The 60,948-nt window shown below is 41.7% G+C and overlaps 1 protein-coding gene across 3 annotated transcripts; it reads left to right on the forward strand.

Moving 5' to 3' along the window:
• The first annotated feature begins 50,277 nt into the window (after positions 1-50,277).
• POU3F2 (POU class 3 homeobox 2) lies at positions 50,278-58,740 on the forward strand. 3 transcript variants are annotated; one of them, XM_056125015.1, is made up of 2 exons: positions 50,278-51,907; positions 55,726-57,353. In XM_056125015.1, the coding sequence occupies exons 1-2, from the start codon at positions 50,825-50,827 to the stop codon at positions 55,765-55,767; spliced, it is 1,125 nt and encodes a 374-aa protein (XP_055980990.1). In that variant the 5' UTR covers positions 50,278-50,824; the 3' UTR covers positions 55,768-57,353. The 3 variants fall into 3 exon arrangements, with proteins under 3 accessions (XP_055980990.1, XP_055980991.1, XP_055980989.1); XM_056125016.1 differs by lacking the exon at positions 55,726-57,353 and adding an exon at positions 58,305-58,740 and having other exon boundaries at positions 50,280-51,907; XM_056125014.1 differs by lacking the exon at positions 55,726-57,353 and having other exon boundaries at positions 50,296-54,119.
• Positions 58,741-60,948: the final 2,208 nt, after the last annotated feature.

Raw genomic sequence — 60,948 nt, forward strand, 5'->3', positions numbered from 1 at the left:
ATAACATGAGGCTAACTCCTAAAGACAGTAGATACATGGGACAGACAGATTGCTCCATAGCTGGAAGCCTGCCTCATGAGCAAAGGGGAGAAGGCGCTGGAATAGAGAAAGGATCACTAAGAAAAAGATAGCTGGGGGAATTGGTTGGGATGGGAGATGTGTGCAGAAATTGGATAGAGGACCAAACATGATAACCTCTCAGGGTCTGTATTGCAAATCGTAACGCCCAAAAGTAGAGAGAGATTATGGGAAATCATGTCTGCCATGGAGGCAGGATGAAGGTGGGAAAGGGGGGTTATACCGGGGATATTGGTGGTGGGGAATGGGCACTGGTGGAGGGATGGGTGTCTGATCATTGTGTGAGTGTAACCCAAACATGAAAGCTTATAAGTATCTAATGGCGATTCAATAAATTAATTTTTAAAAAAAGAACAAAACTATGCAGATTACCTACCTAATTGGTCATATAGTATAGATGTACATTGATATCCAGGGCCTGAGTGATAGTACAGCCAGTAGTGCATTTGTCTTGCATGCAGCTAACCAGGGGATATCCCATATATCCCATATGGTCCTTGGAGCATGCGCGCCACGAGTGATCCATGAACATAGAGCCAGGGCAAGCAAGCCCTGAATAAGATCAAAAGCAAACCAAAAAATAGCATAGATGTTGAATAGAATAAGAAAAAGGAAAAAATTACCCAAGACCCAAGACTTGTAGAAAAAAAATTAACATCATTCATGATTCCACTATTTTTTTCCACAAGTCTTGGGTCTTGGGTGCAAAAAGGGGGGCACGGGGAAAAGCTCCACAGCAGCTCAGTAATCTATCTTTCATAGCATACCTTGTTTACCCTCACTTTCTCTCCGTATACCTCATGGCTTCTATTTGTCTTCTTTCAAGTTTTCTCCTCCCTTCTGAGAACTTCTTTTGGTTTTTTGTTGTGGTTGTTTTAAATAACTCATAGCAGTTCTCAGTGCCTATGCCTGATGGTTCTCAGAGGACCTTGTGCAGTGTCAGGATCAAAAAAGGGTCAGCTATTTGCAAGGCATATGCCTTGACACCTATATAATAATCTCTGGTCCCAGAGACACTCTTGGTTTCCATATCTTTTTGTATATTTTAAAGTCAAACTTTCTGGGAGTAAAAGGTCAGTTGAGTAATCACTTCTTACACAGATTGGAGCAATGACAAAGAAAGCAGTCATCTTACACACCTTAAATGCAGACCTGGAAAATAATCTTAGCATTGCTAGAAGACACAATTCGGACTGTGTCCAGAACACAGAGGTCTCATGAAAAAGCAGGAAATATTTATACAAGGAACCACTTGCTCATAAAAGGACAGTGTGTATGTCCTTAGCACTCCCAAGTTCAGTGTACCGCACAGGACTCCTCGCCAGGCATCAGCCTCACTTCCTACCATACATGGAGAGAAGAGTTTGAAAGACTTGGTCGTTTTCCACTCCTATAGAGCAAACAAAGCTTCTTAAATCTTTCTCACTCACAACCACTTTTCATCTGAAAAATGCAACACAGAACAGTGCGGCTACAAATACCTCCGATTCATCAGATGGTTAATTTTGAGTTAACTCGTGGTTGCTGCAAGTTCAGAAACCTGCTTATTTTGATGATGCCAAATTTTTCATGATCCCCCCCACATTCAGTTACATAATGCTACAATTTGGTCACAACCCATAGTTTTAAGAAGCTATGTAGATGGATACCAAAAACCCATTAGTATAGTACTATCTTGACCTCTAACAGAATTCCATATACTAGGCTATTCTTCATCATCTCCCCTAGCTCTACTGATATCAATAGGGAAGGGCACAACTTTGTTTGAAAACCCCTCTTTTTATGATAGGAACATTGTTAAAGGTACAATTCAGAGTTATCTTTAAAAAACTAAAAAATTTTCTTTTAGGACTACATGTTAAATTTTATTTGCTCCACAGAATGTTTACTTCCTCATCTTTAACAAATATTTATTTCTCCCTTTTCACTTAGGCCACCAGAAAACTTAGATTTTTTTTCCCAGTTATTTCAACTGTTTCTGATCTTGGCTCATTTGATTATTTTCCTTAATCTAATTTTGCAATATTTATTATTTTGCCATTCTTATTTTTTTTCTTTCTTTTTGAGTCACACCCATGGATGCCCAGAAGGGTTACTTCTAGCTCTGCACTCAGGAATTACACCTGGCAGTGCCTGGGAAACTATCTGGGATTCCAGGGATCAAACTGCGGTCGCCATGTGCAAGGCAAATGCCCTACCCACTTTCCTGTCGTTTAAACACCATATTTGCCATTCTTTTTTATAAATTATTTCAAATAGAAAGAATACAATAATAATATTTAAATATATGTGACAAATATAACCCAAGATGCAAGAAAAGAATATATTTTGTCCTATCATACTAAATTTCTGATATAGTAAAAAGAAATGTCCCTCAATATCTATCTCTTGCATTGAAATAAGAATTTCACTCAAAACCATCACTCAAAAAGTCCGCTAGAAAAATGTCTATACTGAATTCAAGCAAATATCATAAGCAATTTTATGAGACATAACACAAGAGTACAACATTTACATAGTTTGAAACAGTAATTTACATAATCAGTGTTAGTACTCACTCCATAACATTTATAGCTGATCCCATTCTAATGAAATTTTTAAAATCATTATATAATAAATTATCTAATGATAATACGGCTGTTCATGTGCTTGCATTGCACACAGCTGATTAGGGTTTGATCCTTGACATTGAAAAAAGAAAGAGAAAGAAAGGAAGGAAGGAAGGAAGGAAGGAAGGAAGGAAGGAAGGAAGGAAGGAGAGAAAGAAAGAGAGAAAGAGAGAAAGAGAGAAAGAGAGAAAGAAAGAAAGAAAGAAAGAAAGAAAGAAAGAAAGAAAGAAAGAAAGAAAGTCAAATTGACCACACAATGATAATGTTAACATGCAGACAATGAATATGTGAGTAACAGTATATGTTATCTGTTTGCCAAGAAAAGGGAAAGGAGATAATAGATGTAATTTGGTGACTTTTTTAAGAAAGAGAAGAAAAAAAGGAGGGAAGGAAGGAAGGAAGGAAGGAAGGAAGGAAGGAAGGAAGGAAGGAAGGAAAGAAGGAAGGAAGGAAGGGATTCAACCCATTTTCCAGTGTTGTTTCTATAGTTCAGTAAACTGAATAAATAACTTCAACTTTTAGTAGGAGCAAACAGTGACAAATGAGCATTATAGAATACTTCTCTAGTATTCTTGAATAATAGTTTGTTCACTAATACACCTTTACTCTATCCCTACCTAGATCACCACAAAAAGAGCATTAAGAAACAGGTAAATTTCTAGTCCATTTTCAAAAATATATTTTTTAAAAAGGAAAATGTGCAGATTTAACACCAAAAATTTTCTTTAGCTGAAGCAGAACAATCATTCTATGTTCTTACAAAATATAATATTTTTATATCTTATACAATCACACATGACTGTATTCTTACACAAGAAAACTACGATAATTCTCTATATTCACAGGTCCAAGTGACATGCTACCTCACAAAATCAAACAGAAATAAAATACACAGAGATTTTATTTCAAAGCAAAATATTGTTTAAAGTGATAAAAGAAACTCATAAGTTTCATATCTCTAATGAAGATGAAAATCATGTTAAACACCAAATACACTTGTCTAATTACATCAGGAAATACTGTTCTGTATTTGCTAATGAAATGTGATGCTACTGTATTCACTGAGAGCCAAAACAGAGTGAAGATATAACATTCTAATTACAAAAAGGCGATTGGTAAAATGGTTGTATGCCTTGAACTGTAATAAAAATTAATAAAATTATGTAAATACAAACACAGTTACTGAAAACATGACACTCTAATTTTAGAACAGCCACAGAACATAATAACTTAAGAAACTTCAAACCATTTTTAACCTCATTCTCCTCAGAGGAAAGACTAATGAGAAAATGTTTGTCTAAAAGGCTAATATTTGCTTTAATATATTTATTTCATTGCTCTAAGTTATGGGAGCCACTCTATATTCTTTTGTCAGTAAGGGTAAAATCTTAAGTAAGTAAACGTATAAGCACAGATTTTTCATCCACAAGAATTTTTGCAGTCTCACAGCTAAGTAACCATTGATGCATTCACAAATGTCTTGGTGGCCTAACTACATAGAATCCTGTTATAATGCAGGAGCAAGAGGACACACCAAACCCCTTTATTGTATGCTTTCCAAATTACGAGAGAAGGGATGCACCAGACATCACTATGTACACAGAGAACATGATTTGACCTCCATGATCAAATCTATGGTAAAACCCAGTTCCTTGTAATAGGGTATTATCATAGCTGGTACATAGCGATTCACCACAGTGGGCTTTGTTCTGTACTAATTTTTCATCCTGAAAACTCTTCATAAAATTCATGTTGACTCAAGAAATGCAGTGCCTTTAAAATTAACCTTAGGAATATATGTTCTATTAAATTTTCTAATAATTTAAACATGAAACTCATTATTAAAATTCACATAGCTGACTCCTACATTTTAATTCTTTAGATTTAATATTTCCATTGGCTATGACAGAGATCAATGAAATGATAAGCTTTCTAACTTTCATCACTTAACAGTGTCTTAGTAAAAAAGTGAATGTGGCTCTAAACCAAATAAGCAATTTAAAAACTCTTCAAATGTGGTGTCTTTGAAACATCTGAATAAATACTGTGTTCTTTACTAACAGTCTTCAATGATAAATGTGCTTATTTGCCATACACTTTCTCAAGGAGTTATGAAGAGATCAGAGATAATGTAAAAGGTCCCTATTTGCTTTTGTATGCAAGGTAAAAATATTCTACTTCAAGTCTGAAAATATCTAATGGAGAATATATCTTCCATTTGCTTCTGATTATTTTTTTGTAATCTACTGGGAGTTAATGTATGAGTACATAGCTTCTGTGATTCTATAGAAGTCTCCCTTAGGGCAGATATATGAATAATACCAGCTGCTGAAATGTGAAGTTACTCTTGTGAAATTGCTATAAATATACCATCAAAATTAGAAAAAACTTGGAATATTTTCATTTTTCAGTCACTTTCAAGATGTGGTAATGTCAAAAATCAAAGATTTACTTACTTAATCTATAAAAATATATTGTTCATTGTGCTTTTAGCATAGCTCTTTTAAGAAAGCATTTCAAATATCAAATACACAGTAACAAAATGGGAGTAGTATTTAAAATATCCAAATTAAACATCTCAGTGATAAATTTTGCAGGGTACTGCACATCTGTTCTTTGTAGTATTTTTCAGGAATGCAGCATAGTGCAGCATTTCAGCAAACCAATTCAAACATGAGAATCACTACAGAGCAAAAGCTCTTGTCACTGTTTGTGATTGTCTAATGGTATATGGTTCAATCATAAAGGGCAGCTGACAGGCTGGCATAAGAAATGAATTTTCTTCTTCCTCCTAACACATCAGGGTAGGGCCCCCTGCTGTAATGCAGAAAATCCTTTATGCAAAAAGAATACACCATCTTTCAGCACATGATTACTATTCAGAAGATTCTGATTAGATTCTTTGGTGCATTTTTTAAAATATTGATACAAAATTGCACAAAGAACAAGCTAAGTCTCAGCTTATGCCTTATCTTCCCCAATTAGCCATTCTGTGACCTTCGGTTAATGCCTTTTTTCTTCATTGCCCCATCTTTAAAATGGGAATGCTAATAATAAAATATGGTTTCTGTCCTAAAATAAAATGAGGTAAGATAAATTTCATAAATGAATATTTGTTTTAAGGGCATCAACATAAGTAGAAAAATACTACCTTAGTAGTGCTAGAGAAAACAATGTTACCTGTTCAAACACATATAGAAAAAAATCTTTAAAAGTCCTCATCAAAACATACCAGGACTAGAGAGATAGTACAGCAGATAGGGCACTTGCTATACACACAGTTGACCTGGGTTAGATCACCAGCACCTCATGTGGCCTTCTGAGTCCTGTCAGGAATGATCCCTGAGCACAGAGCCAGGAATAAGCCCTGAGCACCACTGAGTTTTCCCCAAAACCTAAAATCAAAAACAAAACAAAAAACACATGGAAACAAAAGTAAATCAAATATGTTGCATAGAATGCAGCATTTGATTTTTTTTAATATTTGACATAGGATATATAAAATATAAACATGTCACACTCCTTGGCACAGAATCCTATTGGATAAGTCTCTAATGAAAACTAGTGTTTTGGACCAGAGTGATAAACAACCAATAGAGCACTTGCCTGCTGGTGACCCACCCACATTCGATCCAATATGACTCCCCTGAGTCCTGCAAGGACTGATCCCTGAGTGCAGAACTAGGAGTAAGCCCTAAGCACTGCCAGGTGTGGCCCCAAAGCCAAAAAAAGAAAACTAGCATTTATATACTATATTTTTCTTTCTAATTTAATCTTTACAACATCTCTATAACATAAGTACAATTGTGAATTCCATTTTACAAATGAGAAAAATGAAAAATAGAGGGGTTTTGGTTTTTTGTTTTTTGTGGGTGGGGGGTAGTTTGTTTTTTAAATTATCCCCTGAGTGAAATATTCAGGAACAGAAAATGCTTCAAACATTTTAAGAAGTGGGTCAGTAAAGCTAGAATCAAGCACAGCTCACACTGTTAGCTACTGTGCTGTGCAGTGTTTATCAATTTGATGAAAAAGTCAATATTGGGGACAAGGTAGAAGGGTAAATAAAATGAGGGTTTTTGAGCTGGAGAAGAGATAAAAATTGGTGTGCACACGAACAGAGGACGTCATCCCTCTCAACAAAACCCAGTGGGAGAGACACAGGTGAGTGGAGCAGCAGGTAGAGAGGCTGGCTAGTGTGGGGAGGTGTCAGGACTTCAGCTATACCGGTGTGAGTCAAGGAAGAGTTAGGAAAAGGATTGGGCAGGTGGCCTTCTCATGGGAGAGTCAAGTACCAAGTGTGATTACACCGATAATAGAAGCGAGACAGAGGTTCAGAGGCAGGCCAGAGGCACGCTAGTCACCTGGGAAAGGGACCTCTGAAGGGAAGAGGTACTAATGAATGAGATTTATGTGAGTTCATGTTCATAAGACTGTATAAATGCAAGTTGTTATTGCTTGAAGAGTCTTACACGCACCTAAAGGACCTGTTACATAAGAGAGATGTAAGAATAAGATATTCTGTGCAAATTAACTGAGGCTGCTGTTCTGTGGCCGAAAACAGCCCTCCCACTAGCTGAGTATCCCATTATCTAGTCTAAGATGGTCAGAGAAAGTATTTGTGCTACATTATTTGTGCTGTATTCAGAGGTGGGGAGAAGGGAGTGGGGAGAGAGAGCGAGAGCGAGCGAGCGAGTGAGCAAGAGAGAGAGAGAGAGCTCTTAAAAGCTCACCTTGTCAGAGTGAGGTACTGCTAGAATTTTTAAGAAAAACAAAGGGACCTCCTGCTCTGGACAAGGAGTCAGGTAACCAGGAAAAATACTTATGGGGATACCTCTATGGGAGAAAGAGCTCTAGAGGAAGGAGAAATTCTGGATGGAGGAAGGATCTAGAGATGATAGAACAGGTCTTTGAATAAAAAAGGGGCTCCTCTTGTAAGTCTGAGGATTTTTGAATTGACTAAAATATCAAGTGATATGCACAGAATTTAATTTCTTGTCTTAAGGATTATGGGAATATTCTGAAGAATCTGAGTTTACTTCGTTGCTTTCTGTTTGGTTTGGTTTGATTTTAATTCAAGAAACACTGTTGTGCAGCAAAAGAAGTGTATGTAATCTGGGATCCTTGTCGGGAAAAGGAATAAAAATTGATGAACAAAAAAATAAACACAAAAGTGAGTGCTTTTAAATAAAGCTAGAAGGGGTCTATTCATGTACGGGGCTTTGAAAATTAGGCACTTTGTCATATTGGGAAAAAAGGGCAAAGCAGGCAGTGGAGGTCTGGCTTGATCCACATCACCTGCGGGGACTATCAGAGGACTGACTGATTGAAGGCCTTAGTGTTTTTGGAATAGCAATAAAAAGAATTTGGGTTATGGGAGGAGGGCCAGAATATGGAAGCCCTGGAGAAGACTGCAGCTCTTATTTGGAACCAGAAAGGTTTCTGATTGTCTCGATGGATCAGCAAATTATTTAAAGAATCCGGACACACAGTTAACTTAATGAGAAATAATCTACCTAAAAAAGTCCAGGAGGTTATTGAAACTCAAGTTTTCTACTATCTTAATGATGATTTTGTGGGGTAACTACTCCAAGTAGTTCTTACTCTTGGATTTCTCTGTTCAGAGATCACTTCTGTTTATGCTAAGGTAATCATATCATACCAGTGCCAGGGATTGAACTGCGTACAAAGCAATAGCCTTAAATTCTGTACTACCCCTCTGGTACCCTTACTTTCCTGGTGAATGCTTGATTTTGTAATCCTACTTCTCTAAATCGTCGATAGCACAGCGGGTAGGGCATTCGCCTTACAAGCGGCCAACATGGCCGACCCGAGTTCGATTCCTCCGCCCCTCTCGGAGAGCCCGGCAAGCTACCGAGAGTATTCGATATGCCAGACACAGTAACAACAAAGTCTCCAATGGAGACGTTACTGGGCCCGCTCGAGCAAATCGACGATCAACGGGAGGGCCTTTACCTTTTACCTTTACTTCTCTAAATTAATATCCTGAAATCTGAAAAAAATTTTAAATCTGGGATCACAGCATGCCGATAAACATAAGTAGCTTGTAAGTTATCTATTAACATAGTAGATAAATAAATGTTTGGTTGATAGATTAATTCTGACATTGTGTCTATTTTAATTCAAAGATATAATGAAAATATTATAGGGAAATCATGGAACAAGTCTGTGTACTACTAATGCCATATTTTAGAGTTTTAATTCTGACTCTGTCCTCACAGCCAAGTCATAAAACCCCCGCAAAAAAAAAAAAATGAATGGTTCCAAGAACAACTTAAATCAGTTGAATCAATCTACTGTGTTAAAAACTGCTTTGGGGTTTTTTGGTTTGGTTTGGTTTGGTTTGGTTTGGTTTGGTTTGGTTTGGGGACCACAACCAGCAGTGATCAGGTCTGACTCCCACTCAAATCTGAATTGGCCATGTACAAGGCAAGCCCCATATCTGATGTACTATCGTTCTGACCTATGTGTTAAAAACTGTTAGTGGGGCTGGAGAGATAGCACAGCGGGTAGGGCATTTGCCTTGCACGCGGCTGACCTGGGTTCGAGTCCCAGCATCCCCTATGGTCCCCTGAGCACCGCCAGGAGTAACTCCTGAGTACAGAGCCAGGAGTAACCCCTGTGCATCGCCAGGTGTGACTCAAGAAGCAAAAAAAAAAAAAAGAAAGAAAAGACCGGTTAGAATTTTTACTCATTTCCAAGTGACCACTAAAAATAAATGATATTCCTTAGGAAGAGCCCATTATTTAGTCCAATAACTAGTATGCTGTTTGAGGTGAAATATTCAGGACAAAAGTGATTTGAATCTCCTAAAGTCCCCTAAAAGCTATTAGCTATTGCAGAGGATTGGGTAGACCAATATTAAGTAAATTAAATCCCAAAGTAAAGAGATTATAATTTAAAGGTAACTAGAGACAAATTCTGATTTCACAGGATCTTAAGCTTATGGGGTCTTAAGATGGAGTCCTTTAAGTTATGAATAAAAATATATACAGAAATTAATGCTTTTGAATCTTGCTTATAAAAACACAAGCAAATAAAAGGTCTTGAAGATACGCATCATTAGCTCCACACAAGTTCATCTCATGGAAAAAGATAGGAAATACAATGTTTCTTCATCTTCTTAGACACCAACACAGAACCTGAGATTATTATACTGAAATAAATTAAAGGAGATCTTCCTCATAATTAGAGGGAGCAATAAAGGTTAGTTGGTGTTAAAATCAATTTGTCAAAGTGATCCCTACAAGCAGCCAAGAACCAAGAATATAGCGATCAGGCAGGAGTTGGGGATAAATCATGGGTAGTCCAACTGATTAAAATAAATTTAATGAGCAGTATTTATTTAAAAATAATGTGCCAGGATCTTGTTGTTAAACATGAACATACTCTAACCATAACAATTCTTATTCCATGTTTGTGTGTAACTATTTTGCACATACTCACAAGAAGCCATGCCCCCAGATGTTCAGAACAGTGCTGATCATAAATAGAAAATAATAGCAACAGCCACACTCTCTGCTATTATATTAGAAAAATTTTCAGTTTATTCAGTGTTAAAATACATAATATATATCATTTTTAGAAACCACATTATTAAAGGGAAACTCACAAAAGACTACATGTAATGTAATGTTTTGATAAAGTTCAGAAACAAAAAACACAAAGCAATTTATCATCTAGCGATACACTCTTACAGAATGAAACATTTTTTGAGTGTTTTTGAGAACCTATTGGCACTCAGAATTTACTCCTGGCTCTGTACTCAGGTTTACTTCTGGCAGGACTTGGGGAACCTTGGGGAACCATATGTAGTGTCCAGGATTGAACCCAGATTGGTCACATGCAAGGCAAATGCCCTACCATGTATTATCATGTCTGGCCTTGAAACAAATTTAGATAAGCAGTTAGTTCTCTAAAAAGTGGATGATGGCAGGAAGCACGTAGGTATATAGGGTATATAGAATGATATTGACAATATTCTATCTAAAGTAAAATCATGGATTCAAAACTTTATAGAGTTCATTATCTTCATTCTGTTATACATATTGTTTGTATTTATCAATTATGTCACATATCCCTTTTGTCCCTAGATGTATTCATTTTTTATTTAAAGAGTTTTAGATATAATTTGCATACAAAAACTCTCATGCACTTCATGGATGCAATTTGATGAGTCTGAATATAAAAATACCCTTGAAACCATCACTAGTATCAAAGCAATAGACATAGCCATCATCTCTAACAAAAGCCCTTGTTTCCCTTGGGGTTTTGTATTTTTATGGTTTTTTTTTCTTTTATCTTGTTTTGTTTTCTTTTTTCTTGTTTTGTTTTCTTTTATCTTGCTTTGTTTTGTAGTAAGAACACAACATGAGTTTTACTGTGTTGACTAAAGGCACTATGTTGAGATACCAGGAGATAGTGCTGGGACTAAGGCACTTAATTTGCATGTGCCTAACCAATGTGATCCTTACATGAGCTCTCCTGAGCATCACCAGAAGTGACCCCTGAGCATAGAACTAAAAGTAATTACTAAAGTAATTACTAAAAGTAATTCCTGAGCACCCAACCAAGTTAGAAATAAATAAATAAATAAAAATAAAGACACTATGTTGTACAAGAGATCTCTAGAAAAAAAAATTTCATCTTGCATAACTGAGATTTTATACTAAGTAAAATACAACTCCTCTTTTTTGCCTACCTCTTGAACACCACCATCCTATGCTTTGCTTCAAAGAATCTGAATGTTTTATGGGCCTCATATAAATGGAATCAAGCAGATTTGACCATCTGTGATTTCACATAGCATAATGCTCTTTTACGTATCCATGCTGCCACAAGCAGCACTTTTTTCTTCCATTTTTTTTTTCTTTTTTGGGATTTCTTCTTTTTTAAGGCTGAACAATATTCCACTGTACTGTATGTTTAATGCCATGTTTTCTTTATGCATTCATCTATTGACGGGCATTTGTGTTGTTTCTATAGCTCAATTATTGTGAATAATACTTTAATAGACACGGGGTCTATATATGTATCTGTGCGATGCTAACTTTAACCTTGTCATATAGATCCAGAAGTGGAATGTCTGATTAACAGGATAGTTTCAGTATTAACTTTGGTCTTTTGGTGTTTGTTTTGCAGGGGGAGGAGGAAAGGGGCATCTCCATACTTTATTCAATAGTACCTGTCCTATTTAACATTCCAATCACTAGTATAGGAGGGTCTAATTTTTCCACAACCTTGTCAACATTTTTTATAGTAGCCATCTTAACTAGTGAATGTAGATACTGTGTTTTGATTTGAAGCTTCCTGTTGATTAATAATGTTGAACGTCTTTTTATCTACCTATTACCATTGACATGCTACTATTTTAATTAATATCAAGAATTAAATACTGAGCATGTTAACTATGTCTCATCTCTTTGTTTTGTTTTGTTTTTGGACCACACCCAGCAGTGCTCAGGGGTATTCCTGGTTCTGCACTTAGGAATTACTCCTGGCTATGCTCTGGGGACTATATGGGTTTTGTCAGGGACCAAACCTGGGTTGCAGCATGCAAGACAAAAACCCTATTTTTTGTACTATTGCTCCAACTATCTAATCTCTCTCTTCCTTTTTTTTTTTCTTTTTGGTTTTATCCTACTTAGTCTATGAAATCTTGCTTAGGGCCAAAAATAAAATTTAAATTAAGTTTTGTTCAAGTTAAATGGTATGCTTTTTTATTTTCTTGTTATTCCTTTGTTTTTTGGTTATAGGCCATACCTGGGAGTGCTCGGGGCTTACTGTTTACTCTGTGACCAGGGATCACTCCTGGTAGTGCTCTAGGGACACCATGGGGTATCACACATGGTACCAGGAATAAACATGGATCAATCATGTGCAAGACAAATACCATACCCACTGTACCATCTCTCTAGGCCCCAACATAAGCTTTTCAATTGACTTGCTCAATCAAATGTGATTTTATTCATGCATTATATGTGTGATAGTTACCATATTCCAAATATTTTAAATTATCTTTGAAAAATAAAGAGAAATTTCACAGAGGTTAAGGAAGCCTACCCTAGCTTAATCCCAGACACCACATGGTCCCCTAAGTATCACCAGTCACAACCCTGCAGATGCCTAAGCACTGCTAGGGTGGCCCAGGCAATCCCCAGCACCACAGGATCCAAAGCATTGTGTCCTCTGTCCCTTATATAGAGCAAGAATTGGCCAAGAAGATGAGTAGGGCCCCTGAGCCCTGTGTAGACTGCTTGGAAGATCCCAAAAGATAATAAAGTTGTCTCTAACACCCACCTGTAGCAGAAGTTCTCAACAATGCCACCAGAACCTAAATAGATATTGTATAACACCTTATGCATGCCAGTGGCCCTTAGCTAAAACTTGTTTGGGCTCTTTATTTGACATAGAACAGATTCTCATCCTGAATATTTCACGTAGTCATCCTGCTTCTCAGTCCCTTCTCTGAAATTCATCTTGACTAGAACAAAAGTCCATATAAATGAACCATATACTCTCCTGGCTACATATTGTATATGTATATCATAGCCATATATATTCTTTTTTTTACATGGAAAAATGGAATGTGTATGCATTTTTATATGTGTATACAGAAGCTTGGCAGTTTGACAGAGACAGAGGAAGAGGGAAAGGAAGGAAAAATGACAAAGGGAGAAGGGAAGGTGAGAAAGAAAGGGAGAGAGAGAGAGAAAAGGAGACAGAGAATTAATTTAATGCTCAAGAGCCCTCCCAAGAATTTCTAGTGATTTGTACCTTTCTTTGCTTCAAGTATCAATTTAAACAGGGCTCTCCAGGCGAACTGGACTTAAGTTAGGTTGCTCTCATCTATTCTCCATCAGAGCACCTCATTTATTGCATTTGTTGCATTTTGTAATCATTTTACTTTCTTTACATATTCAATTGTTGTCATCACAGCGACAGTAATATAAGTTCCATAAGGGTAAAGACATGTGTACATTCTTTAATGATGTAACTTTAGAATAAGACACACTATATAGGTCATGGTAAGTTTTTTAATGAATATTGATTGAATGAATGAGTCCTTGACTGAATCTTTTCCATACTTTCATCTTGAGTCATAGCACAGTGGTAGGGCGTTTGCCTTACAAGCGGCCAACATGGCCGACCCGAGTTTGATTCCTCTGCCCCTCTCGGAGAGCCCAGCAAGCTACCGAGAGTATCTCGCCCGCACGGCAGAGCCTGGCAAGCTACCCGTGACGTATTCGATATGCCACACACAGTAACAAGTCTCATAATGGAGACGTTACTGGGCCCGCTCGAGCAAATTGATGAACAACGAAAGGACCGTGACCGTGACCGTGGGTCACACCTGGGCATTGCACAGGGGTTACTCCTGACTCTGCACTCAGGAATTACTCCTGGCAGGGCTCAGGGAACCATAATGGGATGCTGGGAATCAAACTCGGGTCAGCCGCATGCAAACGCCCTACCTGCTGCGCTATTGCTCCAGTCCCTTGAGTCTTTAATTAATTTAATGAACTGCAGTACCCTCTGCAAAATATGATTTCTGTTTCGAGTCTTTGTTCTAGCTCTTCCTTTGCACTGATTATCAGACCAGGTGTTGATCAGTGCTATTTTGTTCTCTTCAATGTCACTAATTTTTCATAAGGTTGACATGATTACTTCATCCCATGTTCTCACTGGAATCATCATGTATTTCATTCAACTGACCTTCCTAATAACAGGTAATTTTCATTTCCAGCTTGTATTTTAATATTATGCCAATTCTCTAGCTTTTTTCTCTTTACTTTTCTAAATTCTTGCTTGCTATAATGAATTAAGAGTTTCCAATTCCTTTGCAGTGGTTTTCCTGTTAAACTCTAGATAAAAGGACTAAAAGAAGGGAAGAAGGCAGGAAGAAGGAAATGCCACATGCTCCTTATTTATTCTCAGAACAGCAGTCAGTTCCAATTTGGCAGCACTGTGGGGCCCATTTTTTAACTTCTATGTTCTAGTAACTCTATATATTCACGTTTGTTCCCTTTACCTCATTTCTGCAATTATTTTCTTTCCATAATAACTCAGTCTCCCCCTCTGTGGCTTTTTACAGTCATTTAATAGTGCAACTACTTCTCTATATTACTTTTCTATTGAAATACCCAGCATTGTATCTGAATTCCTGACTGAATGTTGACTAATACCTATGTCTATTTCCTTTACTCAGTGCTCTTCATGGATAAAGCATACTTATGATTCACTTTGTTTCTTCAGGTCCCCATCCCAGAAACGCTTTCAAAGTAAGTGTTCTACATGAGTGTTGAAAAAATGAATCAGTGATTGAGTCAAGTATTAAAGTATGAGGACCATCCTGGGTTCAATCCTCTGCATTCCACTGGGTGCCCCAAGCACTGCCAGGAGCAATTCCTGAGTGCAGAGTCAGGAGTAACCCCTGAGAATCCCTGGGGGTGTGTGACCCCAAAAGCAAAAAAAATAATTATAAGTATAAAAATAAAAAATAAGAGTTAAATTAAAAGTATACAGTTAATGAAAAGTATCTCACTTGATCACTTGACATCCATCCCATTACTCATTGATTTGCTTGAGCGGGCACCAGTAACATTTCCATCAATCCCTGTCGCGTACTGGTGTAGCCCAATGATGTCTGCTTGCTCCAGGAACACGAAGAGCCTCAAACCAATCATTCAGGGTCTTGACGAAGAAGTCTGACCATCGCGTAGGTGGGCAGCCACGTGATCTTTTGACATCCCGTGGAATCCAGTGGGTAATGGCTCTAGTCCAGCGGTCATCTCCAAATCGCATTACATGTCCAGTCCATCTGATTTTCGACACCTTGGCAAACAAGACAGCATCCCTGATCTTGACCGTCAATGGAGGTCAGAACTCCAGATTCTTTCTCTCACTTGAGTGAAGTGTGTTACTCCAAGCATAGCTTTTTTGATTCCTCTTTAGGAGACACAAATAGTGTTCTCATCCTGTTTTCGTAGGTCCCAGGTCTCTGAGGTGTATGTTAATGCAGGAAGAATGGTGGAATCAAAGAGATGTGCCCAGAGCTGGAAGTTCTTCATCCTCTTAGCTATTTCTTCGATGCGTTTGAAGGCATTCCAAGCCGCTCTCTTCCTCCTGCACAGCTCAGGTGCCAGGACATTTGTCATGTTGAGTTCTCGACCTAGGTAGACATAACTGTTGCATTTGGAGATGTTCATTCTGTAGAGAGCGAATGGAACATCAGGAACGAGTCTGTTTCTCATAAGCATTGTCTTCATGAGATTCAGCTGCAGTTGGACATTTCCACACTCATGGTTGAAGACGGCCAGCATTTGTGCCGCTTGGCTAATGTTTGGTGTTATTAGAACAATGTCATAAGCAAAGTGGAGGTGGTGTAGTTGCCGACTATCTTCACTCCCATTCCTTCTCATTCCAGTCATCGCATGACGTTCTGGAGGGTGGCACTGAAAAGTTTCAGTGAAATGCTATCATTCTGTCGAACCCCTCTCTTGACGTCAATGATCACTTCCTTCTAGAATGGTGAGATCCTGGTAGTGAATCCATAATACAGTTCATGCCTGTCTTTGAAAACTCTCGAGCTCATTCTCCAACAAGCAAACGTCCAAGCTCACAAAGCAGTGCAGAGAAGCAATAAAGGAAGCCCTCAAAGAGAACAGCAGTGCTGGCAAAGAGAAGAGCAGCAGTGCTGGCAGATGCGGTAGAAGTTGGGAAAAGCATTCGCAACACCCACCTGTCCTTTGCTAACTACAAGAATAAGATGACTGTCCTCCGATGTCCTGATGAATCTATCACATCTTCCAGAATGGCAATGGAGAAGATTATCCATGACTTCTACTTGGATCTCTTCGATAGCCACGTCCACCTGCTCACATACCAAATTCCGTAGGATGGATATGTCATTCCCAATGTTCTCCCTTCCGAAAACCGACACACCATTTCATCAGTAAAGAAGGAAAGAGCACCCGACCCAGACAAGGTCAGGCCCGAACACCTGAAGAATCTGCCATCAGTACTCATCAATGCACTAGCTGGGCTCTTCACATGCTACCTGTCTGAATGCAAGGTTCCATCCCAGTGGAAAACCAGCAGAACCATTCTACTGTACAAGAAGGGAGACATCCACGACATTTGCAACTATTGCCCAATCTACCTGTTGTCTGTCACCTACAAGCTGTTCACTTGAGTCATTCTGAATAGGATTGGCAGAACACTAGATGAAGGACAACCATGTGAGCAAGCCGGGTTCTCAAAAGGATTCAGCATGATTGACCATATCCACACAGTTACCAAGCTCCTTGAGGTTTCTCAGGGGTTCAAGATGCCACTCTGTCTAACATTCATTGATTTAAAGAAAGTTTTCGATTCTGTTGAGACTGAAGCAGTCATCGAAGCCCTAGCCAAACAGGGCATTCAAACTCAATGAAAAGTATTATTAACTATAAGTTAATAAGTAAGTTATTATTTCCAAGGAACAAAGTAAGAGGATCAGGGATACTCACTCTGATGTTAGTCCAAAGAGCGATACCTCTCTTATACAATTTCCAAATAATTATGATAGTAAACAATTTCTATGTAACAAAATGCCTATTCTGCAAACTTCTACTATGACCAATTAAATCATGCAATGCTGCAGGCAAATTTCAGTAAAAATAATTTGAATTATTCTTTGGAATTTATTAGTAAAATTTGAACTAAAATGTCCATAATCTTTTGCTGATTATTGTAGGGAAGGTCCTCCTGTTGTTCATCGATTTGCTCGGGTGGGCCCAGTAACGTCTTCATCATGAGACTTGTTGTTACTGTGTTTGGCATATAGAATACATCGCAGGTAGCTTGCCAGGCTCTGCCGTGCGGGCAAGATACTCTCGGTAGCTTGCTGGGCTCTCCGAGAGGGGCGGAGGAATCGAACTTTGGTCGGCCATCTTGGCCACTTGCAAGGCAAATGCTCTACTGTTGTGCTATCACTCCAGGAACCAACAAAAATTGGTAAACTTTATTTTAATTCTTACCTTGTAGGTGGAAGTATATTCAAAAACTATAAACTTTCAATCCTTATTAAGAGTTATTTTAATTACTTATTCAAACTTGTTTTCAAAAGCCATCAAAGTACTGATCCCATAGAAGGTAATTGTGCAGAGTTAGTATCTATTTCTCTTCATATAATTACTCTACGCAAAGGGCTCCCCACCGCCCAAATATTTCCATCAGTGGGATTCACGGCTTATTGCTTTCACAGTTGATAAGACTACATAATGAATGTGCCTTGCTGTGGAATAACGGATAGCAATGATGCACATTCCACACTCCTACCACTCCATTCCAAATACTATCCATTTTCTGTACTGAACTAATCACGATCACAATCACAATCATCCTGTTCTTCATCAATTTCCTCAAGCAGGCACCAGTAACATCTCCTTCGTCCTAGCCCTTGAGATTTTAGAAAGTGCCATATTCAAGGCTCTTTCAGGGTCAGGAGAATGAGACCTATCATTGTTACTGGTTTTTGGCATATTGAGTACACTATGGGGAGTTTGCCAGACTCTGCAGTGCGGGCAGGATGCTTTTGGTAGCTTGCCAAGCTCTCCAGAGTATTGAACTAATATGGCAGGTAAAAGGTAAATACATTTTCTTCAGATGAGGTAAGATAGATCAAACATAAAATCAGAGAATGAAAGACAAAATAGTAGCAATGTATGCTTATGAGTTTATAAGATACCTAATAATATACTTCCTATCACATAGCAGACAGTCAATAAATGGCAGTGATGTAGTTATTCCTGCTTCTGTGGCTGCTACTATCATAATCTAGGTCATTTTGAACTAGCAATACTGAAATGTGAGACTATAAAAAAAAGACACGTGTGGCCCCTGCTCTCAAAAGCTCAAAGGATGGTATAACAACCACGTCAAACATGGAGATGCAATTTCAGCAAATAGCAAGGCAATACAAATAGAGCTCGTGGCCACTTCAAACATAGCACTTTATACAGACTAGAAGCCAAATGCATAGCAAATTCAAACTGCAAATGTCAACCAGAGGTAAGGAAATATTGAAGAGGCTCCCTCTTCCATTTAAACAAAACTCAAGGTAACGAATTTACCCTGAAAGAAAGTAATCAACTCCTACCATGGTTGACATTCACTTCAACTTTACTGGCCTGTCATCATATTCAACAACTATTCTAAGTGACACAATTGTATAGTATTAAGGAGGTGTGAGCAGATTGTGTGTGTGTGTGTGTGTGTGTTAGTGCATATATGGTAGCCCCCCAGTTAAGAACATCAAAGTTTTGGTTCCCTATTTTCTTGCCCCAAATCTGTCTCTTTTGAACAGTGCCACCTTTCACACTCACCTCAGAGAAACTACTACTTATCACCTTACATTATCATTTACTACCTTGAAGCCTTTGGAGAAAGTCTATGCTGCGTGATCTCGAGTGACAATGGCTGATCTCAAGAACCACTGAGAGTAATTTCTCACAAACATAGGGAAATTTTCAACTTCTACATAAATCTCCTTCCCCACAATTGACACTTGATATGCCACTGTCACTGCCCTCCCGCTGTTCATGGGTTTGCTGGAGCGGGCCCAGTAACATCCCCATTGTGAGACTTGTTGTTACTGTGTTTGGCATATCAAATACATCACGGGTAGCTTGCCAGGCTTTGGCGTGAGGGCAAGATACTCTCAGTAGCTTGCCGGGCTCCGCGAGAGGGGAAGAGGAATCAAACCAGGGTTGGTCGGGTCAGCCGTGGGCAAGGCAAGCGCCTTACCACTGTGCTATCGCTCCAGCCCAATGGCGTATTGGACACTTGATAATAACTGAACAAGTGAAACTATCTTCTCAGACCTAGCAATCTAATAATGCAAATCACTTGAATTATTTGCTTAAGAATAACACTGAAGAGGTTAGAACAATAGTAGAGTGGGTAGGGTGCATGTCTTTCACATGACTGACCCACGTTTCATCCCTGTTACTCCATATGGTACCCCAAGTCTTGCCCAAAGTAATCCCTAAGCACAGAGACATGAATAAGCTCTAAGCACCACTAGGTGTGGCCCAAAATGTAAAAAAGGAAAAAGAAAAAGAATTGCACATAAGGTCGAGAGAGAAAATACCTCAATGAGCCAGATCACATACTTTGTATGCGTGAAGTCCAAATTTGATCCTTGCTACCAAATGGTCCCTTGAGCATGGCCAGAAGCAACCCCCAAGTAACATGCCAGGAGAAGTCCTTGAGCATCGCAAGTATGTACAATCAATAGTATCCCTCTTAAATAGAATTGGAACATATGCTTTGCATGCAGGCCCTGGACATTCTCTCTCTCTTTCTCTCTATCTCCCACACACCCCTTTCTTTTCCTCCCTCTCTCTATCCTTTTAAAAAGAGTATTTTATTTAATTGGTAGGGAACTGGGGTGAGGGGTCACATTTATCTATGCTTAGGACTTACTCCTGTCTCTGTGCTCAGAGATCTCTTCTATCAGTGCTCAGATGATCATATATAGTACCAGATATTGAACCGCGGTCTGAAGCACTTTACCTACAACATTCTCTGTCCTCCCAAAAAAGAGCATTTTAAAGGAAATCGATGCATAGCAGCTTTAGATATGGTTATAGAATCACATTGTTGGACCATAAAGATAGCTCAATAGGCTGAAAATATCCCAGAAATACTGCCAGATATGGTACCTGTAAAAAAAAAAACTGGTAAATTATTTTTTAAAATATTCGATATGCCAGACACAGTAACAACAAAGTCTCCAATGGAGACGTTACTGGGCCCGCTCGAGCAAATCGATGATCAACGGGAGGGCCTTTACTTTACTTTTACTTATTGCCTTGTAATATTTTAGTTTAAGATTTACATAAAAGAGTGAATAGTTTATAAAACCTTTTATAAAGGTAATTTTTTTATCTTAATTGCATTTTGCCTGACATAGCCACTCCAGCTTTTGTTTGATTCCCAAGATGTGTTTTTCCTTGTTCTTTTACTTATAATCTATTTGTGTCATTATACGTAAAGCATGTTTTTTTTGTAGAGAGTATAAAGTTAGTTGTTGCATTTTAATCTAGTTTGAACAATCTCCACTATTCCAATGATATAATGAGACATTTTATAATTAATGTCATTATCAGTGTAATGTCATTTAAGTCTACCACATTTAACTTATTAACTATTTGTCCTATAAGTTTTTTGTCTCCTTTTTCCAAGCACCTTTGAATTATTTGTCATAATCGTGATTATTTCATTTGTAAATTTATCAGATAAGTCTCTCAGCTGTGTTTGGTGTTTGCTTTAGGGTTTATACTATAACTTAGACTACTTTCAAATAATTTAATAACGTTTCATATATAATAAAACAACTTAATATTATCATCTTTCTTTCCTGACCTTTATTTAATTTTCTCACATATTTTATTTCTACTTTATCATACATCCCAACATGCATTACTGTCTTGCTTTCAAGAGTCAATTATATTTTAAAGAGCATTAAATATACTATATTTACCCACAATGTTACTAGTCCACTGTCTTCTTCCCTTTCTTTGATTCATATTTCCATCTGGTATCATTTTCCTTCTGCCTTAAGGACTTTATGAACATTTCCTTCTTAATGTTTTTGTTTTCATTTTTAAGATAAAATGACAATTTAATGAAAATGAACAACCACATAAATGAAGAGTTAAGACCATAAATATCAGGCATACCCAAAAGAGACCAAAAGATAATATGTGGAGAAGAAATCCAATTGTTAAATGTCCTTTAAATGTGGACTAGTGGGCAGGAAAGATGACTCAATGGGCTGAGTTCATGATTTGCATGTGGGAGGTCTGAGTTTGATCCTTAGCACCAAATAGTTCCCCATGTGACCCCAGATCACTAGAGTGAGGAATAACCTTCCCTCTGTTCTGTGGATGTGCCTTTCCCAAAAATATGGCCTGGTATCCAAGAAAATATGAACTTTTCTAACAGAACTTTAATATCTGGTATAAAACATATAGTTCTGACTTATAAACACTAAATTTACTAAATAACCTTCAAACTAAATTATAATGTTCCTTTAGCAGGGAATCATTCTACATATCTGTTGTACAGAAATGACATCACCATCATCTCACTTAATTTATCAATCAGCTTTGAAATGCAAGTTCTTAAAGATAACCTAGAGATTGCATCACCTGAGAAAAAAATCTGATTGATACTATGAAATTTGCAATGAAGTTAAGCATTTTTAATCTGTAAGGATACTTAAATAATATATCTTTAATTATACTATAAACATTAATATATGTATATATTCATATATATTACATTCAAGAATAGCAGAATTCTAGGAATAATGGATAATATAATCCAATCATATTAATGACCATTATAGTTCAAAATTCTTCCTAGTAAATTTCTGGATTTTTTTCTTCAGATATTTTCTATATAGCAAATGGGGAAGGGGACATAAAGACTGTTCATTGATATAAAATTAAGCTAAAAGATACTTTGCCTCAATTATCTAGATATTTTGAGCAAATGCCAGATGGTTTCCTCATTTTTCACTTCCTTTGCAAGAAACAAACAGCCTATGTCTTCCTTACAGGAAAAACTTTGCTCCCATTATATCACAGACAAATTTCAAAAGTATAAAATGACTTAGAGATGAATCATCATCTCTAAGAGACCAGAGACTTGAATAGTATAGCACCCCCCACCCCTTAAAGTTAGAACTTCTTAGTGGTTTTATAAAAATCCTAGCACTTTTATCTCAGGACAGCAATTTGAGATCTTTCCCATATAGAACTTTATTGTCTATACAAGTTTAGCCCTGTGATACTTCCCTAGTTTCTTTATCCACTCTCTCTCTTCTCCTTTGTCATCTAATGCAGTTCTAAATTTTAACCTCTTTCCACCTTCTTTTGTATTCTTAGGTCCATCTGGGCAGACGGGTACCCAAAGGGTTTCTGCACTTATGGTAGATTTTTAAAAAAATGTAGCTTCAAAAGTGTTCAAAACACAAGTTCCATTTGGGTTGCTATTAAATCTAGAGGATGAAGTTTGAAAAGCATAGCCAATGTGCATTTATTTAGTTTCTACAGAACATTTGGTATGACTGCATTTCAATCATGGTGCTTGCTTTTCTGAGGGAACTAAACGTGAGATGACTGTTTTCCTTAAAAGCCAGGTTATTCCAACAGTCATTTACTTTCAGGGAAAAAAAAATGTCTCAAAAGTTGTTGTGGTGAGAGCAGCAGAGGTGATGGTCAGGACCACGTGATGCTGGAGAACAAAACCAGGCTTCACACATACAAAGTGTGTGCTCTACCACTTGAGCCACATCTCCATCTCACAACACTGAAAAAAAAAGAAGATTAATAAAAATTATAGTACTGGAGTGATAGCACAGCAGGTAGGGCGTTTGCCTTGCACACAGCCAACCCGGGTTGGATTCCTCTGCCCCTCTCAGAGAGCCTGGCAACCTACTGAGAGTATCCCGCCCACATGGCAGAGCCTGGCAAGCTCCCTATATTCGATATGCCAAAAACAGTAAAAAAGTCTCACAATGGAGACATTACTGGTGCCCACTCGAGAAAATAGATGAACAATGGGAGGAGAGTGCTACAGTGCTACAATGAAAATTATGCTTCCACATTTATCTCCTCCAACCTTTATGGAGTCAATAACAACTGCTTCTATGACTCCAATTCATTTCATCACCTTAGAGGTGAATTCTACACCTTCAAAAATATTTATAAGAATGCCAAACTGACAAATGAACCCAGAAATCTAAAATGTTTATGCTGCTATGATATATCTAGTAGCACTCCCTTTGAAATAAAAAAAGTAAAGTTCAAATCATTATTGCTATGTTTCTTGGGTAGATTTAACCAAATGCTGTTTTTATCTGCTCTCAGAAGAAAGCCTAGTTTGCCTATAGTGTTCTTCTTATGAAAGAGTCTGGTTCTTCTTATGAAAGTCTGGTTCTTCTTATGAAAGAGATTCAAAAGTATAATATCAGGGATAGAATACAAAGCTCCATAACTTTGTCAATAAATTATTTTATTAAATAATGTAGCTATATGGTTCCTGAAGCAATGGACTTATCTTTAACCCCTGGTTGAGTATACCAGCTGAACTCTAGTATATCACGGTCACGGTCACGGTCCTCGCATTGTTCATCGATTTGCTCAAGCGGGCCCAGAAATGTCTCCATCATGAGACTTGTTGTTACTGTGTTTGGCATATCGAATACGTCACGGGTAGCTTGCCAGGCTCTGCCGTGCGGGCTAGATCCTCTCGGTAGCTTGCCCAGCTCTCCGAGAGAGGTGGAGGAATCAAACTCGGATCGACCTTATTGACTGCATGCAAGGCAAACGCCCTACCGCTGTGCCATATCAAGCAAACTGATAAAATCACCTTGATGTGTGTTTGACCATGAGCTCCAATCAGAAACCTTAGAAACAAATAATGAATAAGAATATTCATCACATGATTCTCAAAAAACTAGAAATTGAGCTCCCATTTGACCCAGAAATACCACTCCTGGGAATATATCCCAGAGAGGCAAAAAAGTATAGCCGAAGTGACATCTGCAATTGTCTGTTTATTGCAGCACTCTTTACAATAGCCAGAATCTGGAAAAAACCTGAGTGCCCGAGAAGAGATGACTGGTTGAAGAAACTCTGGCACATTTACACAATGGAGTACTATGTAGCTGTTAGGAAAGACGAAGTCATGAAGTTTACATACAAGTGGTACTACATGGAAAGTATCATGGTAAGCGAAATGACTCAGAAAGAAAGGGATAGACATAGAAAGATTGCATTCATCTGGGGAACATAAAGTAACAAAATAGGAAACTAACACCCAAGTATGGCAGAGATTAGTACCAGGAATTTTACTCAATGACCCGGAGGACAACCACACATGTTAGGGGAAGGGGGAGCTCAGAAAGAGAAGGGAACACCAAATAAAGGGTGTTGGGAGGATCTGCCCATGATGGGAGAGCATGCTGAGGGTAGACTGTCGACCAAGCATGATTGCCACTCAATGCCTCTTTTGCTGACCATGGCACTCAAAAGGAGAGAGAGGGAAATGCCCTGCCACAGAGGCAGGGTGGGATAGGGGCGGGGGGGGGGGGAGGGGATGCTGGGATCCGAGGTGGTGGGAAATGCGCACTGGTGAAGGGATGGCTGTTTGATCATTGTATAATCGAAACCCAAGCACAAAAATGTGTAAGTCTACAACTGTACTTCATGGTGTCTCACTATTAAAAAATAAATAAATAAATAAATAAATAAAAAAGAATATTCATCACAGACAAGAGTAATAGTACAGTGAGTAAGCAGCTGGCCTTGTTTGCAAATGACCAGGTTCGATCTCAGGTACCCCAGGTGATCCCCTGAGTCCACAAGTAAAGACTCCTGAGTGCAGAGCCACAAGTAAGCACTTAGCATAGCTGGGTGTATCCCCAAAACAAACATTAATTAAGTTAAATTTTAAAATTTTAATACAATGTTCATCATGGAGCCAGATAGTAAATACTGAGGTTATGGCACTTACCTTGCATGCAGCCAAACTGGTTTTAATCCTAGTCACCACATATGGTCTCTTGAGCACTGCTAAATGTCACCTAAAACAAAGCAAGCAAAAAAGGATGTTTATCAAATAGGCTCGAAAGATATCTCGATAAGCAGGTGCCTACTTTGCTTGAAGATATCCCAGATTTAATCCCAGTACCACAAGTAGCCGATCATAAGCACAGAGCCTGGAGTTGTCCTTGAGTACCACTAAATGTGAACCAAACCCCTGTTCCCCAAGAAAGATACTCCATCTGTATATTCCTTTGGAAATCTAACCACTAGAGTTAGCATTGTATTAAACATCCATGGCTTATCTTGCTCTGAGAATAGAATTATTGAGTGAGGTCCTCATTACAAGTGTAATGTTGAGGATGGGCCAAAAATTCAGTAATCAAAATAAAATAGTGTTTTGTATGATTTTTTACTAAAAATAAATTTGAAAACTTCATGATGAACCAAGCACCAAACTCTGAATATAGGCAGGACCTGAGACTGTCAAGAGCCAGATGAGGTGACAAGTATGTAAGAATAAGGTCAGATCTTGTATTTCCTTTCATTGTGTTATTGTGTTTATCATGGATTTCTAAAATAAATGCTCCCAGTAACACATAGCTTATTTTTATAATTAATGAATTTCTCATACCTTCTTTAAATGTTGTTTGTTTGTTTTGTTTTGCTTTAGGGTCACACCCAATGTTTTTCAGGACTTACCCTGGTTCTGTGCTTAGGGTCATGCCTGAAGAATTTAGGAGGCTATATGGGTCCTGGATATAGATCTGGGTTTGCCATGTGCAAAGCAAGCACTATACCCACTGGATTATCTCTCCAGAGTCCCTCTTTTAAATTTTGAGCCCTAGCTAGCACCTTACTCTACCATCACAGACTTGCCACTCCCACCTACTTTTTTCTTAAATCACCTTCTAAATTTGTCTTCCCAGGAACCCTGTCTTCTTTTTCCTCCAATCCCACTATTTACCTTTTCTTATTATCTTTTGCTGTTTTCTCTGATATTATCCATTCTCTAAATATATAGGCCACTCAGCTGTCAGTGGCCCAGACCTCAAGGATTGTAGTACGAACCCCAATACCACAAGCCTCCTCCCACCACCACTCAAGCTTCACTCACTGTTTGTACTAAAGCACACACACACACATACACACACACATGTACACCTCATCACCAGGACCACACTGATGGTCCCCAGAGTTGCAGGGCCCTAGCATCTTCTCATTGTCAGGCTCTAGCATGGGGACCACCTGCCCCAATGGGCTCAGTCTAGCCAGGAGTCTCACTCCCAGTCCTCCTGAGCATTGTTTGGGAGACCTGCCTACCCCCAAGAAAAAGAAAAAGAAGAAGAGAAGAAATACACAGGGCTGTTTTAGGACTTTATCTATACTCATTCCCTAATGTTCTCATCCAGGTCTGTGACAGTAAATAGCACATAGGCCCTGACAACATCTAAGGTTTGTTGTTGTTTATTTATTTTTGTTTGGAGGCTACATCAGGCTGTGCTCAGGGATTACTTCTAGCTATGTGCTCAGGGCTCACTTCTGGAAGGCTTGGGATTGTATATAAGGTGCCAAGGGTTGAACTCAGTTTGGACACATGGAAGGCAAATATCTTATCCTCTACACTATTTCTCTGACCCCAACTCCTAAATTTTATCCCCAACCCAGACCATTCCCCTAAATTATCTGGTTGGCATATCCATTTTAAAGTTAACATGGCCAAATATGACTACATTCACTTCTCATTTTTTAATCTTTTAAGCCATCTCCCCCAAGTTTTCCGCATTTGAACAAGGAACTATTCCACATTTCATATTCTAAACATTTCAGATGTTTAGACCCAAACCTTTGTAGAAATTCTTTTTGTTTTTTTTAATTTTATTCTTTCATTTGAAGCACCATAAATTACAATGCTAGTAATAATAGCTTCAAGTGTACATCTTTTAACACCCCGTCCTTCACCATAGTCTTAGGGTCCCTCTCACATATATCTTCCATTCCTTCCTTCCTACCCTTGACAAGCTCACTTCTGTAGACAAGTTCTACTCTCGAACTCTTCCATTCATATACAGGCCCTATGTAACTCTTGTGGGCTCATAATATATACAAAATCAAATTTTTTTCTCACTACCTCTACCATCATGCTAGTTCAAGGCATCATCACATCTTTCTCAAATTATTAAAATAATTTCTTTTCTTCTATCCTTTCCTTCTCTGTAGTTTATTTTTAACAAAGCATACATTATGATCAGTTTTAGATTGGAATACGGTTATAGCCTGGCCTTACCACTCTGATGTCTCCACAGTTTACCCATTTTACAATGTATACATCACTGGTTCTCAAACTTAGCTACGATAGATACAGCACCACCTGGAGTCTTCTTAGAATACAGACTGCTGAATCTTATGCTCAGAACTTCTGAATCAATATTTGATTCAATATTAGAGTATTTGTGTTTTAACTAAAGTTTCTGGGTGATGTTGACACTTATGGCATAGGAACCCACTGATCTAAAATACTGAATAATCTGTGACTTCTCTGAACTGCTCATATTACTTTCCACCTTCTCTGTTATCCTCCTCACTATGAGCTCCTATTTCACAACCTAAGTATCTTTTATTCCTTCTGACTGTAACATTCTTAACCTTTTGAGAAAGATATCCTTTTGACCATTACACTGACCAAAGACCCTTTTAATACAGACCGCTCTTACAACCATATACCAATTTTTTTCATCCAACTTTGCATTGCTTTATTTTTCCCCTAGAACGTATTAACATAGGTCTTTCTTTAAATTTATTTCATCATAAACTTTAAAAATGTGTATTGTAGTGTAGCTAACATGGCTGCAATAGGATTAATTTTCATGATTTTGATGTACTAAGTTGTCAAACTGTCACCACCACCATGCCTAAGATCCTCTACCACTCTCCTCCTCTTCCTTCCCACAGCTTAGCAACCTCAGTTTTGTAATTAAAGGGCAAGTATCTGTTATCAGTTGATATTGTCTAAGTCCCTTGTGCAAATTTATTTTTTATCTCCTCCTAGACTGCATGCTCCATGAGGCACACTTAGTTCTGTATGTTAAATCAAGAGTCTCAAATCATACCTGGCACACAGGCACTCCATAGATATTTTTAAATGTGAATTAATGGATAATGGGAAATTAGACTGTTCACATATTTTTTTCCAGGGTACCTGGGTGAGAGCAATAAGCAAGTTTATCATGTGAATACAAGCAAGTTACTTGCACATTGCAACCTTATCTAGGACATTTTATTGTAAAATCATCTTAACTAGCTTTAACTTTTTTTTTAACTGACATTAACACAGTGACCAGTATAGAAAGCTTCAAAATCCCCTTTTTGTTTCGTCCATTCCTGACCTGCTATGGAAGAGAACCATTTAGGGTGACTAAAAATAGAATTATTCTATTGTGTTGCCACCTACTTCCCATAGCTGTAAGTCCATCTGTTCTTATAAAGAATCATCTCTGAGTCTTTTATCCTTCAACTATTTTTCTCTCTCTCTCACTCTCTTGGTTTTTTATTCTCTCTCTCTTTTTTTGCCCATCTAACAGTCATTCCACCCTCTTTCTTACCAAAAGTGGTCCAAATTTAATTCAATTGTCCTCCATAACCATATGACTCAATGTAAATACTGATTAGGAATTCAATTAGAATAACTCTGTTTTCTTCACAAGCTACTTGATCAGACACATACATGACATCTAGTTCCAGTCTATGGATATTATCCTGTTTGGACTTTCAAGGCAAGTGATCTTCCTCTCAATAGAGAGACACATGGCATGAGAGATCTTTCTTCTATAATCAAACATCATAGTATAAACGCTATGCCTGGTATAGCAGCAACCATTTAGTAAGCCAAAGGAAAGATAGCTGGGGACAAGTCTAGAGATAGTTAAGAATAAAAATATAGAAACATTTTTTATAAATCTGCATGGCAGTTAATTAACACTGGAGCTGCCCTGTCTCGGGTTTCTTTATATGTAGCGTAAAAGAACTTAGTTACTATTAAGACATTTGGGTCTCAGATTTTCTTGTTGTGTAGCTTAAAGAACTTAGTTACTATTAAGACATTCAGGTCTGCATTTGAAAGCCATTAGCCTTTCTAATACAGAGGGCATTGCTCAACAGTAACATTTTATACAACCCCAAACACACATAATTTGCAAACCCACAGCTTAGTGGCCCTGGAGGAGCCCTTTCTAACCCCCACAAACTACTTTCTCCATACTGAACACCCATTCAGGAGTATCTCACAGAGTTAACCATATAGGATTTCATGGATGCCCATGTCTCTTTGAGACGTGGAAAAGAAGAGAGAGAGAAAGAGAGAGAGAGAGAGAGAGAGAGAGAGAGAGAGAGAATCATCACTCTGTACAAGAACTGAGTGTTGAAAGTAGGTAAAGGGATATACATGATAATCTTTCAGCATCTTTATTGCAAACCATAATGCCTAAAATGAGAGAGAGAGAGAATGAATATGAGAGAGAGAAAGAGTGACTATGAGAGAGAGAGAGAGGTACCTGCATAGAGACAGGCTGGGGTGAGGCGTGGGTGCTGGAAAATTATACTGGTTGACTGATGGGTGTTGGAACACTGCATGATTGAAACCCAGTTATGAACAGCTTTGTAATGTTCTATCTCATGGTGATTCAATAAAATGAAAAATAATATTAAAAGAGAGACAGAAGCATCTACTTCTAGGTGTGGCCCAGAAAGAAGCTAATTTGTACATTTATTCTCATCCCATCCATGTACAGAAATGACTATAGTTTTTCTTTTATAGACGGTGCAAAATTGGGGTCAGAGTGATAGTACAGCAGGTAGGATGTTTGCCTTGCATGCAGCCTACCCAAGTGATCTCTGAGCACAGAGTGAAGAGTAAGCCCTGAGCACAGCAGAGTGTGCAATGTCCCCAAAAGAAAACAAACAAAAATATGACATGAGAAAAATCATTAATCATTTCTTATTATTACTGTTATAATTATTATTGTAAGATAAAATATAAGGGAGAAAAGGTATCTTGAACTTTGAAGAACCTTTTCATATAATCAGTTCAATAGATCTTCAATAGAATCTTACAGATAAAACTAAAACTAGATATGACATTTAAAAGCACCCCTACAGGTACACATAATTTGAATCATTGTGATAATTTTCATTTTTAAATATCTTTAAATCTTTGAATCAAAAGCATTCTAATAAATTATAACTATATTAACTATCTCAATGATTCTCAAATGTTGATTCCCTCATAAAGCATTTGTATCACCAATTTTCTTTCTTCTTAAAATACACTTCAGAAATTGACTGCTTAGACTTTCTTATTCTTACCGGGTTGCTGTTGCAATCTAATTAAAATAGCAAAATTCTGCTAAATTTTATCTTTTTGTCAACTCCAGCCCAAGCTTTGTTTTAGCAAGGACGAAGGACTTCTCCTAGAGTTTGGTTAATAATCCTTACTCAGGAAACCTCCAGATGGACATTGCAGAGACGCTGTTTTCATTTTTCCTTTTCAATTTGGACATGCCATGCACAACCTCACTGATGTATAAAACATCAGTACAAATGTAGAAAAGTCCTTTTGCTTTTTGCCTGCGTATACCCTTTTTGTGATGAGCTGAGATGTTTTTCCAAAGGCAAAAGTTTTTCTAAAGAAAAACTACAAAAAATAAAAGCCTAAAATAGAATAATTTAAACAGAAACTTTGCATTTAGATTTTACAGTTTTCTGCATAAAAATAAGAATATACTGTGAAGTCTCTGGAAAAGCAAAAACTGTCTAACTGGAATGGCACCCTTGAAAAGGCTTGAGAAATGTCCAAATTACATGGTGTGATATATTTCAAGATTTCTTTTTTATGGGTCACATTATCAAAGAGGAATCAACCCTAAATTTCATAATTAATTCACAATTATCATATTTTTATAAGAGTTATTCTTAAAATAATCATTTTATAACTGTGTTGTGGATATTCTGAGATATCACAGTTATAATGTAAAATATGAATCTGAATGATTATCTTATTTTATGGCTATCTATTAGGTTGAGTATCTTCCATTTTTTATTGAGGCACTGTGATTTACAATACTGTTAATGATAGAGCTTAATGAATACAAATTTCTTACACCACTTATACTCCAGGATGTCCACTTCCTCCCACCAATGTCCCCTGTCATCAAACTTCTTGGTAAGCTCAGTACTAGTGGCCATTTCTCAGATTCTATTACCTTTGGTCATTTTCTATTGCCTTACTAAGTTTCTTTATACCCCACATATGAAAGAGATCATTCTGTATTGCTAAATATTTTTGAGAATATTAACTCCTGAAAGTATTTTCAAGGGCCAGAGAAATAGTACAGACAGTCAGTGGCTTGCCTTGTACATGGCCAATGCTGGTTTGATCCCCATCACTCCTATGGTCCCTGAGACCCACCAGGTGTAGTCTTGGGTCAACATGACAACAGAGTCAGTAGAAAGTCCTCTGCACAGCTGGTATATGATCAAAACAAAATAAAAAGTATGTTTTCTATGGATTTATTGGCTATCAAGATTTTTACTTGTAAAACAGCAGTTAATTTAAGCATTTTTATCCATATTAGAATTCACAAAACACTGTGAATTCCCTTGTAAATAATAAAAATTTCTAGTTCTTAAAATTTTCCTTCTTTTGGTAGGCAGCTTTTTATTCTGTTGGAAATTAGGGTAGTTTAGGTAAGTCAAATATGAGCTAGGCTCATTTGACTTTATGAAAGGCAGATCCATTAACATTGAAAAGCCACTTACTCTTAGTTTGTAAAATATGAGAAAGAATTCTAGGTTCTTGTATCCATATACATTAGAAGACTTCTTCAGACTGGATTATAATTCTCCCATGAGATAATGACTTTTCTGGAGATTATGATTGTTCTTTACTTCTCCAATGCAGTTGTTCTCAGCCTTGGCTACATATTAGAATCTCTTTATTGGGTGGAAAGACTCTCAGTGCCACTTAAAACCACTTAAATAATTATCTCCAAATGGAAAGATACCTTTGTTCTTAAGTTATCTAGTAGAAACTAAGGTTAAGAACCATTGCTTTAGAAGCTAAGAAAAAACCATCCTTACCATATTAAGAGATATGATAAATAGAATGAACAGGTAACCTTAGTTGGTAAATGAATGATTAAAAGGTGTGACAGACCATACTATACTATTAACCTGCCGATCTTTTCAAACTAGACTAAGAGTTCACTGAGAGTGAAAAATCAGAGTCATGTTAATGGATCTGCCTTTCATAAAGTCAAATGAGTCTAGCTCAGATTTGACTTACCTAAACTACTACCCTAATTTTCAACAGAATAAAAAGCTACCTACCAAAAGAAGGAAAAAGTTAAGAACCAGAAATTTTACTTTTTATTATTTACAAGGTAATTCACAGTGTTTTGTGAATTCTAATATGGATAAAATGTTAAATGAATTGCTGTTTTACAAGTAAAAATCTTAATAGCCAATAAAACCATAGAAAACATACTTTTTGTTTTGTTTTGATCATATACCAGCTGTCCATTGGGCTCTGTACTCAGGAGTGGTAGCCTGTGGTGCTAGGAATTCTAACCAAAACCACAGCCAGCAAGAACCTTGCTTCCCAAACTGCTTCCCCATCCGATTAAAAATTTTTAATAGATGTCAACAAGAAATGATTAGATTTTATTTTTGTGTTGCCAGTGGAAGAATAAAGAGTCTCATATGCAACATGGTAATTTCACAAATGTAGTACCAGATACTGAATAGTCAACATACATCATAAGATGTGGCCTTGAGTAAATTATCAGAAAAAAATCACAAAGAAGTTATGAAAGCATCTGTTTTATCTTTTATCTGAACTTTCTTGGGCTCTCCTGGAAGAGTTGAACACAGCAGAGAGGAAAATTTCACCATTCACAATTATTAGCTTAAAATTCAATTATTTACTCAATATATTTTCTTCCTCAGTTTTGAATGCCCATTTTAGGACATCTCACAGAGTTACCCATAAAAAATTTCATGAAGGTTCCACCATCTTTGAGATATCAAGGGAAAAAAATGAACACCTACTTCCTGGATGTGGCTAAAAGTTAAAAGCTATTTAAGTATCCGTAACTGGGAGAGCAGAAAACTCAAACACATTAAATGCACACCCTGAGAGCCCATACAATAATCATTCATCTACTTCAACAATACAAATGTTGTGAACATATAAATATGGACAAATATTAAGGACTATGTGTCCTTAAAAAAAGTTTTAATTGACGATATGGGCTGGAGAAAGAGCTCAATAGGCTAAAGTGTAATCCCTGGCTCCACATATGCTGCCAACCTCCCAGCACTGATCTATGAGTAGACCTGAGCACTGCTGGATGTGACCCAAAAGCATGATAATAAAAATATAATACTATGGTAAGATAAGATGACCCTCACTATTGCCTAATTCCTTCCCCTTGACCATGGGTAGGACCTGTGAATATGACAGGCTATCAAGTCCATGACAAAATTGAAAGATTTTGGTGATACGAAGTTTTGTAATCAGTTGGTTGTTACCTAATTTTAAAAATTCATTTACCTAATGTAATTATCAGAAAGAGGTACCTGTATTATTGTAGTTTTATTCAGGTATAACCCTGAAAGATAATAGTGAAGGGAAATCCTCCAAATGAAAGGATCTTTGTCCCCTTTGTCAAAACTGGATATAGATGTGGTTCTAAATCATAGGCAATGGCTAGTATTTTGGTTTAATGGTTAATGACAAAATAATATGTACTTATATGACTGAAACTCTATTATAAACAACTTAATAAATCATGGTGCCATCATCACAAGAAAAGGTAGAAAGAGGAGAAGGAGGAAGAGTTGAGGAGGAAGAGGACAAGAAGGAGAAATAGAAGGAAAGATTTGGTAGGATTATTGTGGATAGATATTCAGAATCTCAGACACTTCTCACTCAGAAGTGTGAAGACATCCACGCAATAAAAATCCTCTACTTCAAATGAGATTCTCAATTGGCTGATTATGATGATATATTTGATAGATATGAGGTAGCCTCTTCTCCAAGCACTAACATGATTGCTGAGTAAATGCAATGCAGTCATGAAAACTGAAGTACCAGCTATGCAGTAGTTCAACAAAATGAGTTTCTCTGCAACCAGACTGATCTAGTACTGTCAATTGTAGAATTCACAAACTGCCAACCACAGACAGCAGCACTAAGATTCCAACTGGCAACATTCCCACTTAGTGGTTTATTGATTGAGTAGTATTCTTTATCTCATAGATGTGGCCACAATTTGTCCTAATTTCAATGTATTTGTGTTAAAGAAATGGATCTCCATTTTCTCTACTCACTGCTACTGTCGGAAACATCGTTGTGGTCTTGCAGAAAGTTTTATTCACTATATTCAATGCAACATACTTAATACCACACAATATTACTTTTAATCAAAGAAATGAACAAAACATAAGAATGACAATAATGAAGTCATGTCCATGGAATTTACTGGGTTCTACCACAGCTCCCATCACATAGATGTAATGGGGGTTAGGTGTATTGGCATGACAGGGTGGGGAAATAGTCTATAAAAAATCCTTACCACTCTAATTAAGAAGTTTGTAAAGTTTGGAGCTATGTCATAAAATGCCTACAGTTTCATAATGCTTTGAATCTGTGAACAACATATGGTGCTGTTTCTCCCATGGTGTGAATACAGGGATCTAGGAATCAATGTAACTATTCCATCTGGTGACCCTGTATCAGTTTTCTTTTTCATCCTCACAATTTTGCTGCTTTAGAGGTCTAGTTCCCATAGGAGAAATGTTTATACCAGATTTAATAATTGTTTCAGTGAGTCAAAAGTGAAAATACTCACCTATCTGTTTGGGATTCTTGATTCAACTGATCAGTTGACAAAATAGGGTATTATTCTAGCTACCAAAATGAGGATTACTGATGCTAACAGAAAGAAAGTAGGTTATTGCTATACAATACAAGCAATGAAAAGAGGGAAGCCATTGAATTACCTCCTCCTTTTTTTTATCTCCAGGAATAGAAGTTATTAGTAAAGTTTTTAAGATATTTACCAAAAAAGATTTGAACCACTAAAGATTGAAAACTTTCACAAATCAGTTCAATGGTCAGATAAAATACTAACTGAAGTTCTGACTGAAAGTCAAACATGGAACTGATAGTGAAGAAAGTAGTTTCAAATATACACAATAATCTTATAAAAATTTAGAATATGGATAGTCACAACTGAAAATTTTCCTCTTTGCTTACTATGTTTATTTTATATTTCTTTTTGATCTCTACTATTTTACATATGCAATGATGGTGATAGTAAAACTTATGATTTACCATTTAGGTAACTGAAATCAAGGACTAATTCTTTGCCTATACATAGAAACAATACCTGCTAGAAAAATGGCAGAGTAAAGGAGAGATAAAATAGTAAAAGAAGTATCTTGTTAAGGACAGTTACATCTTACTAGACAGAAGAAAAAAGTTATTACCATACAAAAGTTCTGATATGTGTAGAAGCATATTATTTTACCATTGTTCTTTAACTCAAATTTCCCCTTCTACATCTAGCTTTGCAAAACCCAGACTGATATTCTTCAGATTGCTTTGTCATTTGAATCCTTATTAAATTCTGTCAAAAGAAGATCCCAGCAGGAGACAGGGATGCGAGGAGAAAGCAGGACTTGTTCCTTTCTATTTTCTTGTTCTCCCTGTCATTGTACCCAAGGGAAGTAACTTCACCCTGGCAGCAACACTGTACTTTACCCTCCAACATTTTTGACATTCCCAGAAGCAGCCTCATCATCAGATGAACCAGCTATAGCTGCCAATGTCTCCTGAAGTTTGAGTCTCAAACTTTAAGACTATCCTTTCACTTCAAGGTAATAAGACTGACTGAGTGGAGATCTGAATCCAATTTCTCTGAGACTTCTTTTTCAAATGTCAAAGTATTAATTGTTATATTCATTGATATTTTCTCCTAGTCCTACTGTTTGCGTCAATTATTACCTCTACTTTTCATTAGTATTTGCTTTTTCAAGATCAGTTTTCCAATACCTACATAATAAACACCTTTCAATTAAGTTGTATGGTGAAAAATACCTACTACCATTGTCTTTTTTAACTATTTTAAGTTGACTAATATATACATGATGGACAACTAAAGCGATAATTACAAATAATATATTAGATATGCACAAGTTGTCAAAAAGAGACAACAATATACTTAACACAATGTCATATACACAAATTAAATTTTTCTTCAGAAAATCAATATGTATTATCAATAATGCATACAAACATATTAGTAGGAAGATGGCCTATAATAAAGATGGAATCAGGACAATATATAGCCATAAAGGAGAAAAAGGGGAGGGAGCAAATTAGGGAAGAAAGAAAGGGAAACCTATGCTAAGGGCTTTACATGAACCAGTCATGATATTGTGCCATGAACTAAAATGAATACTTAACTGAAACTTCAGGACTTAAGGGTATGATACTAATGAAAAAACATGGTTGTTTCCATTTCAGGTGACAAAAAACTAACTTCAGGAAAAGAAAGGAGTGATGTCCTGGCTTACATAGCAAAAATATCTAAGGATAAACTTTAGACACAGTTGAACCAAGGATTTAATTATACTGCATTATGCTACTCTGTCTTTAGCATTCCTCTGTGATGGTTTCTCACAAAGATATTTTCTCCACAACGTGGTTTATAAAAGATGAAAGCTTATGCCCTAGTATATAAAATAATCAGAGTTCTTGTCTTTTTTTTCTCCTTTCTCATTTCTGACCAAAATTAGGAGGGTCAAGCTCATTGGTCTTGATTGGTTTGCCCAGGGCATGAACCAATCACTATGCAATGCAAATACTTCATTGTCAATCATAGGTCACTCTCTCTAGATTCTGATGTCAATCCTAAGGAGTTTTTACTAGAAGAGGTAAATTCTTTAACAGAACAATGATTTAAAAAATTCATTTCCAATTTTGCTCAATAGCTAATTTAAAATTCCACAATGCCACTTTTTTTTTGTTTGTCTGTTGGTTTTTAGTAGGTCTGTCATTTGTGGATAGATAACAAAGGTAGAGCTGCTTTTTAAAGATAGGATAAAGAAGGTGACTTGTGGTCATATGGCTATCATTCAGGAATGCTGAAAATTCCTCTTGCCTAAAATATCTTACCCCATCTGTCAACCATAGTCTTAAATTCCAACTTCAATACGGAGATCATTGTTTTGAGTTTGTTATATGGACCTTCATGATGCTTTGAATAACCTGCAAATCTCTCTTACCATTTATCAGCTTCAACATCTTAGTATTAGTTACTTTGCAACAGTGAAGAGACCTGGAAGGAAAGAAGCTAAGTTAAAATATTGGGCTAGGGGAGGCTCGGAGCAACAGTACAGTGGGTATGGTTCTTGCTTTGTGTGCAGTAGACCTAGGAATCAATCTCCAGCACCATATATAGTCCTCTGAGCCTTGCCAGAAATGATTCCTGGTGTAGAACCAAAAGTAATCCCTGAACATTACTGGGTAAGACCCAAAACAAAACAAAAACAAAATTATTGAACAAAAGAGTACAGAGATTAAGAAGCTTCTTTTGCATGTACTGACCCTGTTTCAATTCCCAGGACAACATATGGTCCCCCAAACACCACTGAAACATAGTCCCTGAGTACCTATAGCCCAAACCACACACACACACACACACACACACACACACAGAGAGAGAGAGAGAGAGAGAGAGAGAGAGAGAGAGAGAGAGAGAACAACAGCATCTGTCTTGTATCTGCAGAGATAGAAGAGATTTCTTGAATAGAAGGGAGACTAATCCCTTCCCCTAAGAAGATGGTTACCTGGAAGAATGTCAGGCTCTAAGAGCGCTTGAAGAATTTTCAACTTCTAATTATCTAATACACACTTGTGTTTGTGTTGGAATATATGTACAGGAGAGAATTGGAGCAATTGTACGGCGGGTAGGACATTTACCTTGTAAGTGACCAACAACTCAGGTTTGATCCTCAGCATCCCACGTGGGCCCCAGAGCATCACCAGGAGTGCTTCTTGAGTACAAAACCAGGAATAACCTCTGAGTACTTCCTGGTGTGGTTCAAAAGATTAAAAAAAATAGAAGAATGTTTGAGAGACTAATCCCTTCCCCTAATAAGTTTCATGTTGGAAACATTGCCTTAGAACAACAGCATCTGTCTTGTATCTGCAGAGATAGAAGAGATTTCTTGAATAGAAGATGGTTACCTGGAAGAATGTCAGGCTCTAAGAGCTCTTTCAACTTCTAATTATCTAATAGTTAATCAAAGATGTTCCCAGGACCTTTGTTGATCTGTTCTATTAGCATTAAAGTGACAGTTTTTAAATGAGTTGGGTGATTTTTTTCCAACTAATGCAATACAGAACATAACAAATATATACAAACTAGTTTCCATGTGATTAGGGGCAAGGTGTTGCCTGTTCTTTTAGTATTCCAATCTGGAACTCCTTGTTACTTTACAACTATATTTCCTATCTTCATATGAAAGGAATCATAATAATGTATGGCAATTTAAAATCCTATATTTTTAAATAAATGGAGAGATGTGTATGAGAGAAAGAGAGAGAGAGAGAAAGAGGGAGAGAAAGAGAACTCCTTCAAATATTAGCAGTGGTTATTTGTGGGAGAGAAGGAGAAGGTAATGGAGGTGAGGACAATTAAGAGGAGGGAGAAATTTTTATTATTGCTTGACTTTTATTTATAGAGCTTATGTACTAATGAACCAACCATTTACATAATTCGGAATTTAGTAAAGTCTATATTTAATTGATTCTTCCAACTAAAGGACACTTGTTCTGATGACTGAGATTAAATTTAAGAGAGACTGGGCCAGCTCTGTAGCCTAGTTAAATGCTGGCCACATAGAGGGAAAAGTGTATCTTAAAAATGTCACCAGTGCCTGAAATAAGCTTAAGAATAATACCCACAAGACATAAAACCAAGCTGAATAAAAATGCAAAACACTCCAAGTCTTTGTTACATCTACTTTTTTCTTTTTTGCAAAAGAATGAACTACTGCTGTTCTTGAGAGTGTCATAAAGATACAGGTCGGTTATGCACTCCCCTGGATAGGTTTCAGTTGGTAATAAATGGTTTTCTGAGAGGTTTGAGTTAAAGCTCTTATGTAAATAGAGAGAGGCTTACATAATGCTCTTTAAACTAGAACTTTGAAGACAATCTGCAGTAGGCATATGAAATCTGTCTCTGCTGCAAATGGCATCTGAAAACTAACAGGAAGCCATCCAAAACGTGGTTTAAGAAAACAGGAAGAATAAACACCCACTATGCATGCTTCTGATCAATCACTTAACCAAACGTCAACCACAACCAAACAGAATACGTAAGAGGTGTGTCTTGGGCTTTCTAACAGCAATGCTACTAACCCAAGAACGTTTCAGCCGCGCTCACAAGTTCTGTTCATTGTAAATTTCTATGTAAAATTCTCTAGGGACTGAAACCCTGCCTTCGGCCCGTTCCCTGACTGTAAGGTTAGACAGGGCATCATCTCACGGAAGAGGCTAAACTAGTATTGATTTTTCAATTTCTAAAAGGAATAACCATTTCGAGCAAAGGCACGCTGGGAGCAGGGAGGGGTGTCGGGGTGTCGGGGCAGTCGAGAAACACGCTTCAAACCGAAAGCGCCACTGGAGAGATGGAGAAGCCACGGGTGAGCGAGCGGCGGTTCTGCCGGTGCAAGGATCTGGGCTCCAAAGTTCTTGCCACAACCCCTGGCTAGTCTACGGACCCGCCAGGCAAGAGTTTCTTTTTCCAAAGGACACAACTATCTATCTTTTTTCGGGAAAAGTAGGCGAGGCGGGCGGAAAGGGCAAGACAGACGATCTTTTATCAGTTTTCATCCCCATCTCACCTCAATCACCAGCCCCCCTTGCCCTGAAGTTCTCGCCTCTGAACCCCCAGTAGCAGGCAGAGTGGGGAAGGGGGCGCGAACTCGCGCGCGGGGCGCTAACGCCTGCAAACTTAGCAGAAGCCGCCCCCCTCCCCAACTCCATCGTTTGCGTCCCGGCCCCCGTTCCGGGACCCGGAGCGCAACCCCGCCTGCCCGCGCCACAATGCCGGTGCCCCAGGCCCCCGCGCACAACCCAGGGGGAGATTTTCCAGTCCCCGAGAAGGGTGGGCCCACTTCCTCATGCTAGCCAAGCCTGAGATCGGATTTCACCAGAGACTCGGAATTGGATCTAAGTAACTGCCAAGTCTGAGCGTGTGTTGGGCAGTGCGCAGGGGGCGCGCGGCTGCAGAAAGCCGACCCGCTTGAAGCCTTGGCAAGCGTCTCTCTTAGTCCCCAGACGCTGGGGTGCGCCCCTTTCGGAGTGTGCCCTCCTCTTCCCTCTCAACCAGACCGTCTCTTGTGTTCCCCGCAGCACTTTTGAAAGGGGACGCTGCAGACGGAGTCCCTTCCTCTGCTCGCCTTGTGACTTTTCTTATCAACCTAGGTTTTCCCGCCTTGGGACACACTAGTTAGGACCTCGCCGGACCCGCGCTCACGCACTCCCGCCCTTCCCTCCTCTCTCCCCAAGCCTGAAAGTGGCTGAATGGAAACACTGACACGTGAAAACTCTATTCTGAGTGATTTAGAATCGGTCGCCCTTGAGGTTTTAATCTGGCTCTGCTCGTCCCGCCCTGGGCTCTGGGCTGCTGTCTGAAAAGGTCCCCAACATTCTTTCCCTTCCCTCGGGAAAGTGAGGCGCGGAGAAAGGCTAGAGGACGAAATGTGAAGAGTCTGAGGCCACAAGGAATATCCAAGAAGCAAGTCCGACTCCTAATCCCAGGATTGTAAATTCTTGTGCTGCCAGTTGGCTACAAACCAAGCCCACACAGTTGCTTTCTTCTGAACCCTGAGACCTCTGCCCTCCCCACTCCCCACCCATCCATCCAGCCCTCCCAGCCCCAACACACACACACATACACACACGTTCACATTAGGGGGAGAGAGAGGAGCAACTACAAACAGTTGTCCTGGGGGAGGTGTGTTACTGCTTGCCCTAACCCTGCCCTTTTCTTGTCCCCTTAGCAGATCCAATTGAGAGGACCCTGCTCCCAACCTAGCCCACTCCCCACTTCCGGACAGGTGTTACCAACAACCCAAGATAAGGCTCGGTGACTCCGGGTGGTGGGTACCCGTGGCCCGATAATGAGTTTCAGACAGACCTCTTCAAGGAGGAAAATGAGTGGCATTGTCTTTGGATGGGACCCCAAAGAAAATATTTTACTTTTCTAAACAAAGCACTGGGGCTCATGTTGTGTCCATATACTTTCAGTTTAGACAGTTTTTCTCTAAAAGGGTCCAGGGATGTGTTTATGGAACTCTTCTCCTTGGCTGGACTGGAAAGGATTCCTACCACCTAGTTTTCCTGGCCCTGTGACAGGTGGTCATCCTTCTTTTAGGACAGATGCAAAGGATCTTTCTGATGCTCTAAGTCTAAAGGGGGCCTCCAACCCCTTCCTCCCATCTCCCCACTTCCCAGCTACCCCTTGGGGTTGGAGAAAAAGCCATTCTTCATTATCAAACCTCCGTCCTAAGGACTTTTGCTGATGAAACCCACCAGAAAAGGAAAGGAAAGCTGCTCAAATGGTGACTAAACTCTCCCAAAGAAGGAAAACCCCAACCTATTGCTTCTCCCCATCTTGCATTGTGCTTCTTGAAACTTGGAAATGAAAATTGTTTGATGTATGAGGAGACGTTATCTAATTAGGGCGTAAGAAATTTAATCTTTCCAGCATGCAGGTCATATAATTAATGTTAATTTAACGCTCAAATTCTCAGTCATTAATTTTTATTCTCTTAAATGCAGTTTGGCAGGGGCCCCTGATCCATGGCAATGGATTTTACTGGATGTGAGAGCACACTTGGACTTAGCAGTGACTCACCACAGACCTTCCCATCCCAATAACAAGATCACATCATGTATGCATTATTAAGCCACGTAATTGAACGGTCCATAGTTTGCATATCAGACTATTAAAATAATGTGTTTTGCTTTTCTCTGAACACGTATTGTTCAAGCCTCTGCGAATATGTGGCGATTCTGATAATTATCACCAAATTACTGCAAATGTTCTCTTCATTAACATGATTTCTTTCAAGCATTTTTTAAAATGTGAATATTATTATGAATTAAGGAACTTCTTACAAAGTTATGTGAACTTTTTTAAAGGAACTTGTCACTGTGATGGAAAGGATATATGAAGGGGAGCGAGAAATGCTTTTGACTATGCCTTTCAAATGGTTTCCTCTAGTCAAATAAAAATTCTTTTTTCAGGAAGTGTCTAGGCAAGAGACAAGGGTAGACACTGAAGAGAAAAAGAATTTCAAATTCACAAGAGAGTAAGAGAGATTTGATTTTTGTAAGTATTATCTGGTTGGTCCCTTTCTAGTACCCAAACTTGTCCCTACAAATGAAAATCCTAAGTTTCTTAAAACCTGGCTTGAGTAAACTAATACCTCTTCCTTAAATCACCAACTCAAAAAATCAAAAGCTAACAGCTCTCAATTAACTTAATATTTCTATCTTCCTCTAGGCAGCCTGAGCCCTACCGTTGGAGAAATTATAAGCCTTGAAAAGCTTTTATTGTAACCTTCCCTTCACACACTGATTTCAAAGTTGAATAGCTAAAACATTTAAAAAAAAAAACTACTGCAAAATGAGTCTCCTTTAAATGTGTAAAATTTGCATCTACATTCTTTTCTAGACAAATTTCCCTTTGAGTGGTTTTTAAACTCTCATAATAGGTCATTCTGCTGGGAGTGGTGTCCTTCCTTCCCTGGACAGCGTCGCTAGAGAGCTGAGCCGCATGCAGGTCGCTGTCCTCCGACGGCGCTTCCAACGCCGAAACGCATCCATCAGCGCAGAAGAGCGAGGTTCATCCACTCGGAAGGTTTCACGAGTTTGAGAAAGTTGTGAGATTTTTTCTTCAGTCCAATACAGCAGGAAAACTGAAGGTGTGGGGTGGGGAGGGGGTGGGTGGGGAAGAGGTGTGTGGGGAGGGAGGAGAGAGAGAGAGAGAGAGAGAGAGAGAGAGAGAGAGAGAGAGAGAGAGAGAGAGAGAGTGAGTCTCCAGCCTGACCATTCCCCGTGGGGTTGGATTGGATACTGCCCCCTTCCCTTTGCTGGGTGCCTGCCTCCTCCGGGCCCCGCTCCTTGGGGCCTGCAGCAGCTCTCTCAGAAAGGGGTGCCAGGCCCCAGGCGGCACTTTTATTTTGGCTGAGAGGAGGGAACGCCGCTCCCAGGCCCGAGGAGGCGAACTGAGCCCTTCTGTTTGGATTTCCCTCCTCGCTATAGCAACCAGCAGCATCCGGACAAAAATGCGCCCTCCCTGGACAATGGCCTGCCTCCCGCTTCTCGCCCTCGCCTTCCTCCCCCGGATCGCAGCCAGGACCTGCCTAGGCGCTCTGAGGCTCCGGGCAGGGCCTGCCCCCCACCCCCACCCAGCGCTGTTCCCTAGCTGCCCCCGACTGAGTTCAGACCAGGGTGCGAGGGAGCAGCAGCCGCTGCTCCTCAGCCCGGCGGATGCTCCCCCACGCAGGCCGAGGCCAGGACATAGAACCTCCCACCGCGCTCAAGGTCTCCTGCTGCGGGGTTCCCCGCGGGATTGTATGGATGCTAGTGTGGCCCAGAGTAGCACGAACTCCGGCTTTTAAAAGAGCTTTAAAAAAGAAAGAAAGAAAGAAAGAAAGAAAGAAAGAAAGAAAGAAAGAAAGAAAGAAAGAAAGAAAGAAAGAAAGAAAGAAATTAACTATTATTATCATATACAGCGCAGACTACTCTCTTCACTCCTCCACACAAACGTAAATATAAGCATCCTAAACCGCGCTCTTAGACATGATCTCTGACTTTCTTTCACTCTTCCAAGGTTAATTAAGTTCCCTTCCTCGAACTGAGCCCAGCGCCTATTCATTATGCTCTCCCTCTGACCTAGGGCATTAATATGATCAGGCCTGTGACTCAGCCGTGTCCTGTTTTACTATTTTGCATTTAATGCTGGGACCTGGCTGCCCCAGATTACCATCCAAAACTCGCAGAAAAGACAAGAGGGAGCGTCTCTCAGTGCTCCAACCTGCTTAAGACTTGCTCAGCCAGCGTCTTCTGTTGGCTAACGCCAGACTCTAGGTTCCCCCTCCCCCACCGCCCCTCCCAAACACACACAAAACTGCGTTTTCAAAACGGTCATCTCGAACTTTCATTGAGTCCCAAGTTCCCGAAGAACTACAGTCTTGAAACTGGGAAGGGTCTGGTCCACCGCTATTACTGCTTTTGCTGTTTTCAGAAGAAGAAAAATATTCTCTCTGGGGCAGCGCCCCTCCCCCGCTGGCTGCGGTCCCCGTCACTAACAGCACAATTGTTAAGTGCACTCGTACACTTTAGAAGGGATTTGCATTCGTGTTCTCTGCAGCTAGAATAAGTAAACCGAAGTTTAATCTCTACCCCATCCAATGCAGCCTTGTTTCCCCACAGCGATGGAAACCTAGCCTTTGGACACCTTGCGTGGGAAACGGTTGAGGATGCTCTCCCCAACCCCCCTCACCCTGCGCCTATGCACAGGTGTGGAGGGGGGCAAGGGGGGCCTCGCCTTGCTCCTTCATCTTCTCAAATTGCTCCAGAGGATAAGAGAGGGAAGAGATTGCGGCAAGAGCTTTATCTGAGAACAATTCCAAATGCTTTAGAGCTAAGGAGGTTTCTGTAGAAATCACTTTAATTTATCAAAGAGGTGTCATCCCCTCCTGGTGGCCAAGTATCCACCTACTGTAAGGGGGGTGGGGATGCAGCTTGGGGCTTCATTATTATTAAGCCATTGAACTGTTAGTCATTTGAAAACGAAATTTCAGAAAGGGAGCTAGGAGCTACCAATTTCCTGTGCTCTCTTCTTGACATTTCAACATAAGCAAGCTGTATTAATTCCAAATAGAATTTATTTGTACCCTGATGGAATGACTTCCCCATAAGGCCTCATATGCACACTTAAAATTTAGCAGTCTTCCTTTGATAAATTACTTATAGTAATCCTTGAAACAGCTAGACTTGCCTGAGTGATACGATTTTGAAAGTCTTCAAGCCATGTCTGTCCCTAAAATATTTGCATGAGAGCTACAAAGAGGGGGAGGTATCATTTTTAACAATGAGATTCTGAACTGGGAAGGGAGATAAGAGATTAATATCCATGGGTTCAAATAATCTTATTTCAAATACTGAAATTAAAATCTTACATCTCATTAGTTGACCGAGCAGTGAATGTAAACTAGAATTATTTGTATGTGATGTGGACAAGTACAGAGTTTCCAGCCACAGGAAGAATCTGGGCTTCAACTTTCAACAAACTTTTTTTTCCCCCCAAGATCTTTTGTCACATGGAGACAGATGCACATTTAGGAACTTGTGCAATGGATGTATGGTGACTTTTATATCTAGGGAGTATTTCTGTTCAGGAACCTATGTGCTCCTACATAATTGAAATAATAATTTTTTGTCCTTTTGTAAAATAAAGGTTTATTGTGTCTAGCAGGAATTTGGATATTCATTTTTATGGTACTTTTATAAGCACTTTTATATGCACCCCCAGTCTGCAGTTGTTGAAGCTTTAAGCCATTTTTCATTAAATTAGTTAAACTCCTCTTTGTGCAGATTGGCTTTTAAAACTACAGCTCTGAAGTGGAAGCCTCAGTTTTGACAGTCTGTAGGCCTGCAGCAAAGATGTTCCATTCAAATATGGGGAAACTCGTCCTTAATCAGATGAAATAGCTGCTTGAGTGCTAGCTGGAAAGCAGAAAGCTCAGGAATGAACGAGGAGGAGAAACAGAAACTCAAACTATCCTCCTTCTTGGTGGATAAGTTAAAAAGAAAATATCACTAAGCAGTTTTTTCCTTGCTTAAGCCTGTCGTCACCTTTGGGGGGGGGGAGCTCTTTGTTTCCTGAATCATATTATGATAGTACCACAGGAGGAAAGAAGGGGAGGGGGCAGCCACACTAGGATCTATTAGATGAATACTACCTCACCTCTGTTTTAATAACTGTCCTTCCAGCTTTATGTATGAGAGTGATTACTGTGTGTTTTCTGCCATGTACAGCGCATAGAAATGATACATTACACATGAAATAAGTTTGTTTCCGAGAGAACGAGTTAATAAACTAGAGTTCAAGTTAAAGTGCATAGGCTGATCGCGTTACTGTTACTCAGATGAAGACTTTGGGGGCCTTAGAGCAAGGGCAAGGTAGGGATTGTGAGCTCTGAGATCCAGACTCCTCTCTCTTTGCCAGGAGAGTGGCAAGGTGGGGGTAAGTAAGGTATTTTCCAATTGAGCTCTGATGAACTGAGTTGTTTCTTCTCCAACTGCACCCCAGGAAGTGGGATTCCACACCTTTTCCAGACCAGTGCGAGTCGAGATGCCGACTGGACACAGTAGACCCCTTCGTTAAGATCTCGTCAAAGAAGAGACACTGGAGTCATCCCCAGGATCTCTAGTCGGGGTGCCTCGAGTCTGTTTTCACAGATGAGGCCCGAGAAGCACCCCCCCTGTCTGTGCCCCCAGGCGGCTAGGCCTGCGTGAACTGCCTGCTCAGCTATTGTCCTAGCGAGTGATCCTGGGAAGCCGTGCTGGAGAGAGGGAGCTAGCTAGACACCTTGTCAGTTCAAAGCATTTTAGGGTTGTTTGAAATCCTCTCCACGTCAACGTAAGCAGCCTCTGTATTTGAACAGCTGCTTTGAACAGAGAAAAGGAATGAGCTGAATCAAAACCTGGAGGAGTCTCCCGGAGACACCTTCAACGTGTTTGTAAGCGGGTGGAGAAAAAACTGACAGCCAAGCGGCGTGGGTTTTGCCAGGGTCAGCGTCTAGAAACGCGCCCGTGACGGTGGGAAGGAGTTACGAACAGAGGAGCCCCATCGGGAGTTAAACCCCGAGAGATCCTTGGTTTACAGGAGCCCTAGGAAGGCGCCCTCCCGGGAGGCGGAGGTTGCTCAGGACCCGGTTCGCGCCAACCGGGCCTCCGGCTACCGGCGGGCTGGCGCTGGGGGAGGTGGTCGGTCCCCTGAGCTACGGTGCACGCTCAGCGATTGGTCCAGCTACAGGGCTGGGGGTGGGGTGCTGCTGCTGGGGACCAGGGGTAGAGCATTGTCTGGTGTAATGCCTGGGATTTATTGGGTATATCGACCCGATAGAACCACCGGGGGTTACTCCGCTGGGAACGACTCAGCTCTTTGGTCTACCAGCAAAAAGTGGATGGAGTAGACCTGGGCAGCCAACACGGGATAGTCTCTGAGCCGAGATCGCCAGTGCTATCCCGTCACAGACAGGAAGTTTGGCTGTGCACGTGCAAGTCTCTTTTTGCTCCCCCACCCCCACCCTATACAACAACACCCTATACCGGGCGTTCAGGGGTGGAGGGCAGAGGAGAGGAGGGTAAAGGGAAGACTATAAACTGACTCCGAACCCAGCCGCCTCGGTTCCCTCGGAGAGGAATCTGGAAACCTTTTTTCTTCCCTCGATTGTATCGTCCCACGGGCTGCAAAGGGCCTTGTCCCTGGAGAAATGCGAAATCAAATCCAGAGAAAAGAGGACACCTGCCCCGGAAAGGGGGGGGGGGGGACTGAGCATCCGGACGCGACCCTTCCCGGCGGTTGGATTCTTCCATCTGGGGGAGCTCGCAGTTCTGAGTCAGGAGAGGCGGGGCGGGAGGGGGAGGAGGGAGGGCAGGGGCGCGGATAGCAGAAAAGATGGGGGTGGGGGTAAGAACCCCGGGGGCTAGGTTTGGACGCGGCTGGCTAGCCGTCTGTGCGCTCCTCCAAGCCCCGGGAGAACCGCGCGCCTGTCGCCGGAGTCTCGGGGCTGCAGCCTGGAGGAGGCGGTCTTGTCCACCGCCCAGCCCCTTTGCTCGCAGTCCAAGAGCCGCGGTTGCGGGATCCCAGGTCTGGTGTGTTTCTTTTCCCCCCAGCCGGGCAAAGTTCCGGGATTTCTCGCACCCCTTCGGCGCGCGGCGCGAGCGGCTCCGCGCTTGCGCTGGCGGCGGCCGCCCCGCTCTGTGTGTCCTCGCCTGGCCGCGCGGGTGCGCGCGTGGGGGAAGACAGGTCCGTCCCGCGGGCGGCCAGTGGGCTCGTCCCTCCCCACCCCCATTTCTCGCGCGCGCACGCTGCCTCATAAACACAGGGCACGTGGAAATCCTCCACCCAAGCGCCTTGCCCGGGCGGGTGCTCAACGTGGTGATTTATAAACAGCTCAGCCACTCCCCAAAGAGCTTCGCTCCTCGTTAGTCATGATGAATTCTCTGGCCCACTCCACTTTGCTGTCTAGATTAAGATGCTCAGAGGCCCCAAAGTACTTCCCCTGAGCGTCGATTTGGCTTCCCTCGCAACCTCACCACCAAAAGCAGCGCCAGCGCTAGATCTACACGAGCCGGGGTAAGGGTGGGCGATGGGTTGTTTCCACGTCCTCCGGGGCCTTTATTCCCCCCCCCCTTTTCCTGCAGCAACTTTCCATTGATTGGATTCGCTGTCTGGGCACCCGCACACTCGGCCATGCGTTGTGATCCCGCTGCTGCAGGCTGCTTAAGCTCCGGGTTTCTCTGATCACGGTCTCAGGCTTCCAAAACTCGCTGCAGGCACCTGCTCCGGACGGCCAAAGGAGCTCTGTACACGAAGCGCTAGAGCTCCTTAAAGCAGCGCCGCCGGTCCCCGGTCCAGCTGTCTAGCTCGGTAGTTCATGGCTAACGACTAACTAGGGGGATTCGCCCTCCAGAGCCTGAAAGTAAGAGTTTATCCGCCCCACCCGCTGGGGCCCGCCGAAGTTACAGGCGAGGAAGGAAGGGTCTCTGGCCTCGGCCCGCTTTCCTTCACGTATTCTTCCTCTCTTTAGAAGCAGTCAAGGGAAAAGTTGCATGGAAAAGCGCCCTCCTTGGAGGGGAAGCGCGCGCGCCGCCCCCGCGGCTTGGTTTGCGGAGCCGCTGTGCCCGCCTGCAGCGCGCTGGGAGGCCGAGCACACCCCGCGCGCGCCCAGACAAGGTGAAGGTCTGCCCGCGCCTGCTCCCAATTTCCTAAACCAAAAGCTAGGAGCGCACCCGAGTGTGCGAATCAGCGACTTTGAGAGTTTTGTTTTGTTTTGTATTCAGTCCAGACCGCCGCGCTGTCAGAGCAGGCAACTCCGCGCCTTAGCCGGAGTCCCTTACAGACCGCTTTACGCACTGAGCCCGCCTCTCGCGGCGTCCCACCTCTGAGGGACTGGGAGACAATTGGGTTTTCAACCAAAAAGGAAGAGAGCCTGTGGTGGAGGACGGATAAAAGGGAAGAATCTTTATTAGAGCAAAAGTGTTTGCACATCCAGAAACAAGAAACACCGGAGCACAGAAATTCCAACGAGGGGGGGGGCGGGGGGGGGACTGTGGAGAGAGGGACTTTATTAGGATGACAAAACTGGCTTCTAGCTCTAGGTTTAAGAGTCGCTAGCTTGTGTGTATATGTGCGTGTGTGTGTGCGCGCGCGCGTGTGTGCGTGTGTGTGTGTGTGTGAGCGCCAGCGTGCGTCTCTGTGTTGTTCCAAGATGCATAAAAATTGGACTCCTGGTTTAGTGCTGCTCATCCTTTCTTTCCTCCCTCCGTCTTCATCCTCCCCCAGATCCCACCACCACTACACACACACACACACACACACACACACACACACACACACACACACACACGCCCTACGGGGTATTAAGAGAGAGAAGGAGGACTCCCCCCTCCCCAAGTCTTCCAAGTGGCTGTGGTCTCGAAGAGCGCTGGGGCCGCCCCCGCCCAGCTTCTAGGCAGGGGAGACAGATGGGGGGCGGGGCCCATTCGAGAGGGGCGGAGGAGGCCCCGGGTGGGGGACAAGGCGAGGTGAGAACTCAGGATCTGAATCGGTGGCCTGGGAGGGGACTGGAGGAGGGCTAAGAGGACTCGGCGACCGGCTGCTGGGCGGGGGGAACGGAGAGGGGGGCAGGTCTGCGCCAATCAGCGGCGCCGGCCTGGGAGGTTGCTAGCGGTATCCACGTAAATCAAAGGGCGCGGAGCCAATGGGAGGGGGCGGAGGGGGCGGGGCCCAGGCGCGTGCCGCTGCGAGCCGGCGCTGCCAAGAGAGCGGGAGAGAGCTGGAGAGAGCAGGGAGAGGGGGGAGCTCCGAGCGAGTCAGAGAGTGAGCGAGAGCAAGAAGGAGGGAGAGGAGAAAGAGAGCGAGGGCGGCGGGCGGGAGGCGGCGGCGGCGGCGGCAGCAGAAGCAGTGATAGCTGGAGCAGCGACAGAAGGCGTCGGAGCGGGCGTCGGAGCTGCCCGCCGGGGGAGAGAGAGAGAGGAGAGAGCGAGCGAGCGAGCGAGCGAAGAGAGGAGCCCGAGGCGAAAAAGTAACTGTCAAATGCGCGGCTCCTTTAACCGGAGCGCTCAGTCCGGCTCCGAGAGTCATGGCGACCGCAGCGTCTAACCACTACAGCCTGCTCACCTCCAGCGCCTCCATCGTGCACGCCGAGCCGCCGGGCGGCATGCAGCAGGGCGCGGGGGGCTACCGCGAGGCGCAGAGCCTGGTGCAAGGCGACTACGGCTCGCTGCAGAGCAACGGGCACCCGCTCAGCCACGCTCACCAGTGGATCACCGCGCTGTCCCACGGCGGCGGCGGCGGGGGCGGCGGCGGCGGCGGGGGCGGGGGCGGCGGCGGGGGCGGCGGCGACGGCTCCCCGTGGTCCACCAGCCCCTTGGGCCAGCCGGACATCAAGCCCTCCGTGGTGGTGCAGCAGGGCGGCCGCGGCGACGAGCTGCACGGGCCGGGCGCCCTCCAACAGCAGCACCAGCAGCAGCAGCAGCAGCAGCAGCAGCAGCAGCAGCAGCAGCAACAGCAGCAGCAGCAGCAGCGACCGCCGCATCTGGTGCACCACGCAGCCAACCACCACCCGGGGCCCGGGGCATGGCGGAGCGCAGCCGCTGCCGCGCACCTCCCGCCCTCCATGGGAGCGTCCAACGGCGGCTTGCTCTACTCGCAGCCCAGCTTCACCGTGAACGGCATGCTGGGCGCCGGCGGGCAGCCCGCGGGGCTGCACCACCACGGCCTGCGGGACGCGCACGAGGAGCCGCACCACGCCGACCACCACCCGCACCCGCACCCGCACCCGCACCAGCAGCCGCCGCCGCCGCCGCCCCCGCAGGGGCCGCCCGGCCACCCCGGCGCGCACCACGACCCGCACTCGGACGAGGACACGCCGACCTCGGATGACCTGGAGCAGTTTGCCAAGCAGTTCAAGCAGCGACGCATCAAACTGGGATTTACCCAAGCGGACGTGGGACTGGCTCTGGGCACCCTGTATGGCAACGTGTTCTCGCAGACCACCATCTGCAGGTTTGAGGCCCTGCAGCTGAGCTTCAAGAACATGTGCAAGCTGAAGCCTTTGTTGAACAAGTGGTTGGAGGAGGCGGACTCGTCCTCGGGCAGCCCCACGAGCATAGACAAGATCGCAGCGCAGGGGCGCAAGCGGAAAAAGCGGACCTCCATCGAGGTGAGCGTCAAGGGGGCTCTGGAGAGCCATTTCCTCAAATGCCCCAAGCCCTCGGCCCAGGAGATCACCTCCCTCGCGGACAGCTTACAGCTGGAGAAGGAGGTGGTGAGAGTTTGGTTTTGTAACAGGAGACAGAAAGAGAAAAGGATGACCCCTCCCGGAGGGACTCTGCCGGGCGCCGAGGATGTGTACGGGGGGAGTAGGGACACGCCACCACACCACGGGGTGCAGACGCCCGTCCAGTGAACTCGAGCGGGGGGAGGGGCAGAGCGCGGGGCTCCCCCTCCCCTTCGGTCCATGGCCCTTTCCCGGTCCCCTTGTTTCCTCTCTAACTTCTGATTGTTCTTTTATTTTTAATTATTATTGCCCCGTCCCTTAAAAGAGAAAATAATAATAATAATAATAATAAGGAAAGCAACTAAGGCACTGGACTATCGTTTTCGGTAGCATGTGTAATGATGTGTTTTGACCTTTACAGGCTAGCCCAGGCAATGGAGTGGAGTGTCTCAGAGAGGAAGGAGCGTGTGATAGAGAGAGAGGAAGAGATAGTAGCAAGCACTGAGATAAATACCTGGCAAAACTAGATCAATGACCAAAAAGAAAAAATAAAATTCCACCAAATCATGATAAACACACAAAAAAACACAGCTTCTTGAGGCTGGGAGTTGGCACATGCTCTTGTGTTTATCTAATGTGGATCCCCATCAGGAGAAAGAATACACGCATTCGTTCTTTGATGTAGGCAAAAATTTAACCACAATAAATTGCACTGCAAGAAAATTGAAGTTTACATGGACAAATTCGTGAACATATTTTTCTTTCTCCCACCATGAATTTAGAAATTGCTAGGGTTTGTTTTGTTTTGTTCAGCAGAGAGAGTTGACGCCAGCTCTTGGCCACTCTCCATTTCTAACCTTCTTGTGTCACCCCTTGTTCTTCTTGCTGTTTGTGAACTTTGGTTTCCTTCTGTTCCCCCACCCCTCCACCCCACCCCTCACACTGGTGTAATGTTTATTTACTCCTTTTACCAAAGCGAAAAAGATTGGCTTCATACAAAATAAATCATTCTCCACTTTCAGGAAATCTGCATGGTCTCACCGTTTTGTCCAAGGCAAGAATCCAGTTTGGAATACAAAAATAAAAGTCCAGCATTGGTTTTTGTGACCAGCCACAAAGTAAACTTCATTTTCAGGCAGTGTTTCTGGGGGAGGTTATGGAGGGGAGGGAAAAAAAAGAAAGAAAAGTCCATGGCGAATGACTGATGATTCATTTTATCAGGCAGGTCCATTGTGAAGGAACTCAGGAAATGTGGAGATGAAATATATTTCCAGAGTTGCCCAACAGAAAGTGGCACATTGAAGAGAACTAGAGAAATAGGTTTCTTCAGATGCCCCTGTATAGTTCTCTGCCTTCTGTTTTAATAACTTAACTATGAGAAATTATTTGTGCTGACAGCAGCATTTATACTGTGTTCCTCTAATAGTATTTTTTAAAAAATTATGCGGGAACTTAATGTTGTATGCATAGACTGTTTTCTTAGCACACAAATACCCACATGCATACAGGGATTATCTCCACTGTAGACTGGTTTTGTCTTCACTAGCTCATGTGTTTATCAATTCATATTTAAGGTCCCACACCCTCTCTCATGTAATTTATTACAAAAACAAATTACCCAGTTTGACTTGGACAGCTTTCCCTCACCCCCTCTTTCACCAAGGAAGCCAAATGAAGTGGGGAAGATGCTATTTTCAATTCCTCTTTTTCTCCCTTTGTTAATAGTTTTAAGTATGATTTCTACCTTATCTTCTTGTGTTAACTCCCATGACAAAAGACTTTACTGGGGAGTGTAGGTGAAAAAAAACTTGTAACTGCACTGAAAATAAATACCATTAAACTGTGATCAGTACAAATATTCAAAAAAATTGCAATCAGCACAAAGGGGCGCTAGAAGGGAAAACACTTTTTATTCATCTGAAAACTTTGGGGCTTTTTTTTTTCCTGGTTAGGTGTTAGAAAAATTTTATGTTAAAAATTCAATTCTCACTACCATAAAATTATGGTTCCGCATCAGTTTAGCATTGCACTTAGTAGTTAAGGTTTTAGGGTTATATTGTCTTTTCAAACACCTGTGATCGGTTCATTTTTTAATGTTTTTGCAAGATAAATGATAACTTACAATGGGCATATTTCTTTGCCTGTATTTCATTTCCCCCAACAAATGTCATAAGGCGATGGGGCACGGAGCTGCTTCGGGTGCATCAAGCTGCTTGTCCCTGAGGCGTGAGGACTGGCTTTAGTGAAGCAATCCAGAGCAGGGCAAATAGCCAATGGGAAAGGGAGGAAATGAATTTTCAGCTTCTTATTACCAAGTGGGTAAGGTGAGAAACTGGAGTTCAGGGGCTGTCCTTTAGCTCCTCTAACTCTCATAGGTTTACTAAGACAAAAGTTACCACTGAACCTTACCACTATGTATATATGTTTAATATCTGTCTTTTGAAATGCAGAAATAGTTTAAATGTTTCTTTGTCTATTTTTCTTTTTTTTAATGCTACCCAGGGAAATATTTTCATATCATTTTTAAGTGGCCTGCCTCAATGTATATTTATTTCTTTTAAAAGCAAAAAGGTTCTGGAAACTGTTTTTCTGTAGCTTTAAATGAGTAGGTGAGCAAAATCTATATGGGATGTAATTTTTTTGTTCAGTCTTTAAAAATAACTTTGTTTTGGTACATTTGGTTGTGCTTGTGGGGAAAATAAAAACGCAGAGATCCTTATATATTTATGTTAAAGTAATATTTTATTATCTACATAAAACAGAAATGCACAATACCTTCATAGTTTGTTCTAATTATTGAAATATCTTTATTTTATTTTAAAAGATAGTGCCAAGTTTTAAGGGGGGGGAAATACCCTAGACCTTATGCTTACTGAGTTGAGTTGTGTGTAAAACACTTCCCTTCCTTTATACTTCATAAAGTTTTGGAATAAATTTTATGGATATACTGCCAGGTTTCATGTTTATAACTTTCGGAGGCTTTTTTAAAAAGGGAGACTACTGACTGTTTTGATTCACTTTTCTGTGCAAAATCTATCTGTGCCAAATCTTTCAGCACTATGTCTGTAGCATTAAATCGAAATGGTCATTGGGTTTTAGCTTCAATTTGTTTGCCATTTCATGGTCCAACAAAGAGATGTTTGTTCCTCTTTAAAATGTACAGATATTCCTGTATCTTCCTTCCAAGTTAGCTTTACCTTCCTAATTGCGCTGTGGGAGAAAAAATCATCAATGAAACTAGGTAGACTTTAATCTTTACTACATGTCCACACAGTATTTGGTACCTACAGGAAAGCAAGATTTAGTCAAGGGTATTATACTTATTAATTAACAGTTCAACAGAGAATAACTGGTAATATGCAGTGTGCATTTACTTAATGAATAGGGGTAGGTCCTATGTATTCTTCCTGTTGGGTTCAGAGAAAAAGATGCATTTGCAATGGTTTATGCAGTCTTCTCTAAGTCTCTGAAAATGGGTTCTGGAAAAAAAATAAAAGAAGGTACGAATGGGGACTTATTTTAGTATTATGGTGCAAGACTCTAATGCTAATATAGATTATTTCAGATAGTTTTACTACGCTACCCAAAATTCAGTTTTAAATGAGAAATGAAAGCACTGTTGGCTTACTTTACAAGTTTGCTGGCGTATTTAAAAGTTTTCTTTGGAACATTGGTTTAAGTATAAATGTCTATTTGGAAAGGTAGTTTCTGGGCTTATTGCATCTGATCATCTTTTCTAACTCCTGGTCAATATTACACAGGTCCCAAACAGATTCAGCCAAATGATCTTATCAATAGGCTGAACAAGAAGTGACAGAAAGAAGAAGTGCTTTGTGACCGCAGACATGCTGATGGGTAAAATGTTTAAGCTGGATATAGATTTAAGTTCTGGGTCAATATCCTCCTCCAGTGTAGGCGGAAAACAAGCAGCATCTGCCCTCTGCAGGGCATTTTAGTGGACCTTGAGAAGACGTTGTTGTTGTTGTTGTTGTTGTTGTTGTTTGTTGTTGTTGTTGTTAGCCACAGGAGCTACTGACTGGAAACGATCACGTGCTAAATGGTCATGCCAAGGTTCTGACCCACGCTTGCCATTCCTATTCTAAAGCTACTCAGACAGTTTTAATGCCAGTTTGGGGACTGTGCAAGGTGGAAAAACACCATCGCTGCTCCTGGGGAAAATGTGCGAGGCAGTCACTCCTAAGATGTGGACTAGTCAAAATGACAAACCTCCCCACCTCCCTCCCAAGACAGTAGTGCTGAAAAGGGCTCTCTGAAAGAGTCCATGTGCTTCCTCACAATGTGTCACTTTTAAAATTTATGGTGCAGCATGAAGGGTGGAGGGTGATCATGTGGGAGAGTTATGTGAAGGTCAGATGGAGGGAATGGCCACAAGTAATATTATGGTTGGCACTTCTAAACATTCTCGCTTCCCACGAAGTTACCTCCTTATTTTTCAAACGGCAGCAACAAAAGCCCTCTCTTCCTTCCCCTCCCCCTACCAGTTTGTAAGACACGTAGAGGTTGGCAAAATTTTCTAGTGAAATGGCTTTAGCAAAGATAAAACCTTTCTACTTTTTTTTCCCCTCTAAAAGCAACTAATAAAGAGATACAGCAGCAACAATGGGGGGTTGGCATGTGAGCGTATTGGTACCTGTGCATGTATGTCTATATGCTGCATTCATTCGCCTTTCATTTGCCTTACTATGGAAGCAGCTTAGGTAGTGCTGGGTGACTGGGTGAGAGATATTATCTTTTTATCACTGGTCCCTGTGATTTGTCTTTGTTGATTTTTCAATCAGTTTATAGAACTCTGTTCTAGATTCTATTGAATTCCTAGACAAGTTAAAGAATGGAGCATGTACAGAAAGCGAAAGGATGGTGAAGTGAGGGTCAAAGGTAAAAGTGTTTCTTGAGATCCACTTGTATATTTCAGTGAGGCGAAAGCTTATTTAAAACGAAAGAAAAAGATGCATCTCGAAGTACTGTGAGTGATGGTATGGAGTATACAGATAAATTTTATACATTTTCCCTGTTTAGGAAAGTTTAACTTTTTCAATGACACATAATCTCTTAGTGAGGGGGCAGGTGGTGGTGGGAGTATGCTTGATAACTATTCTCACCACTTGTTTCAGGCTAGGAAATAATGCAAAAGTGGCAGAAGGTTACCACACTCGGCTCACAAATCCCGAAATAAACTTGTCCATGTTTGTAGAACTTGAGCCAGAGTTATTTCAATGCCCATTATCTAGACTAGCTACAGGAGCACCAGAAAATGAAACTAGTTTTCTTCAAACTCTTTGCTCGGTTAAAGAGAGATATATGATCAAAATATATGCAGATTGTTCTGGTGTTTGGAGGGAAGCTAGGAGATGTGTTTTCTCCTTTTTTTTTTTAAGAAAAAGAAAAGCCAATAAACTTTATCATGTAGCACTTTTCCCTTCCCTTAATAACAACTCTGCTTGGCTTAGCTGTTAGAGGTTTTAGAAACAATATCATATCCTAACAAGACAACCCTGGCCTCTTATTGTTCTTAGAATTCTGGTTGTTAATAACATTAAGATGTATTTCTCTCTCTCTTTTTTTTAAATGTCTGAAATGTTATTTAATACACCAGTAAAAATGCATCTATATCTTAAAGTTTATTCCTTCCACGTCTTTCTGAGTTTTTATAGCTCTTTGTCTGGGATTTGGGGGTGGGGGTGGGTCTTCCATATGCGGTTGGTCTTTGAGGATCGGGCTCTGGAGTGGTTTGTAGCTGGCGGCACACAGCTCTGCTCAGAATGGGGAGTTGTCATGGGGGGGGAGAGAAGAAATAAATGCCCTACAATGACTCACTTGTCACTGATTTTTAGAAAGACAGGGGAGCCTTAGGACCCCATCTGAGCAATATGGAGGGGATTTTGATTGCTATAAATTGTCCACAATTAATTCTCGGTGTGCAGAACGACGGCGAAAGAAAAACCTCGCTGTGGAGTAAATTTGAATCTGCGTCCTTTTTGATTTGGGCCACATATTTTCCATCCTACCAATGTTTCCTCTGGGCTTGTTTAAAGGGAATAAAAATGACACATGCGTACACACAAAATATAGTCGGAGTTTGGCAGGACGTGGGGGTAGGGGGTGAGGACTTTCTTGCGGATTTGTGGCACAAATTGACCATTGTAAATCACTGGGCTTTGGGGGTTCAGGCAAACCCCGGTGAAAAGAGTTGGGATTCTTTTCTTCCTCCTGTTCAGAAATCAAATTCTGTCGGAGGAATTGTTAGGTCCCAGTACTTGGGATTCTGGCTAGAAAGATTTGCCATGAATAACTTTTTGTCTGTTTACTCCCCTAACAAAAGTCTCTCTAAAGTTGGTGAAGCGCTTGGAAAAGGCAGGAGAACATTCTCTGAGCTGTCACTTGCTCTTCGCTTGGACACAAATAAGGCGCCTAGTTCGAGGGTGCGCCCGCGCCTCGTGGGAAGTCAGGCCTCTGAGAGGAAGGCCCAGACTGCCCCGCTGGACCGTTCGGGAAGGGAAGAGAAGCGAGAGGAGCCGGGAGTCCCTGTATTCCTGCCTGGGCCTTCGCTCTGGGGCACTGCACCGCCCAAGAGCTGTCCAGGAATGCGGATTCTCGGCGGCTCCCAAGGCCTGGACGGCCAAGCCTGCAGTTTCAGCCCGTTGCAGCCCTCTGCCCTTTCCAGGAGAGCCGGTAGGGTAGGAGGGTCGTCGGGATCGGTGGGATCGCCCACCCCAGTAGAGTAGGAGCCTTGGGCAAGGGGGTGGGGCGCCGTCCTTGGGGCACTTGGGTTTGGACGCTGCGAGGTGGCCTGGCCTATGGGGCGCGCGTGGATGGGGCGCGTGCGGGGGGGGGAGGGCTGAGTTTTGAGGGTCTAGAGGCAAGTGAATCTCTCAACTTTCCGCCTCTGCAACATTCCCCCTTGACTCTCTGTCAAGTTAGGCCTAGGACGTGGCATTCTGCAGGAAGAAGCAGTAATGGGCAAAAGTGTCCCCGCAAAGAAGAGGGCAGAAGAGGCAACCGCAGGAAAAGTGCGGAAGAATTAAGAGGACAGTGAATTAGAGCAAATTGACCTTTTCCTGGAGGGTTTTGTTTTGTTCTGTTTTGTTTCTGCGGGGGATAGCTCAGGACCCAGGAATGGAGTGAGAGGAAGCAGAGGTGGCAAGCAAAGTTTTGAAGCGCCTCCCCGTCAGCCCCCCACGCCCACCTCAAACTTCGGACTCACGCGAACCCTGGAGAGCGCCCCACTCCCCGCCTCCTGGGGAGAGGAAGGTGCTCTCCCGGCGCTGAAGCGCCCGGCAACACCAACCTCGAACCTTCCCCCCGCAAACCTCACCCTGCTTGGCCTAATTTCGCTACGTCTGCACAGGAGGGAAGTTAGATCCCCAGCAAAAGGAACCTGGGCACCCCAGTCTCCCAAGTCAGAGTTGGGGGGAGGGGCGCAGCGAACAGGGTGTGCCCGAGCCCCAAGACCAGAGGTCCTGAGGTTCTCCTCCGCACTCTGGGCGCTCCTAAAGTAATGGGACCCGCCCCCGTAGTTTCCCAAAAGCCCCCCGACGGGAAAGTAGTGGGAAGATCTCATTAAGTCTTTAAAACCTTCGTCTAGGGGCGCTGGGGCTGCCAACGCGGCCTTCTGCCTCCCGAGTAGGGGAGGCCTAGCAGGGGACAGAGGCTCTAGGGGCCGCCGGGGTGCGCGGCGGGGCCCGGAGGCGGGAAGCTGGATGATGAGGGTGGGAAGGCGGCCAGGGGCCGAGCAGAGGCGCTGGCGGGCGCGGGTCGGTGCTGGCGCGGGGCCGGCCTCCGCCCGGCGAGCCGGGGCCTCCTGCCTGCTCCCGCCGCGCCCGCCCGCGGACACTCACCGGGCCTCGTGGCCAGCCGGGGCGGGGACGCACGCAAACAAGGATGCTTCTATTTACTCGCCTCTGCCTGTGGATTTCTAAGACATTCAGCAAGCACAATCATTAAACTAATTTGTATTTGATTGTTTGGGCGGACGGAGGGTAGTTTTATTGCGCTAAGCATTCAAGCAGGCACGCATCGCTGATTACCAGTATACATTAAATAAAGTTGTTTGTACACATTGTCTTACCACATATAGGCAGAGGCTTATTATTCTAATTACTCTAATTAGTGCATTGAAATGTTTTCTACTTGATTTGAGGAGACAGTGATTAGTTCTATTACTTCTTTTAACTCGTATTTTATGGAAAACTGTTGGTGCATGTTCAAATTACTTTATTTGCCCCTGGAATATAACGCTGACCCAAACGCAGTGAACTGCACGGCCTTGTGGGGCCCCAACTTTGATGTGGGCCTCGGCTTGGAAGAGGCTTCTGTTATTTATTATTTCCCTCCCACCCTCCCGCCGCCACCGCCCCTTCGGAAGTCCCCGATGCGCGCCCCGCACTGGCGGCGTCCGAGCAGACACAGATCCGAAACCAACCTCCCGGGTCGCCGCGCGCCTGGCCCGCTGCCCCGCTGCCCCGCGACTTTCCCGGGTGCGATTCCTTTTAAAAGACGCCCTCAAGCATATTTTCCGTGAATCTGTTTCTTGAGCTTTAATGTTACTATTAATTGATAAGATCAGCTCATCAAACATACTATTTCGATAGGGAATTGTAATTAAAACCTTAATCCCGTTTGAGACTTTTTTTCCCTTTAAATTCCTTTTTCTTATGGAAGGGGTGCAAAGTTCACTATAAAAAGTATTCTAACAGGGAGATTAATTCGTTATCTAAATAACAATCTTTGCTATTGATCCAACGCACTTTCCGCCACCTTTTGTGTCGGTCCGCGAGGCCCTTTTTAAAAAAGGGAGAATATGACAAAGCAGAAGATCTGGACCGAGCCCCACAGACTCCGATCGACTTGGGAAAGCGAGGGGGTCCCGGGGCCCTCCCTGCCTCCACCGCGACGGGAGGAAGCTCTGGAGGTGGTTCTCGCCTGACTCGGGTGATGCCAAGGGGCAAGCGCCCCGCCAGCGCCGC

This window comes from Sorex fumeus, unplaced genomic scaffold (genome assembly GCF_029834395.1).
Source record: "Sorex fumeus unplaced genomic scaffold, SorFum_2.1 ptg000054l, whole genome shotgun sequence".
In the NCBI taxonomy this organism is placed as follows: domain Eukaryota; kingdom Metazoa; phylum Chordata; class Mammalia; order Eulipotyphla; family Soricidae; genus Sorex; species Sorex fumeus.

Excerpts from the sequence above, each read along its gene's own strand:
- POU3F2 (XM_056125014.1), top strand. The coding sequence starts at position 50,825 with ATGGCGACCGCAGCGTCTAACCACTACAGCCTGCTCACCTCCAGCGCC.